General features: G+C 31.6%; 4 protein-coding genes across 7 annotated transcripts; all 4 read left to right on the forward strand.

Annotated features, from left to right (window-relative positions):
* Window positions 1-1,300: 1,300 nt before the first annotated feature.
* Window positions 1,301-2,480, forward strand: LOC108850850 (zinc finger protein ZAT5-like). Its single transcript, XM_057009880.1, has one exon. It carries the CDS (start codon window positions 1,506-1,508, stop codon window positions 2,364-2,366), a length of 861 nt encoding a protein of 286 aa, XP_056865860.1. The 5' UTR covers window positions 1,301-1,505; the 3' UTR covers window positions 2,367-2,480.
* Window positions 2,481-33,075: 30,595 nt separating this feature from the next.
* LOC108855271 (cytokinin riboside 5'-monophosphate phosphoribohydrolase LOG1) lies at window positions 33,076-36,886 on the forward strand. Of its 2 annotated transcripts, none has more exons than XM_018629042.2 (7): window positions 33,076-33,273; window positions 34,353-34,450; window positions 35,253-35,283; window positions 36,003-36,102; window positions 36,237-36,307; window positions 36,406-36,549; window positions 36,629-36,886. In XM_018629042.2, exons 1-7 carry the CDS (start codon window positions 33,169-33,171, stop codon window positions 36,719-36,721), a joined length of 642 nt encoding a protein of 213 aa, XP_018484544.1. In that variant the 5' UTR covers window positions 33,076-33,168; the 3' UTR covers window positions 36,722-36,886. The 2 variants fall into 2 exon arrangements, with proteins under 2 accessions (XP_018484544.1, XP_056865056.1); XM_057009076.1 differs by lacking the exon at window positions 33,076-33,273 and adding an exon at window positions 33,327-34,246.
* Window positions 36,887-39,778: 2,892 nt separating this feature from the next.
* Window positions 39,779-42,555, forward strand: LOC108855269 (uncharacterized). 2 transcript variants are annotated; one of them, XM_057009074.1, is made up of 12 exons: window positions 39,779-40,008; window positions 40,101-40,214; window positions 40,324-40,422; window positions 40,620-40,724; window positions 41,073-41,156; window positions 41,248-41,363; window positions 41,450-41,551; window positions 41,617-41,730; window positions 41,806-41,862; window positions 41,934-42,000; window positions 42,070-42,123; window positions 42,216-42,390. In XM_057009074.1, exons 1-12 carry the CDS (start codon window positions 39,991-39,993, stop codon window positions 42,240-42,242), a joined length of 957 nt encoding a protein of 318 aa, XP_056865054.1. In that variant the 5' UTR covers window positions 39,779-39,990; the 3' UTR covers window positions 42,243-42,390. The 2 variants fall into 2 exon arrangements, with proteins under 2 accessions (XP_056865054.1, XP_056865053.1); XM_057009073.1 differs by having other exon boundaries at window positions 39,782-40,008; window positions 42,188-42,555.
* Window positions 42,556-44,294: 1,739 nt separating this feature from the next.
* LOC108855270 (UDP-xylose transporter 1) lies at window positions 44,295-46,374 on the forward strand. Of its 2 annotated transcripts, none has more exons than XM_057009075.1 (7): window positions 44,295-44,632; window positions 44,775-44,959; window positions 45,053-45,120; window positions 45,216-45,348; window positions 45,427-45,588; window positions 45,733-46,002; window positions 46,098-46,374. In XM_057009075.1, the coding sequence occupies exons 1-7, from the start codon at window positions 44,512-44,514 to the stop codon at window positions 46,185-46,187; spliced, it is 1,029 nt and encodes a 342-aa protein (XP_056865055.1). In that variant the 5' UTR covers window positions 44,295-44,511; the 3' UTR covers window positions 46,188-46,374. The 2 variants fall into 2 exon arrangements, with proteins under 2 accessions (XP_056865055.1, XP_018484543.2); XM_018629041.2 differs by having other exon boundaries at window positions 44,298-44,632; window positions 46,101-46,374.
* The last annotated feature ends 10,350 nt before the right edge of the window (window positions 46,375-56,724 follow it).

The raw sequence follows: 56,724 nt of genomic DNA on the forward strand, positions 1-56,724 counted from the left end.
TAATCGAATTTTCTCCGAAACATCAAAAGTATTCGAGTTTCTTACTTTATTTTATTTTATTTCTAATATGTTCTAAGTTTTCATCTACACATATATATGCCTACTTTACGGGCAACTGTATGAAGTCATAAGGTACCGAGTTGATCACTAGCTTTCAACTATCTAATCAATATAGTAATAATTTAGTTATCATTAAAATAAGAAGAATAAAATAAAAGTGGTGGTTTTTGACTCTTCGCCACAACAAAGACTATGCTTACAATTTTTCTTAGCCTAACATGCCACCGATGAATGCACCTAATCCTATAAACACCGGCCACTGCATGTCCCCTCCTATAATTATGATCCGTCTTATTTCTACGAATCATTATTTTCATGATAGTCTTATATATAAAACAACTAATCAGAGGTTTTTATGTAGTCGTCACAACCATTAACAATACGTATATATATATATACTAATTATATGCTGTCGTGAACATTTTTGTGTGTAGTTCTATCCATTTTCAGTTTTCATTGAAAGCGTCGATTTGATGACCAGGATCTAAAGTGCGTGAAAGTAAAACTTTTTTTTTTTGAAAGTAAAACCTTTGTTTGTTGATAGAACTGAATGTTCACTAACATAAGAAAAAACGTGAATTGGTGGCCTAAGTACCACTCAACACTACTAATGAACCTTTGCCTAATTCAGTGCTTAACCCTTCACGGGTTTCACTTTCCTTTTTATTTTCTACTTTTTTTTTGCTTTGAATAAAATTTAAATAATATGTTTTTATTTGAACAAAATTAAGCATAATAATACATCTCTGTTAGTTATACAAATAAGAATGATTCAAGATCTAACAATTTGATTAATCGAAGCAATAATATAAATATGCTTGTTCTTTGAACATATGAATTAGAAGAAGCTGTCTAATACTAATAACAATAAACGTCATGAAGGGTTGACTTCTGGTACATAGACCTAGGTGAAGATAGCATTTAGAAGATATGGATTAAAAGTAGATACAACTTGTTACAGAAAAGTAGATACAACAAAACATAAACTAGAAAGAAGAAAAAGGGACATAAATTTAATTTATTTTGACATCATTAATACAAATTTAGTTGATTTCATTTCTGAAGGAATTTGGCAGAGAAAATGCAGAAGTGTCAGGTCATATGTACTGCAGAGTGAACCGTCAAAATGGTTGTTTTGGAAAAATTATAAATAATGTAAAGTGAATCGATATGTGCAAAAAATTTCGTGGAGTAAACCAAAAAGATTAACAACCACCAACCTTATAACCTCTCCCTTTGTATATAAAAATATAAGCAGCCCCACCATCGTCTCCCACACTGCCTCTCTTCTCTCTCTTGTTAGTTCACTCCACATAATAAACACCCAGAGAAAAACTAATTTCTTCTTATCGTAATTTCGAAATTTCTTGAAATTAGGTTTGTTTCTTGATTGAGTTCTTGAATCGGGCTGTCTTCTCTTGTTACTATATTCAGAGTTAATAATCATGATGAGTCAAGATCATGACGTTGGTAATGACCAGACGCAAATCATAAAGGGTAAGCGTACGAAGCGACAGAGATCAACTTCGTCGGCCTTTTTTGTGAAGGCGGCTACCACCATCACCTCCACAAGCTCATCGGCCGAGGATGGCAGCGGAGGAAGAACAGTTCCCGATGAATACAACTCGGCGGTTTCATCTCCAGTAACCACAACTGATTGTACCGAAGAAGAGGAAGACATGGCTGTTTGTCTCATCATGCTTGCGCGCGGAGCGGCTCTATCTCCGGATCTCAAGAATTCTAGAAAAACCGGCAAAGTTCTTTCTTCGGCAGAGAATTCGAGTTTCTATGTCTACGAGTGTAAAACGTGCAACCGGACGTTCTCGTCGTTCCAAGCTCTCGGTGGACACAGGGCGAGCCACAAGAAGCCTAGAGCGTCGATAGAGGAAAAGACCAAACTACCCCTGATGTTGACCAAGTCTAGTGGGTTAGTGGAAGGGCAAAAAGGTAATTTCAGAGTTTTTGGTTCAGCACTAGCTTCGCAGTCAAGTAACATCATCATCGCCAAGGCAAACAAAGTACATGAGTGTTCGATCTGCGGTTCTGAGTTCGCTTCGGGACAAGCCCTCGGCGGCCACATGAGGCGGCACAGGACAGCCACCACTGCGGTAATACCTGTCGCTACCATGGAAGTTAGCAGAAACAGTACAGAGGATGAGACTGAGAATTTGAGCTCTTCCATTGAACAGAGGAAATACTTACCATTGGATCTTAATCTACCTGCACCAGATGATGATCTAAGAGAGTCAAAGTTTCAAGGGATAGTGTTCTCAACTACACCAGCGTTAATAGATTGTCATTACTAGTTGTTTGAAGTTAAATGCATAGTTACATGATAACATATTTGTGAATTCTTCTTCTATTACTATATTGTTGATGAATTGGAGTTATTTTCAAAAAAATATTGAATCATAATATCAGTTGATTTTTTTAATAGGAGGAAAATGAAATGTACAAGTTATAATGGAAAAGAAGGAATAATAGTAGGAGTTAAGTAAAGGGTTGTGTGATAGTTAGATGATCTACTTGTTGAAGTAAGAATAGCTTGAGTAAGCAAGTGGTTTGTTTTCATGGTTGCCTTTCATTCACGAAAAGCAAGTGACTTCCAAGGCATCTTTTCTTTCCCTCTTTTTAAGGTATATTTTATTAATCTTTTAAACTAAAATACAAATTATGAGTTTTTTTTCTAACATGTGAACCAAGCATTGTATTGCTTGTAGACGCCTCTTTCCCCACGATTACGCAGCTAAACGCTATATTGTGTTCTGCTACTTCAAACAAAATGGCATAAATTTTTATAGAACATAAACAATATAGAGAAATAGAGGCAGTAAAACCTTATAACATGCATATAAGGCACTCTGGACGTTTTAGTTGAAAATAATATTTAATAAATCTTGATTTTTATTTGATATTAGAGTTATAATTTATAATAAAGCTACTTTAAAATATATCAACTATTTATTTATTTTATAAAAATTGATGTCCCTGTTATGACATTATGCATAAGAACCAATGCTATATTCTATCATTCCCATTTCATAATTTTATGGTATATATACTTTCATAAACTAAATGGCATTTGCAATCATATTCTTATGTTAGTCACCTAAAATTATTTGACAAAAGTACAAAATAAACCTCTTTTTAGAGATTCTAAAATTAGTTTAAGAATCATGTTATGATTAACTCAGTCACAATATATATTATTAAAAAGAAGTATCAGAATAAATTACCCCTTAGTTTTTCAACTTATTTACATTAGAATCCTACTGAAGTAAAAAAATTAACTACAACTAATTATAATTGTCTTTTCCAGTTCACTAATAAGTATTCCTTATTTTAATTTTTCCAATAAGCAAATTATTTTAATTTTACCAAAAATTAGGCAACAATGTATTACCTTGGTTTATTTTGTTATTTACAAGACATGTCACTCCTTAATTTTAATTGACCATTATTAGTTAAAATCTATAAGCCTGCAAAATATCAATTAAAGAATATTTTAAAATCTATTTTTTTTCTATATATGGTATACATAAGTCTAATTAAATAAATGGTGGATTTATTTATATAGTACCCAATATTGGTGATAAAATTTACGGTAAGACGAAATAAAAATTTACTTGATGTAATTTCAAAACTGTTATCTTTCATAATGTTATATTAAATCAAATACCTAACACGAATAAAATATTTAGTATAAACACAAATTAAATACTGAAAATAAATATCGGCGGATCAGAGTCTAATGTATTATTAAAATAGTCATTTAGTGATGAATAAAAATAATAATGACTCATTTTTGAATTTATGCTATGATGAACAATACTATTTTTCCAGCTTCCCCTTTTCATAACAAAACAATTTGTAATTAGGCAAACATACTAACATAGCGTTTGAATCCACATATATAAATTGTTTAAATAATCAGGAAAATGTTATATACACACAAAATGAATTTATGAAATAGAAAGGTAGTGTTTTTTTTCAAAAAAAAAAAAAATAGAAAGGTAGTGGACACGAGGTGGACGTGGTGACCGGCTTAGGGTTTGGCAGGAGAATGACCACCACAACTAATAGACGTGTATTAGGTTCCTCTTTGGTTTGGGGTTGTTTTTGTTGGTCATCACAAGTACCATTTATCATATACGAATTATTTGAATCAGTTATAAGTTTATAACGGATTAACAATTATTATAACCGAACAGAAAGTAGAAAAGAAAAGCAAAACTAATAATTAGAAAAAGGAAAAGATAAACAGTGACAGCAGAAACAGTCACAAGATTCACTCACCGCTTCACTCCTTGCTTCCAATGCTCCCCCTAATAATTCTTTTCTTACAATTGCATTTACGATTCAATGTTTATTGGTTGAAATAAAATGTATTAACATATTCTTGTTCTCTCACGATGTTATTTTGTCAATTAAGCTATATTTCTACGAATTTATTTTACAGATTAGTGAAAAGCTTGTAGAGCTCCAAGCCTACAATGTATAAAACTAATAATAATCTGAATGTCATTTCCTTCGCTTTCATTCTCCAAATCACCAAGGTACTAAGCAAAAAGAAACTACATGAGTTAGTTTACAGAAAAAAGAAAAACTACATGAGTACAGAGCAATAAGTTTTTTTTTTTGCGGGAGCGCTTTTTAAGATTCTTGATAGGAAGATCCTTAGAGCATCCGCATCGGAGGTTCATCAAATGGGATCGCGCGTTTTTCGAAAAAAAAATGTTAAAATAATCAAAAGCCAAGACCTCAGCTCGTCCTGCCCCTTCCGCGTGAACCGGTTCATCAACTGTTGTGCGATCCTATGACACGTGGTAGTCCGCGATTAATCCTCTTTTTTTTTTTTGAAAAAAAAGTAAACAGAAAAAGTTAAAAAAATTATAATAAAAAACTCCCTCCCATGATCTCGTGACCGTATCGCCGATGCGAATGCTCTTAGAGCATAAGTATTGGTGGGATTCGGAAAGTTCTTTAAGAAGAGAGGAGACCACGAAAAGTAGGGACCGAAGAGGAAAGAGAAGAGAAAATCTCTTAACTAAGAGACATTCTTTACCGTATCCCCACAAAAAAAAAACAAAGTTCTTTAACTTAGAGACTTCCCCGAGCAGCATTGATAAAGATGCCCTTAACGCCATCCATGGTAGACGACATAGAAGATGCTATCACCGCCTCATGGGTAGACGACATAGAAGATGCTATCACCGCCTCATGGCCGCTTGGATTAGATAATCCCCTCTGTTTTAACGTGTTGTAGACTTGTAGTTGCCCTATGCTGTAGTTGCTCTGTTTCCAAACAGTCATCCCCTGTTTTTTATATATTTTTGCCAAAGATTCCGTTGGCTTAGGTTTTTACTATTTTTTTTTTACCATCTAGAATATTATTAAAAGGAAATAATATTACAAGGTCCATAAATGGCCCAAACTAAAACCGAAAATCTACAAACCAACCAGCCCAAACAGAAATTCGAAGCCTAAAAACTCGCACCGCCAACCCACAGACCACGTATTGCAACCACAACAACGAGAAGACGCGTGTTAACGGAGGAGGCTTCGTCATCTCTACGAGCCGGAGGTCGCCACCGGAACAGAAACCCGAATCACGTCGGGATCGTGAATCACCACTTCCATCCCATGCAGAAGTCTACGCTGAATCGTCACAAAGAACCACCACCGGAACCACCGGGGGACTAAACCAGGACCACCGACAACAGTATCGGAGGTAAAGGAAGCGGAGTCTCCACAGAAAGGCCCAACCTTCAAGGAGCTTCCCTCGCCTTCGCCAAGAGCTCTCCCGAATTCGGCCACCAAACACCACAACGAAACCACCTTGTACACAGCCCAATCACTTCCACGGGAGTCATTTGCTGGCGACCACTACCACAGTGGAGACGGTACAGTCCCAGAAAACAGACGCCGGACCACCATCGGAGAAGATGATGCATGGCCGGGAGCAGAGAAGAAAAACGGATTGATATCTAATCAAACTGCACCTAAAGCTGAAAGAAAAAAACAAACAGGAAAAATGAAAGCTTTTTGCCGGACCGGCGGTGGCTAGGGAAGCCAAAACTGCCGGCCGAAGACACAAGTCGCGGAAGCTGTTCTCTAGAGAGAAGGGAGAGTGATTTCTAGAGAGAAGTCGTTTTGTCAAATTTAGTTTTCTTTCTTAGGTTTTTACTATTCATTCTCCTCTTTCATTTTCCAATGATATTAACATATTTTAGCAAAAAAATAAAAAATTCCTTTTGAGTACAGAACAACAAGTACTAAACTGATATATTTGTTTTACCGATCAACGAGTCCAATATATCAATAATTCTTAAAGTGCACGAGTTAAGAACTTTTGTTAACTATGTTTGGTAAAACATATACTAAACAAGGTTAATATTATTGAAACACTAGTGGTTTTCCGGCGCTACGCGTCGGGTGTGTATGTTTTATTCTTACATGAATTTATAATTTATTATATGATCTTAGTAAAGAAAATATGTTAAAAATATGAAAATGAAAATATGTTAAAAGAAACTGATATTTTTTCTAATATTTTTGATAGTGATTAACGAACGTAGTATATTAATTTGTTTGAAATTGTTTAGTTCAAAGAGAAATAACATAAGTGGCTGTTACTAATTGATTTAACAAAAATAGAATAAAAAGCTGATAGTCGTAACAAAGTTAATTTAGTTAGAAATAAAGCAAAGTTGACATTTTATTTAGAGAACATACTTATATTATTAATTATTAGAATACTTATGACCTATTAAACTTGTACTAATATATGTAGTTCAAAGAATAGAAAGATAGAATAAGTTTCATATTTTATAAATTTTATAAAAAAAATAAGGGTGAAGTATCAATTTTTGGTAAACTAATTGATGAGTATTAATATATACTTTTTAGATTACCAAGTTTATTTTTTAAATATGGAGATGCGAGTTGTATGTGTTAGTTTAGTTTGAAGGCCTCTAAAAATATGTATTTTAAAATAAGAAACATAAATTTATTTTTTATATTAATTTTGTTATAATATAAAACAAACTAGGTGGTTTACCCGCACATGCGGGCATAATTTTATTTCAAATATTTATTAATTTACAATTATAATAATAAATTATTATTTATGTTATCAAAAAATTAATTAAACATCATTTTTATGTATGATAAAAAATTCATAAAAATATATACTTTTATTATTGTGTTGGAATTTTAAAACACTCACATATTTGAAATATTTTAGAAAATAAACTTATACAAATGTTTTTGATTGAATAGTATCTAATTTTAAATAGCTTTATATGTTAATTTTAACTTTTATAATTTCAAAAATATTATTTTCAGATAACAACACAATATATATAAGAATTATCTTTTTGACAATATTAATTTATAATCTAATATAACATATAAATATAATATTATTAACTTCAAATTTTAAAATTAAAAAATATTATTATTAGATAACAACTTAATATATGTAAGAATTATTTTTTATTTTTGACAATATTAATTTATAATCTAATATAGCATACAAATCTATACTATTAACTTAAAATTCGTTTTTAACTTTAATTTTTTTTTAAAATATTACTTTCAGATAACAACAAAATATATATAAGAATTATATTTATAATTTTGACAGTATTAATTTATAATCTAATATAACATATAAATCTATACTATTAACTTAAAATTCGTTTTTAACTTTAATTTTTTTTTAAATATTACTTTCAGATAACAACACAATATATATAAGAATCATATTTATAATTTTGACAGTATTAATTTATAATCTAACATAACATATAAATATAATATTATTAACTTAAAATTCCTTTTTGATTTTTTTTTTAAATATTACTTTCAGATAACAACACAATATATATAAGAATTATCTTTATAACTTTGACAATATTAATTTATAATCTAATATAACATAACATATAAATATAATATTATTAACATATATTTCGTTTTTAATTTTATAATAAATTATATATAAAATCATTAAGGGTATTATCGTATTTAGCCAGTCTAACTTTTAACGTGAGAGCTCCGTTGCGAAAAATTACTTCGCAAATAATAGTATAGATTCTGTTTTAACCGGAGTGGAATATTTCACCAAATCTTCTTACCTTTCCATCAAGCAACAACATATCAACCCCAACAGCTTGCCTCTTTCTTAACATTCCAGGCTTGCCAAAATTGTTGTATCCTAGTCTTAACAACATCTCTATACCGGCTTGTCTTTAACTATGAACAATGAAACTGGGACTTCGACATGATCTGAAATGGAAAAAGTAAAGGGATTTCCACCCGAGCTCTCACACCGTCTATACATAGGCAATGAAGCTAAGGAAGCATGAATTAAATAAATATTCAATATGAGAGAGTGGGATGAGTGGGATTTCTGGATTCATGAACGGTTACGTCAATTGTGTTAAAGAAGAAGAATCGTAGAGGTCCTATTCTCCATCGTCAACATCAAATTCTAAGAAACTCTGTGAAGCAATGTTTTGAAATTTGATTCGGATACTAAACCAGACGATTTACCGGGTCGTTGAGTCAAATGATCAACCGCTGATTAATATGAATTAAATTTATTATATAATAATATATTAGCAATGAAAATAAATATATAAAAACTAAAGTTAATATTTTAAAATGTTTTTTAAACATCAAAATAATAGTTTTATAAAATACTACAATTCCATCAAATATTTTTTCTTTGGTTCTTAAATTTTGGATTTTTTACAAAACCTAAATCCGATTAATATGAATTAAATTTTGCTGACAAAAAAAAATCTGATTTACATTGGGTCACCAAATCTACCGGTTCAACCGCGGATCCGGATCGGATTCAAAATACTGTTATAAACTCGTGGACATTTATGAAATAAAGTTTAAAAATTCAATGCCTTTCACAATTAACACCAATTAAAACCCATTAAATATAAATTGAGAAAATGTTTTAATGGTTAAAGAAAATGCCACATGATATTTTTTTCTCCAATGAGATAAAAAAGCCTACTTTATATATAAAGATATATTAGATTAACATGTGAGATTAGAGATTAATTCGTAAGAGCTTAAAGTTTGACTTATATGTTTAAAAATGTTATTAAATAATTTATAAAAACGTCAAAACCAAACCCGCACGGACGTGGGGATCATGCTCTAGTTATGTGTTAAATTAGAAAAAAAATCTGTATTAAAAATAATTTAGTCGTTTTTATGATTGCCGTTTTTATGGATTATTCTATTAAACATGTAAATATATATTTAATATAAACCAGATTAAAAACATATTTTTATTTTTACAACAAAATTACCTAATGTGAAAACCATTGAAGAAGATTAAATAAACAAGTTAACTGAAATATATTTAAATATAAAGTATGTACAAAATTTTAAAATACATAAATTCTGCCCAAATCATAATTTTTTGTTAAATAATAGTAATTTTATAAAACAAACAAACAATCATGATAAAACTGTAGTACTTTGTATACTACGACAAATCTGTATTAGATATAAGTTAAAGCATAATTTAGTGTATGACTGTCACTAATTATTTCTGTCATTGTTGATTAATTTTGATATAGAAACTCATAGGAATTTATTATTATGCTGTTTACAGCATGTTTAGAAGTTATTTTGAGATGTATTTATGGTTTCTATAATTTATATAAAACTATTGTTTGGTCAGTTTTATACTTCTTAAGCACAACTTTCCTTAAAATTCAACTTTTTGAATACAACAGATTTGATAGAACTAACCATCCTCTTTTATAATAAACACAAACAATAACAAAAAAAGTTAAATCACATTAAATTTTCATAAAAAGATAACAGCAAACTCGAAACAATTTTGAATACATCAAAAAAAATCTTCATAACAAAGTCGGACAGCTGAAAGTTAGTTACATATAGTCATGACGTCTACATTCAGCCCTCACCTATAGAGAAAACCAAAGTAGTCTTGATTCCATTTTCTGTTTTTGTATATATTGCTATACAAAGTGAAAACCCGGTAAGTAAAATGAAACTATTAAAGAATCTGAGAAAACTTTTCTTCATAGAAATAATGTATGAAGGAAAAGAAACCATATCTAGTGAACCTGCTGGTAAATTCTTCATAAAATAAATATGGCATTATGAGCAAATTACATACGTCGTTGAATCCACCAAAAATCTTTAGAATACTAGCCAAACCTAACAATACCACAATGGATTGTTTCAAATCCTTGAAAATGGGATTGGTGGGCTAGCATTATTCGGACATGTCTAGTATTCATAAATCATAATGGGCTTAAACTCATTCACAATATAATCTCCAATTCAACCTAACAAGAATTGTTAGCTCAGTAAGAAAAGTGATGGATATGGGTTGGTTATCAACGGTGGAAAAAATGCCATCGGAAGCGTTTTGTCGGAAGGAACAACACAACCACTGAAGAGAATCAATGCAGAGAAAAGGTACATCATCATGAAAGGAGAAGATTCCTGACGGAATACAATGAAAGGTTTGTTGGACCCAAATTTTGACATAGGCTAAATGGCTATACTTAAAATAGGTCGTTAAAGGAAAAAATCCATAGCGACGTCAACGAAGTGGAAAAGGAGGTTGCCGAAGTCGAGAAGGTCGCCGAAGCAGTTACAAGAATAGCGGAGTCGAGCCTATAAAAAGGAGATGATATCAATGCTAAAGACACAGCAAAAACCCTAGAGAGAGAGAGCAAACCACACACTTTCATCTTTCTTACTTCGTTTTAGATCTTGTTCTTAATCGACCTCCTTGTTATAGTTGATCTCTTAGCTATTCTTTGTACTCGACCTCTTAATCAATAAAAGTCCATTTTTGTCTACCGAATTTCGATTACATCGTTGTGTTCTAAGGATATCGTTGCCTACATTTTTTGTCACTTCCCTAGTTTACTTACAAATACTACAAAATACTTGAGTGTAGATTTTAGGTTCTACAAGGTTCGTTGAGAAATACTGGTATGCAATGAAAGATTAACCAGATGGAGAGAGTCGCCGAAAGGTCTGGTTCTAGGGATCTATTCAAAGGTTTCTGTTATGAAGCCGACAATATCTTCTTCCTCCAAAAATAAAAAGAGATCAGACGGCAAAAAAGAAAAGAAAGAAGTGTGAAAAAACCATGTAGATGAAGAAGCGGAAGATAGCCAACGAGGAGGACAAGGAGTCGTGATAGTGGTGAGAAAACGCGTTATCGGCGTCGAAATGTGGAGCTAAAAGTTATCTCGATCTCACTGCTTGGGAACATTTAGAGCAAACTCCGTAATCATTTTAGTCAGTTTTATTCTTTACTTTTTATATTAACTATAAATTAAATTTATATAATTTGCAATAATATGCATCAGTTTATTTCGAAGAATTTAGGTTGTTGAGTTTTCAAAGAAGCGAAAAATTTCGGGGGTTTTTGAAAGTTCCTTATGAGCTTGCCAACAAACCATTTGATCAGGCCCTCGTATAAGTTGTCTTATCGCAATCGGTCTACTTCAAAAGTTTTTTGTTGATAAGCTTGACCAAACGAGCCGTTGGGCGTAGTTATTTCTAGTGATGGGGATTGTTACTTTTGTTCCATTTTAGTACTTGTAGATTTCATAAGTAATTATAACACATGTGGTTAGATAGGGCGTAACACCAAGTCAAGTAACCGAAGATTATACAAGAGTTAGATAGTATTTCCATTTAAACTATTAGTTAGCACAGTAAAATATTTTTCCTTAAAATACAAATTAGTTTATTCAATTTTTACTTGGTTTTAGATTACGATTGATGAAGTTTTTTCAGTCAAGTAAATTGAAATTCTCATAATTATTTTATACAAAAGATGTTTGAGTATGTTTATTGTTATTATTATCAATCACTAAAATAGTAAAAATTTATAAAAGTTAGAGAAATTTGGAAAAGCTTAGGAAATAGTTGTAACGCCCAATCGTTTATGATTACTGAGTCTTTTATACCATTCACTCAATTTGTAAGCTCCATTTCATAACACGACTAATACGTTAATTTTGTAGAGGTTCACTAGTCTTATTTATTATTGACCATGCAATTAACATATAATCCTTTTTAATTATTTTGGTTTCATTCACATGATATCACGAATCATCATTTATTGATTATTCACTTATTTGTTTATTATTCTAATTCAAGTATACTTAATTATAGAGTTTTTATGGATTTTAAAAGATAAACTCATTCTGGTGATATAAATAATCAAATTAATTCTTTAAATTTTTAGCATATACCATAAATCAAGATGTTATAATATTGTCCAATACAAAAGATAGGTCAGATCAGGTGTATCTATGGCAGAGGTGATGATCCATACTGTTTCACAACGACGAAGTTAAATTAAATTGTAGATAAGATGATTAATGTAAGTTAAATTAGATAGCAGTAGTGAGCTAGGTGAACATAAGAAGGTTTAAACAAAATTTCATTAAAGAAATGGGTAATCGAGAATAAGAAATTAATATAAGTAAATTAGATAGCAGTAGTGAGCTAGGTGAACATAAGAAAATTTAAACAAAATTGCATAAAACAAATAGGTAATTGGTAACTATTAACTAGCAAACAAATTAGACTACTTACATGGGAGTGTTGAATAAAAAATTCAACAGTTGAATCACTACAATAAGAGTGTTGAAAAATAAAAATTGATGATGTGGATTAAACTGTGTTGAAAAGATTCAACTAGTTGAATAAGAAGGAAATGTGGACCACTGACGACACATGTTACTTTTCTAAAAAACTTTGACATTTTTATATCTTCTTTGTTTTTTAAAACCAATTATTTTATTATAAATTAAATAATTCATTTTTATTTTATATGAAAATCTATCATTTTAAATTCTCTATCAATAGAGACTAAGTTTATTTAATTTGGATAGTTAAAAAAATAATCATTAATTTGTAAAATATGGTGTTAAATTTTATTAAACAAAACCATTGTAGTGGGTAAAAGTTAAATATGTGTTGAATGATGAGATGAAAGAAAGAGAAGATGATGTGGAATGTAAAAAAATGAAATAGAGGGTGTTAAATCTTGAAACCATTGTACATAGTCTTAGTGTGGAACATAGTAAATAACTCTTTTACCCAATTTATATGATATTCTGGCTAAAACACGAGTTTTAAAAATTAAAATTACTTTTAATTTTCATAAGAACTTTTATTTAAAATTTAATTAAATTTTTTTTTCATAAACACAAAACTTAATTGAAAAATATTTAAGGTACAGAATATTAAAGAAGTATTATAAAAAATCAAATAAAATGGAAAAAAAGAACTTCGAGACGAGTTAAAAATGAGATAGAAAGAAAAGGAAGCAAACTATTATTGTTATTTTTCATTTAACGTTTAGGAATAAGTGAAGATGATGGATGATGTTCCAAACGAGATGAGGGACAAGATGTGATTTGCATAGAGATGTAAAAAGATGTTTCATGTGGGAACGTGTCTTAGTTGAAATAACCTTAAAAAGAGACATCATCTTGAATTAAGGCCGATTTTTTTCCCCAATTTACCCTACCTGTTCCTAATAATAAATACCTCTGCTTTGGTGGCTCCATAGTGGGATTTTCATCAATTTCACAAATTTCTAATCAAAATAATACTTCTACCGTTTCATTTTACTTGTCGTTCTAGATTTTACCACATATATTAATAAAATATTTAAGTTTGTATATTTACTAGATAAAAATATCATTATCAATATTTCTAACAAGATTTCAACCAATAGAAAATTAACTTAGAATAAAAAGTTAATAAATTTTGCATTGAAATCATAAAACGATACTTATTTTGAAACAAAAATTTTACTCTAAAACGACATTTAATTCGAAACAGAATGAGTAAAATAAATTTAGGGGCTAGTGAGTACTTAACTATCATCATTATGTATAGCTTTTTTTGTTCTTGTTAAAAAAACTGCATTAGTATGTGTAAGTAAAACGATGTAATTGAGTGATTTGACTTCGGACAAAAGAACAAAGATAGAGATGTGTGACACGGGAACTCCACTTCTCATGTCTCTCTGGTCTCTTACACATGTTCCAGTTTATTCGAATCCCATCGTTGGTCACTTATTGTGTTATAAGAAAATTATAACATTCGCATAACCAGATACAATGCTTTTTGTTGTCATTAAGAACAAATAACTATTTATTTGGGTGTATAATCTATTGAAAAAACTAGCTATAAAGTCTCATCTAGCTCTAAAGATCTTTTGATGAATGTCCAGCAAATATATTGTTTCTATCTTAATCTTTCTACCCATGGTTAAGAACAAAACATATTTTTACTACATAGTTTAGATTTCTTTTTTTTATCTTAGCCTAACGTCATGTTTGTTGCTAACCGAAACATTTTATTTTCTACTGTATCTTATGTTTAATATGAAAAAATAATTGAATAATCTGCAAATCCGTAAACAAGCAATATGTCCAGAAAAAATATAGACATTTTTATAATATTTTAATAATTGTTTACTTATATCTATATGTGTCATACATATATATATATATATATATATATATATATTTTGAACTATAGCTTGTGAAAAAATTGTTTGTCTAAATAGTTGTGGTTAATGCTAGGTAATATTTGAGAATGTACTAAAACACTTTCAGAATTCAAGTTTCTTTACAAACTAAGAGCATGTCTAGTGGAGATTTTTCTCTCTTGAGTTTTAAAAACACATATATGTATATATATATATATAACTGCGGAATTCTAAAATTTTACTAGAAATCCAATCCAAAATATATGAAATTAGATATTTTGGGTTGAATATTCCGTAAAATTTAGAACTTCATAATTACATACCCATATATATATATATATATATATATATGAGTTTGGAAATCAAGTTTAAACTTCGGCCAGACAATTTACTATGTAATCTGGTAACATGTCATTTAGTTGTCCTCTAATACTAGTAGAAAATATTTTAAATTCTGATTACAAATGTAGTGCCTCTTTAAGAAAAAGTTCATATGATAACATTAAATGTATTCCTAACACACATGAGTCGAATCGCCTGATACCATTTCAGTCTAGTTGTCATTGTAGAGTAAATTTTTTGTTTCATTATAGATTTTCGATTACAAAACATATTAACATTTTTCTAATTTAATTTTTATTGGTTGAAATATGGTTAAATATACAGTATAGATAATAATAATTTTATTTCGAAAATATGTAAATCAAATATTTTCTTAATCTATATGTATAAATCTAAAACGATAACTAAAATAAAATCAATAGATTATTTAAATAGATAAAATATATTAAAATAGGTAAACTAATTTTATCTATCTATTTGTTCTTAAGTATAGATAAATGAATAAATGATATATATATATATATATATATATATAACGTAGAACAAAAATCTTGCATAGCCTAGTGGAAGTATTGTATCCTATTGGTTAAAGTTTAAAGGGTTTTACCTCTAAGTTTTGGATTTGAATCTCAAATTATGCAAATTCTAAGAATGCAAAATTTATCGGAGGTTTCAGAGTACTATAAGCAAAGCTGTTCATTGTGATCTGTCTACTACGGAGAAAGTATCTCCATCGTGGTTGATCCAAATATTTTTGGGAACTTCATCGTGGAATTATTATATGTGGAATTGTTCATAAAATCATATATATTTAAGGTAGTTGACCATTATATGTAATAAAAATTAGAAATTATAGTTTACAAAAAAAAAAATTAGAAATTATGTGATGATGTAATTAGTGACTTACCTAGTGTCAAAAAAAAAAAAACTTGCTTGGCCTATTTAAGGTTAAAAGAGAGATGATACCTTTTAAGAAAATACATAATGAATAAAAGAGATACAATGTTTCATGTAGGGATGGACGTTCGGTTAGGTTACCCATTCGGGTTTCGGTTCAGTCCATTCGGGTTTTGGATTTTCGGGATCAAAGATTTCAGCCCCATTCGGGTATTTATAAATGTCGGTTCGGGTTCGGTTCGGATCTTTGCGGGTTCGGTTCTGGTTCGGATAACCCATTCAAATTATTTTTAAAATTTTAAAATTCATTATATACTTTAAATTTTCAAAATCTATAAGAAAGATAATATATTACATATAAATTTTAATAATAAATATGTCAAAATACCTAAATTTAACATATATATTGGTTTTCTTTGAATATTTGGATAGAAAGTCAATATATATTTAACTATTTTTGGTGTTTTTAGTATACTTTAGCTATTTTAAACATTTACTTTTTACTATTTTCATATATTTTTGAGTATTTTAGAAAACTTAAAGATATCTTATATATTTTGAATGTTTTTAATATACATTATATCTAAAAATAATTTATATATTTAAGTATATAAATCTATTTCGGATATATTCGGGTACCCGAAATACTTCGGTTCAGATCGGGTTTGGTTTCGGTTTTTTAAATACCAAAATTTTGAACCCGTTCGGATATTTAATCAATTTTGATTCGGGTTCGGTGCTACTTTTGTGGATCGGATTCGGTTCGGTTTTTCGGGTTTGGATATTTTGCCCAGCCCTAGTTTCATGCTTTATTTTCCTATATCTTAATTCATCTACCAAAAACTAGTCAAAACTCCACTACCATTCTAAACATATTAAATCAGCTAAAGATATGTTTTCCATCCATAAAGTATATTTTTCTAACAAACAGGCACTAAGTAATAAACTGAGTTGTTTAGAAAGTTCAATTCAAAAGAGTTTTCATCTGGAAGTTTAATCAATCCAGTAAAAATTCACATAAAAGAGTTATCCAATTTCAAATCTTATTTTTATATCTTATTTGGTTTTCACACTGAATTCCAATCAAACTAAAATATAAAAAATAAACCAACTTATTTTGGAAACCTTATAAGAATTAAATCAATCTAACTAAGCCAAATAAAAAGGATATAAGCTGAATTCCATGTTTAAAAAAAGCTGAATTCCCTCATACTTTTTTTTAATTCCTTCGTACTTACATATGCATAACTTTAATTATGGATTAGATCAACAAGATAGCATTCATCAATCATGTTAAAACCTTGTTTTATTTCCGCAAACACTAGGTAGAAAGAAACAGACAAAGTCTTGACCAACAACTTTATTAGATACTTTAACAGTATCTAACTTGCTTTGAAAAGAAAAAAAACAGTATGTCACTTTTTTCTTTTGCTAACTAACAGTAACTTGAAAATGATTATTACTAAGAAAGCACCAGATTTACGACGGAAAACTGCAACAGCCATTTTAAGTAATTCCTTTATAAAAGGATGAAACAAATAAGCTAGAAAACAAAGAAAAGAAAAAAAGGAAAATTGTCCCTTTTAGAGCATTTCCAACAGCTCATTATCCACTCATTTTTTAAGACTTTTGCACTCCATCAGATTATCATCTCCTTAAAACACTATTTATTTTTTACTTTACTTCATGCAACTGTATATGTTTTACAATAGTATGAATAACTTTTTATATATCATATTTTAGTACTTATAATTATATTTTTAAATGTATTTCGATTAAAATTATTTTATTAACATTTTTGTACTATTTATAGGTATATTTGCCTATATAGTATTTTATTTTGTCAAAAATATATTATTTTGATATGTTTTAAGTAGTATGTTTTATTAGCTTTTGAAAGTTTTATGATAATAGATAAATATTATTAAAATTAAAGATTAGAATGTAAATTACTAATTTTTTATAAAATAAATTAAAAAATGATTGTTGAAAAACTATCTCTTCATCCCTAGGAAGCTCGTTGGAGATGCTCCTAAAGCTTCCGCATGCAAGATTTTTTATATCTCTTTTTTCTTTTCTTTAAGCACTATTCGCCAAATGAGGTGTCAAAGGTTGCACATAAATATGAAGCAACAATAGTCAAAGTTATAAACACTGAGAGCAATAATTCATATCTAAGAGCAGTTTCAAATTAAAAGACGTTATCTTTCGAATTTTGAAGTGTTTACTATTTAACAAATATTTAAACCTTTAAATTTTGAGATTATGAATAATGAAACCCTGTAACACTATATACTTTCAACTTATTTATATATGTATTAATATTAATTTTTCTCACTCTAATCCTTGTAATTATGTTTTTTTGTCATCAACTTAAAAACATACTCAAACTGATTTTGTAAATCAAACTGGGACATCTGCATACATGTGAATGGTGAAAGACAGTTGTTTTCTGACACTACGCACTAGACTGTCCATCTTAAAATTCTTCATCCGTGGTACATGAATGATCACTGAGCTTAAAAAGCTCTCTTTCAGGGTCTTGATATTTTCCAAATAACTTGTAAAAGATGGCAATTCTTCTGGCTCTTAAACAATCTTCACCAATTGAGAACAATTCGTTACAAACGTAGCTTTAAATTGACGTAAATTCCTCATACATTCTATTGTCCATACTAGTGCTTTCACCTCCGTGCGAAGAGGAAAAAGGCTAGCCGTAACATTTCTTGCCCCATTAGACCATCAAAATCTGCTAATGTACTATACCAATTTTGTCCCGAAAAAAAATCATTATCTTTCTAGAAACCATCTCTGAAACACCACCGTCCTGAAATTTGCAATAGGGTGGCATCCACATTATGTGGAACCGTCTTCGCTGGAATTGCAACATTTACCTCAGTCCAAAGTGTTGATTCTGTAACTGCCAATGTAAATGTGTCTTTGGGGTCAACATCCAGATTACTAAACACTTTATTATTCATGCTTTTCTAAATATACAATAATATCCATGCAAATTGATAATTGTCCATCCGCAGGAAAACTTTGCAGAAAAGATAATCCATGTTTGTAAAGAGTGAGCCAGTTGCAAAGATATCTGGATTTGATATAAATATTCACATGTATTTATATAAATTATTTTTATCGCTTAAAATAAAAAATAATAAAATTAAAATTAGAATTATTAATATAAAATTATATAATAAAATAAAATATTTATTTTACACAACAATGGTAACACATTGAGCAATAATAAATATATAATAAAAATTAAAGACTACAGTATAATAATAAATATATTACATGAAATAAAGATTACAAAATTACATAAATATATTTTTGAATGAATTACACAAAATATCACACAAATTTAAATTCATACAATGATATTAATAATCAGGTAGTATTGATCTACGTTGCATGGAATCGTTTGTCAAGCTCTGATTCCCGACTCGGAACTGGAAGCGGAAACGGAAGCGGCGGGAAGCGCTTGGAATCGCAACAGAAGCGCGATTCCCAGAAAATGATGATTGGAAACGTGGAGGAAACGTACGTTTCTGATTTGGAAGCGGCTACTTGTTCATCGGAAACGTGATCTGTATTTCAATCACTAATGGTTTACAAAACAAAGAAGACAAACTACGTGGACTTGTCCATGTATTTGTTATTTTAGTTTCATTTACGTAGACCTGGCCCAATTTCATTAAGTCTTGTAGGTTCAATCGTTTTTTTCAAAATTATTTAATAAAAACATTATATAAAATAATATTCAATGTGCTGTACAGTGTTATTTTATAAATAACTTTGATTCACTAATAATCTGTTTTTAATTGGGAAGATCTTATAATAATAAAGAATTATGCTTGCAAATATAGTTTTTTAGAAAGCTTGCAAATATAGTTTAAAGAACATATGAGGTTAAGTTTCAAAGAAAATACATAATAGGTGATACAGTTAATTTTATTAAAATAGATTAGGTATTGAAAACTTAGAATGTACTAAAAACACAGTTGGTAATAAATATCATTTATGGAGTTAGGTGAATATAAGTATGAAGATAAAATTTATATATTTGATTGTGAACATAATAAATTCAGCTTTTTATTAAGTTATTCAATATATAATTATATATATATATATATATTTACACGTTTCTAAAACGAATCCGCTTCCTAAATATTTTCAAAAGTTCGCTTCCACGTTTCCAAACGATTCCGCTTCCACGTTTCCGCTTCCGATTCCATGCAACGTAGGTATTGATTATCATGTCACAAGCACTAACTAAATAACTCATTCTAATTGTAGACAAATGATTCTGTCAAACACTAGGAAGGTAAAATAGGGATAGGGATCCCCTCTTCTTTTTCCTCCATGTGATATCCAGGGCCGGTTCAATATATTTTTCAGGCTTTGGATAAAAAAATTGGACACTTAAAACATAGATTTTATTAAATTTATTACTAAGTTTTTATTAAAATACATATAAAATAATTTAGGTACCTGCAATTTATTTTTCTAAAAAGTTATTTTATATAAAAATATGTATGTTTCCAACAAACTCGAGACCCCAAATTATTATAAGCATTTATTTTTCTAAAATAATTATATTATTTTATATAAAATATATATGTATACATTATACAATAAAATCGAGACTTTAAATTATTATAAGATTGAAGAACACGTTGGATCCAGGACGGTCGCACTCATTACAGGAGGGCCGGCCCTGGTGATATCTCACTTTATAACATTTTCATTTTTGTGGTCTTGCTTATTCTTTTTAATAATACGTTAATTTGTGGAATGTCAATTGTGGGATGTGAGACAATTAGGTCCAATTTTGGACGTTCTTCTCCTTTACCGCGCGTGGAAGTAGGACCCACAACCAAACGCAGAGTGACGCATACGTTATTAGTTGGTTAATTTTATACGGTCAAATCTCTATCCTAACCATATTGCATATGTCTATGTTATAAAAGTCTTAATAGTATAGAGTAGATGCCCCTGATGTGTAAGCCAAATTGCAGCCTTGTTGAAAACAATGTAGAAGATGTACACATTGTAAGGAGAAAAGCACCTCAATATATGAGGAGAACAAAGAAAAAGTGAGGAATGAGGACGAACATGAGAACAAATTAAATATGAAGCGGAGGAAAACAAAGGGAGAAAGAAGGCTAAGTGAAGGAGGCAGAGGAGTAGGATTATGAGGAAAAGTTTTTTCTGAACAACACGAGGAATAGTTTTATGACGTTTTCTCGGGTAGTATAGAATAATTTGATAGTGCTGTGTTACCATTTTTGTTATGATAACCCGGGTGGGCAGAAGGATAGTTAAAAGATGCACTAGCTGCGAGAGTTTATATTGTTGCCATAGAAACACATAATTTTAATATACATGCCAGTCAGATAGATAAATTTTTTTTTTTTGAAAACTAATAAATATTTATTTCTTTATAAAGTAAAACAAGTAAGGTCAAATAGAACTGATATAAGTCGCATACGGTTTGCAGTTTTTAAAATTATACTTTAAAATACTGTGGTTGTTGTAACGACATAGTGTAATGTTGGCATGTTGCATGTGAGTACATGAATGCAAAATAGAGTTAGATTGAAATACAAATTAAAATAGTAAATGACAAGTAAACTACAACACACTTCCATTCACCAGAGGCATTGACGCTTCAAGCACATATAATACAAGGACGAAGGCACTAGTTGTTCATGGTTGAAGCTGTAGAAGACATCAAATACATATCAACGATGTCGTCTGTTATGTGGGTGCAATGATGAAGTTGACGTGTTGCATGCATTTCAAGTATGAGTACGACATTAAGACATGTTAACGCTGAAAGAATAATCAAATGCAGTTAAATAATATTGACTATACTATACTGGGCACATTAATATATTCCACCATATGGTTAGAACATTTTTTTTGAACATATAGATTTTGATAGCATTAAGTCAATAGTATTACACATTTTTCTAGCTGAAATATCAAAGAAACATATGCCAGTATGTGAATAGTAAAAATTAGATAAATTATCACTGTCAATCTAGATTTGGTGTTTGGTCTAACTGGTTTACATGATGAGCCGTAACAGATGGTCGGTTCATTCCGGCATCAATCTGAAGGTATTTCAAGTTCGGGTCAGGCAGTGTGGTACGCTTTCGAGATATTCTACTTTGTACCACTAAGTACATTCTTGTCGACGCCGACCGGATCAGCAGATAGAATTTATAAAAAAAACTAGATAAGTTTATAATTTCTAACAAGAAAACAAATATAAATAGGGAAAATTACTTTGACTGTTGTTGAGCTGTTTTTGGATAGCCAACATATATATCCCACCATTTTTAGAACAAAACTTAGGTTCACCCCCTAAGGTGAATCTCTACATTCACCCACCAATAGGAATTAGTTAATTGAGATTTGATATCTCTTAAAAAAGGAAACCAAGTAATAATGATTTAATGAAATAAAATTATGTTTTTGAATAAATAAAAAATAGTAGTAATCATCAAAAAAATACATTCTTTTTAATATTGATAAATCCGTCAGAAAATACTAAACCCTAAACCCTAAATTATAAACCCTAATCCCTAAGTTCTAAATACTAAACCCTAAACCCTTAGGGAAAGCCTGAACCCTTGGGCAAATCCTATACCCTAAACCCTTAAATTTAAACAAAACCTTAAATCATAAACTAAATCTTAATCCCTAAACCCTAAATCATAACTTCTAATACTAAACCTTAAATCCTAAATTCCAAAATGGTTTATGGTTTAGGATTAAGAGTATATGATTTAATATTTGTCAAAGAGTTTAGGGTTTAGGGTTTAGGGTTTCGTGTTTAGAATTTAGGGTTTTATATTATGGTTTATGATTAAGAGTTTAGGGTTTAAGATTAACGATTTAGGGTATAGGATTTGCCCAAGGGTTCATGCTTTTCCTAAGGGTTTAGTATTTAGAATTTAGGGTTTAGTATCTAGAATTTAGAGTTTAGGGTTTAGTATTTTTGACGGATTTATCAATACTAAAAAAAAAATATTTTTATAATTGCTACTATTTTTTATTTATCTAAAAACATAATTTTATTTCATTAAATTCTTATTATTTGGTTTCCTTTTTTAAGAGATAGCAAATCTCAATTAACTAATTCCTATTGGTGGGTGAATGTAGAGATTCACCTTAGGGGGTGAAGGTAAGTTTTGTTCCCATTTTTATATGAAAGATAGCTAAATATTTTAAATATATATTAAAATTTATTATATTTTCTATTTATCTTTTAATTATTCAACGATGTAAAATGGATTTAATTTTAGAACATTTTTTACCCCTATTCTATTTTTCACCATAAAATAAAATTTATATTTTAGAATAAAAATGATCTAATAATACTTTATTTTTCACTTTATTATCAGCACCGGCTTAATACGAGAAGGGGTTCTTAGATAGAAAATTTTTAGGCCCTACAATAAGTTATTTTGTAATGTTGACAGGAAAACAAATATTTGTTCTTGAGCTTTTCTCTAAGCATCGAATAGACATGTTTCTTTGATAATTCAGCTAGAAAAATGTGTAATACTATTGACGTAATGCTATCAAAATCTACTGATTTTAGATCGGGCTCTAGGACGGTCACACTAACCACCGTACCTATTAAACTGATCATGTCTATAATAGAATAGAAAATAAGTTTGCTCTATAAATAGAGTAACAGTTTTTTGTTCATTACTCTATTTTCTGTGTGAATTTGAGTAAAATCCAATCCAATTATATTATAGAATTATTTTTATTTTTAAGAATAAAAATAGAATGAACTATTAGAGATACTTTTATTTGATTGATAAAAATAAATAAAATAATAACCTAAACAAATCTTATGAAGGCGGCAATTTAGATTTGCGCAGACAGAGTATATTCTCTTTCTTCTCCCTTTTTGTTTTGGAGAGCAATTTAAACCTACTTGTGATGATAAAAACAGACGTGATTTAGGTTTAAAAAAAAATCAGGAGACTTTAAGTACGATAGATAACAACCAATAATATATATTATTAAAAATTTAAAACTGAAATACAAATTAGGTTTGTTTGCAAACATAATAGCAGTTTAGAAAAAAAATTGTTTAGAAACATGAATAACAATTAAAAAAGATTTGTTTGGAAACTTAAATAAGTGTTTAAAAAAAGATTTGTTTGAAAACATAAATACCAGTATTAAAAAATATATAAAGTTGTTTGGAAACATCTATATCAGTATATCAAAAATTAAAAAAGTAATTGACTTATTTATTTGGGCTAGCTTTAAAATATAAGAAATGAACTAATCTAATTATCTAAAAACATATTTTGTATAAAATAATCATAATTTTTTTTAACTTTATATACAAATTTCAAAAAAAATAAAGTTGATTTATATCAAAAATTGATACAAAAATAAGCATATATTCAAAAATTTATTTTTACTAAAATATTTTCCAATAACCATTATTAAAAAATATGTTTTCAGTATATATCAGAAAAATACAATAAAAGTCCAATTTTATATACCAACCTAAATTCTAGTTTTTATATTTCACATTAAGTTTTTAAAATATAATATATGTGATTATTTATATGATGGTACATATAAAATATTATTAATTATATGATTACTTATATGATGGTACATAAAAATATGATTACTTATATGATAACACATATATGGTACATAATAGTGCCTAGGGGAAGGCGTTCGGGTACCCATTTGGGTTCCATTCGGGTCTGTTGGGTTTTGGTTTTCTGGTGTCAAATATTTCAGCCATATTCAGGTATTTCTAATTTTTGGTTCTAATGCGATTCAAATTTTTGCTGGTTCAGTTCGGGTTCGGATAATTCATTTAAATTATTTTTACAATTTTAAAATTCATTATATATACTTTAAATTTCTCAAAATCTATAAACAAAATAATATATTACATATAATTTTAAATAACATATGTAAGAATACCTAAACTTAAAATACTTAAACCAACTTAAAAGTACCATATATATTCTGGATTTTTATATACATTAAATCTAAATTTTGAATAACTAATATATAAGTATATAAATCTATTTCTGATACATTCAGGTATACGAAAAACTTTGAATCATATAGGATTCGGTTCTCTAAATACCAAAATTTTGAATAATTTGGATATTTAATCAATTTCAGACTATTTTTGGATCGGTATCGGTTCGGTTTTTGGATTCGGGTTTTTTTCCAGCCATAATACTGTTATGAAAATAAATAGTAATATATTTTTGAAAAATACATTTGTACAGACGTGCGGATCAAAATCTAGTAATGTGTTATTTTGTTAATTTTTCAATCAATTCTTGAAGCTAGTCATACATTACAAAAAGTCTTATCAATTTATTATTATTGAAATAAAACTACCATTACAGTGCCAACAGCAAGGAAATTTCATTAAAAACAAAATGATCTTTATGAAAACTTTGGACCTTTATTATACCTACCAAAAATGAATATGGTGGAAATTAATGGTAGACCATACTTTCCTGAAGTGGGGAGGCCAAAATGGTTAAGTGTATGCCCCAAATGGGTAGTGTATGAGATATGTGTCGTAATATCTTTGGTTCTTGGGCAATTAAGGAATGTCCATCTATATTGGAATTGTCTTGAAATAGAAAAGGCAAACCGTCATTTGTCCTTTCAATTATTTATTATAAGTGTCTGTAATTTGTATTTCTTTTTTGTTTTGTTTTTTGAAAAAGAGCATTGTAATTTGTATTTCTTATTACTTTATTCTCTTTCAGTTTCACTGTTAAGGGTTGGGCAAAAAACACAGGAGCGAATACATACTTATGCAAGTATGAAGACATTAGAGTCTTAAAATTTTATTTAAATTAATGAAACTTTAAATGTTGAGCTACATACACAAGATTTTTAGTTAAAGATATTAAACTATAACTTACAAAATCCAAACCTTGATACAAATTTTACATATATTAAGTTTAACAGAGAAATGAGCATTTCATTAATTAACAGATAGAGGTAAGGACTTATTAGTTTATCTGTTTTTGTATTGATTGCTTGTGGAATACTTGAAAACACTATCATTTTTAGTTTTTTCTTATCATTTCTAATTTTCAAATGTACCAATTAATTTAAAATAAAAGTTCTTACCTGAATATTCTCTAGAAATCCAAAAATCAAAATCAAAATGAGAGAAGACTGTTGTCGTTCTAAAAGCTCTCAGAACTGTAGATACATAATAAAATGGTCCAGATTTATAATAATGGTGGTGGGAAAAAAAAGAAGAACGTGATCAACTACTTATATTTTCTTTTTTTTTTTGCTAACTTGTAAGAGTTTTACATAGCAAAAGCTCTAAACATCTGAGCCATCTTGGCAAAAAAAAATGGAAAAACAAGATAGAACAACTGAAACACCTAGAAGAAAAACCCACCTTTTCTTAAGTCATCCATAAGGTCATAAGAGACCGGAACGATTTGTTGTGTCTTCTTGAAGAGATTATGTTCTTCACCTCCCTGAAAATTCCTTGAAACACAACTGAATGAAGCACCTGATTTTGATTATGCAGCAAGTTATTTCTCTGCTTCCAAATATGAAAAATAACCGCCTGCGCAGCCACCTTTCTCAATAGAGTAACCTTGGAAGAGTTTGACGCTCGTATCCATGAAAGTAATTCAGACCAGTCAGCGAACAGGACCAGTGGGGATCAGCATCTAGCGAAAACTTCACACCAAATAGCTGCAGCAAAGTCACAATACAGCATCAAATGGTCTCTCGTCTCAGTGTGTCTCGTGCATAGCCCACAGGTGGGGTTAATCGGTAAGCCCCAGCCCGCTAGTCTTGATCTCGTCGGGAGCCTATCGTAATTGGCAACCCACATGGTGAATGCGTGCTTCGGCAGTGCCCCCTTGAAACAAACAACATCGAACCAGCTCGTTGCGTCCTGTTTTGGGCGCATCACCTCCCACGTTGCAGATGAGCTGAAAACACTAAGAGGGGAATTACCAGCAACCCAAATATAATAATCATCAATGTCAGTATCAAGAGGCAAAGAGATAGTAGTGAGATGAGTATGAAGGTCCACTTCCTGCTGGGAACGGGGGTGGGGAAGAAACCAAGTAGCACCAACGACTGTGTCCGCGACAACTGCTTCCGCTTGAACTCTAAGTGCACGAGGACCGGCAGGTCCAACGTATTGGATGAACTGACCCAGCGGCGACCAAACATCAAACCAGAAGCTTGTGTTCCTGCCATTACCAATTACCGAGGAGCAGAACTGGATGGCTAGAGGGCGCAGCTTAAGCAGTCTCTTCCAGGCCCATGAATCTGCTTGCGCCGGAGATAATGACCAGAAGGAATGATCTGACAGGTGCACAGACCTGTGCCAATCGGCCCAAAGAGATGTAGTGGAAGTGAGGAGGATCCAAATGAACTTAAGGCAGAGGACTTGATTCCATACTGAAAGTCTACGGAGGCCTAGCCCTCCTTCATCTTTAGGAAGACAGACAGTAGCCCAATCCATCTTAGCTATGCCTCTTTTATCTATGTTTCCGGACCACAGAAACTTGGAGCACAGAGATTCAATAGCCTGGATGCACCCCTTAGGCAGCATGTAAGTAGAGAGCCAGAAGTTTATGGTACCAAATATGACAGTTCTCAGCAGTTGGAGACGGCCAGCGAAGGATATGAGCTTTGCGGACCAGGCTCTCATGCTAGCTGTTATCTTGTTTATCAATGGCGCGTACTCAGAGATTTTTAATTTACGAGCCACTAAAGGGAGACCGAGATATCTTATGGGGAGATTACCAGAAGTGAAACCATAGTTCTCAATGGCTTCGGTTTCACGTTGGTCAAGACCCGAAGTAAATAGCTCAATCTTAGTGACATTCATTTGAAGCCCGGACCAGGAGGCGAAGTCATCTAGACACTCTGTGATTCCGTGAAGACTATTACTGCTGCCATCAAAGAAGACCATGACGTCATCCGCAAACATGAGGTGACAAATCCTAAGCTGTTGAGTCCTTGGGTGGTAGGCAATGTCGCTTGAGTCGTAACGCGAGGTGAGAAGGCGCGATAAGCTTTCCATTGCCAGCACAAAGAGATAGGGCGAGAGCTGGTCACTTTGTCTGATACCTTTCGTACTCTTGAAGAAACCCCCTGTGGCACCGTTGACACACACCGAGAATGAAGCAGTCGTGATACACTCAGAGATAAGGTTGATGAAGGATTCTGGAATAGCAAGGGCGCGGAGAGAAGCTAAAATAAAATCCCAGCGCAGACAGTCGAACGCCTTCCTTAAGTCCACTTTCAACATATCCCTAGGAGAAGTAGATTGTGTGTTGTACCCGTTGATCAGATCCGTTGCGAGAAGAATATTCTCTGCAAGAAGTCTACCTGGAAGAAAAGCTGACTGCGACTTTGAGATCATGAGAGGAAGAATTTGCACAAGCCTAGAAGCTAGAAGCTTAGATATCACTTTGTAGACCGTGTTAAGGCACGATATAAGTCTGAAATCAGTAGTACTTGAGGCGTTTGGGATCTTAGGAATGAGTACTAACGTTGCAGAATTCCATTGCTTTAAGAGGCTTCCTGATTCAAAAAATTCCAGTATAGCTTCAGTGACTTCCGGGCCTATCACAGCCCACGACGTAATGAAGAATTCAGCAGAGTACCCGTCCGGACCACCTGTCTTATTGCGGGGTAAGGACAGAAAAGCAGCTCTGATGTCCTCCGGAGTGAACTTCTTCTCAAACCCTGCGACTTGCTCAGCATTGCACTTGAAATCAAATTGAAGATTCAAGTCACTCTGCTCAAACATAGTTTTCGCTCTACATTAGGCACATTTTATGTTTTGTTTTTCTTCTTTTTTTTGAACATTCGCCCATTTTTGTTACAATTAAATTTGCGAATTTTATGTTACAATTAGTTTTCTTGTCAGCAAGTTTGAAAGTAAACGATACGCATTTCAATATGGCTTATCAAGTAAAATATGTATTTCAGATTTTAATGTATTGCATATGAATTTTTAACGTGTCATCCATAAAATTATAAATAAGGGTTGGACGATCTAATTTCTACTGAATACAATACCCTGACTTAGACCATATATTTTCGGATGCTAGGATTAATTGGAACATCTTCCAGAACAAGTTATGCTCAATGCAATGGACTTGATTGGCAAGTGTTTTACAAAATTTTCATAGCTATACTTTTTTAAAATGTATTAAGTTAAATATGTTTTATACTGATTTTTAAAGCTAGACGTGTCTTCTTATTTTTTGATATAGAGAATAAAATATATAGAACCCTAATATCTTGGTTTTACAAGATTTAAAAAGTACATAAAAAAACAATTCTCAAACCTATAGACACAATCCTATAGCATAAAAAAATCTAAAACTACAGCCAAAAATCTATATTCTTAATTCTACACAAATAAATTTAAAACGAACTCCTAACTAAATTATATATTTGAGTTCGTGGTTACTCAAATAAGAAATAGTGAAAAATGGATACTAACCCAATTTGCCAGAACATATCGAATAGCGCTAAATGTAAGTCCGTGACAATTTTTGCTTGTAACTGTTCACTTCTATTAGTCCATTACAAGCGTATGTGATGATCTACGTTAGCCGGATGGTCGATCCCTATTTAAAGTTTTTCTTTCTCTAAAATTTCATATTTTAAAATTTGGAATGAGTTTTCTTGAGATCCTAAAAATCACCAAGAATAGTTTTCATCTTTTGTGTTAAAATTTGCAGTATCAAAACTCATTTTCAAATATACCTTTTTTTTTAAAACTCATTTTCAAATATATCATCAAGATATTTTGAATTTTATTGGGGTTAAAGCATTTAATTGTGGAACTAAAACGGAAAATATTCTGAAAATCAGTTTAGAACTAGGGTAGTACAAGGTACAAGCTAGGAATTGATAACTTTTTGTATAAACAATGAGCCCACATTTTGCTCATGAGATTTTCCGATGACATTTACTTAGTTTCTGAACTGTTATAAAATATTGAATTAAAACATTATTTTACCTATATTTAACTGAAATTTGGATTTTTTTTAACTTACACTTACGTTTTTAAGATTTTCCCCATATTGGGTAGATTATGAATGGATTATAATTTCTAAAGAAAAATTAGAATCATGTTCACAAAAAATAGAAACATTATAAATTTTAGCTTAAAACGCAAAACAAAAAAAGTTGGACTATTTATCATTTCATTTAATTAAGTTAAAAAAGAAAAGAAAAGATTCATATAAATAATAAATTTAAAATAGTCGGTATATATTGAGCGTGAGTAATATTAGCATTAAATTAGTCATCATGTGTTTCACATGTGAATACATCTTGTAGGTGGAACATAATATTTTGGCTTTTCTATCGTGCACAAATTTGAACCGTATATTGATCACCTTATCGACTCTCCTAGTATGAAGATAAGACATTATCATTATACTAGTTTAAGCATTGTACATACAAATTATTTTACGTGATGTCAAAAAAAAAATTATTTAACGTATTTTTTACATATTATAAAATAATAAAATAATAAATATATATTTAATAATTGAAAAACCATTAACTAGTACATATATAATTAAATTAACTGTAATAGATAAATCAAAACAATCTATCCTTTTTATTTACGATCATTTTATGTTAAGTAAATTTAAACTATTAATTTTATCTATTTTGGGGGTATATAATTAGATTTAAATGATATTAACATATAGTAAATTTTAATATGACTATCTATTAAATCAGACTTTTTAATCATATGGTCTTATGATCATATTTATTTTTTTATTAAAAATAAATAATTTATTTAAAATTTTCAATATGAGATTTTACAATAGTTTTAGATAATTGTTCTTAAAAATCACTACTAATTTTGAAATTAAAATATTAAATTATTATTTTTAATGTGAATTTTGAAATTAAAATATTTATGTATTTTTACATGGTATATAATTTAATATATATCTTATATTGGATATCATAAATGAGATTTTTTTTACTTTTATTATTTATGATCATTTTTATATAGTTTTTTTGTCATCAACTAAAAAAATTCATTCTGATTTTGCAAACTAAACGGGGAACTCCGTATCCGACGAAAGATGGTTTTTTTTAACATTACATGTTAGTTTATTCGCCTTTAAATTATACGTTCGTGGTATATGAATATTCTATGAGCCGAGAAAGCTTTCTTTTAAGGTCTTGATATCTTGCAAAACTTGTAAAAACTTGTCATTTCTCTGGTTCCAAAACAAACTTCACCAATAGAGAACAATCTGTTGCAAATATAATCTGAAACTGACGCAAGTTCTTCATAAACTCCATTGTCTAAAGTAGCGCTTCCACCTCCGCATGAAGAAGGGAGATACTAGCCCTAATATTCCTTGTCTCAATCAAACCATCAAAACCTTATAGGATACTATACCAATTTTGTCCTAACAAAATCTTGTTCTTTCCAAAAACTATTTGTGATACCTCATCGTCCTTAGAGCATCTTCAATGTAAAACTCCATTTTTTCCTCCATAATGGAGTAAAAGTGAATATGGAATAAAATTACTCCAACCCAACTCCATTTTTCACTCTATAATGGAGTCATGAACAAACAAAAAATAGATTACTCCATTTATGGAGTAAACTTCAAAATGGAGTGAGATATGAAGTTGGGTTGGAGCATTTGTTACTCCATATTCACTTTTACTCCATTTTGGAGTAAAAAATGGAGTTGGGTTGGAGATGCTCTTAAACTGACGGTAGGTTCGTAACCTCTACACTGTGTGCTGCCCTTTGTATGTGAGACTTTCAAATTTAAACAATTGATCATAATTTTTATCTTGTTATAATAAAAAAATCAAACCATTGACCATAATTATTTCAATGTGACACTTTAAAAACTTAAATAATTAATAGTCATTTGAAAAGAATTTAAAATATAATATGTACAAAAATATAAATTTTTATTATACGGTTAATGTGATTTTTAGTTTATTTTAACAATATAAAATTAAAAATGATGAAGGATACATAAGCTGTTAGTAAATCTTTATTATTCAAACAATTAATTGTCATATATATAGTCATATTTAAGTAATTTTGTAGTTTTTGTTTAAGGAAAAAATAAAAAATATTAATCTTTTATTATTAATTAATTTTATGATTAATTTAATAAAAGATATGATTCATAGTTAGATAGATCAACATGTTTCTCTAGGAATTTGAAAAAAAATCTTCTAATAATGACACATGTCATAAGTCCACCTATAAAATTTTATCTTATTGTGATATAGGATGCTAATGTTATTTGTGAATTCCGTATGAGATAAACATACGAAATTTGAGGCAATTAATAACTTCAAACATAATTTTCCTACGAGTTGTGACTAAACAAGGTTTGGATCAGACCTTAAACCAACAAATATTTAAGCTATGAATAGAGATATGCAGTTGTCACACATGAGACCACAAAGATGCAATTATACAACAGCCATATTTTGTCATTTTTGTTGTTAGGGGCTCAAATACCTTTATTTTTCTTATATATGAATGTATACATATTCTGAAAGGGTGACACACAATAGTCTTTTTAAGATGTATTTATTGTTAAAAGAAAAAAATAATTGTTGGTTAGTTTAATTTTAAACAATTATATCCGCAAACTTTGTTCAGTTTTCCAGAAAGTGAAACAAAATTAGACTAGAAAACTTTGTTAGTTATTATACGGTTTTATAATCGACATTGAAACTTTCTTTCGTTAGTTCCATACTTGTTTTGCTAGTTTAACCTTCTGTTCAAATTTAAAATTTTAATAATCAGCAGATACCAGTCGTCAATTTGGAAACATATCTCATCCACACCTCGTCCACATAAGCACTTTGTGGAAATATTAAATAGCATGTGATGTAATCAATGTGAACCTTTAATCAAAACAAGTCGGTGCATAGTAACATAATGAATAAGACAAGATCTATTCCATCGTCTCTCAACCATTTTTAATCTACAGTATTTAGGTATTTATTATGGAAGAATGTCTTTTTTTTTTAATACCGTTATGGAAGAATGTCAAAATCGTGTTTTAGAAAGAAAAAAAAATGTCAAAGTCATAGACAATATTTATTCGTTAATTCATTTTTAGTTATTACTATTATTACTCCACTGTCTAATATATTCTATATATATGTACAACGAACATTCACACCAACACACAACGAGAAAGAGATTCTTCTTTCATTTTCTTAAAAATAAAACTCTGTGTTAGGAAATAAGAGGAGAGAGAGGGATGGAGATTGAACCGAAGTTCAAGAGAATATGTGTGTTTTGTGGAAGTAGTGCTGGTAATAAGACCAGTTACAGAGATGCTGCTATCGAACTCGGAGCCGAACTGGTAAAGTTTTTTTTTTGTAACTTAGAACTGGTAAAAGTTCTATTTCTTTTTATTTTTTTTTTGAACTTGTATTTCTTTTTATTTTTCTTCTTCTCTTTCTTTTTTTGTTATATTTAGAAACTTGTTCTTGATTATTATTTTCTTAGAACATCGTTTTGTATGGACTTTGAATATGTAGATTGGACACTGCTTATGTTTTTTGTCACACAGTTTGTGAGCAACCCAAAAGACGTCTCTGGTTTTCCTCTTCCCGTTTGGAAACAGTTGAAAATTACAGTAAAACATTGAGTTCCAAGTTCTGGGAAGACTCTTGTCTAAATAAATCAAAATCACACAGTTCTGTTTTGTTTTGGAAATATTTTGATTATTTTCAAATTATTTGAAGTATTTCAGTTTTTCTTTATCATGTATCTATCCTTTTAGTTACCTCTTTACTGATGAATTAGCATTGATCAAAAGAAACTAAAAACAAAAATTTACAGAACATATACAGTTTTTCAATCTCCATTCACTCAAAACATCTTATAAACGGAACAGAGAAAGTATATATTAGCAATAGCAGAGAGCAGAAATGTTATATTCTTTTAATCTTTTTCCGTTGACCAAACAGAAGTTGGGTTTACAACTTGCTTGGGAATGGATTTACTCAACTGACTTGTCGTTACTAAAGCAGTTTAGCCATTTAGACTTAGTGGAGTCAACTATTCATGTCTATAATTGTCCATTATCTTCCTTAGATAATATTGTGTTTTGAAAAATTATTATCTTCAATTTGTACTTACTTTGGTCACTGTAGAAAAATAGTTGCAAAAGCTTAAAAAGATGAAAAATCAAAAGTATTTTAGTTGAATCATGATGGGTAAGCTCATACCTCTTTCTGTTTTTACAATCTTTATTCATGTACTTCCGTAAGTACTTTTACCAGAAAATGTGATTATGGAGTTTCAACCCTTCTATCTTTATCCACTTACTTGTATGGTTTTCTCTCTCTTTCGTCGACAATTGTATTTACTAATTAACTATGACAACGACTACTAAGTAACAACTTACAATGTTTCTTGTCGAAATGTTTTTCCTAGGTATCAAGAAATATCGATCTTGTCTATGGCGGAGGGAGCATAGGTTTAATGGGTTTGATTTCTCAAGCTGTTTACAATGGAGGTCGCCATGTCATCGGGTTAGGCTTTTTACATTTCAATGTTAATTTTATTCTACGATGTAATAGAAAATTGCTAGATTCAGAACAAATATGAGTCTCTAAAAATATTAAAATTTTATTTACTTAATTATTTAAAAACTTTTAAATGCTAGATCCATGTTTGAAAGACAACTGTAGAGTGTGTCTCTAAAATGAGAGCATTTCATGCTCTCTTTTAGTTTTTATTTATTTTTATTTACTTTATACATGAGTACATATGTGATAATTTAATTGTTGTGGATGTTCTAAGTTATATCTACTATTTGGTGTACCCATTATAGCTGGGTTATGCCCCGTAAATATATTAAACATAAAATAAAATTATTTAAAATAAGAAAATTCAAAAAAAATTAAAATACTTAACTCTTGCAGGTAAGTGGCACTAGTTCTTGTTGTAAGATTCCATGCAATTTTTTCAAAAAAAAAAGATTCCATGCAATTCATAAATATATGAAAAATACAAAAATAAACCAAAATTTGCTTATGATTATAAAACATAATATTGTTAGCAGGAAATTTCGAGCTTTCTTCTTTACAAAATATATAAAAGTAAAAATTTAGTAAACTAAAGAAAATAATTCAAAACCTAAAAGAAATTTTTGTCAAAAAAAAAAACCCTAAAAGAATTAAACTAAAGAAAAAAACGAATATGAAGTCACTCTTACGTGACTCAAGCACCATTAAATTTTAAAAGAAACAATTAACAAAATTGAAGCATACGTGGAGAATTCTTGACGTTTACTTTTTGTTAACTAACTTTTTGTCTTGTTACTGTCTTCAGGGTTATCCCCAAGACACTTATGCCAAAGGAGGTATGTCCGAATGTAACTCCAGAATAATAATAATAATAATATAATGTTTTTTTACCACTTCCATAAAACAAATAAATATTGGTGGTAGATAATTTAATAAGCACATCAACCTCAAAAATGTTATCTTTAAATCGTATCACAGATTTGTCTTATATTAGAGAGGGTTTCAATTCTGACAAAAGAGCCCCAGTTTATTGGACGACGATATTTATTGGTTTCCTTTATCTTATATTTTTTTTTGGTAGGCTAAGTTTTTAAAAGGAAACTAAAGTGTTGCCTCCATGTTTTGAAATGACTAATTTAGTTAGTTAAAACAATTCAAATAGTCTACAATCATGTTGCCTGTAAATATGATTAGAAAAGAGGTTAAAAGTGACAAATTTAAGAGAAACACCGAGAGACTGAACACCATCATTATATATATACTTTGTCATCACAACATAATGGGCTAAAATATGATTGCATATCGATAAAATTGTATTTATTAATTACAATGTCGAATCATTTATTAGATTCACAAGTTATATTATACTCCACATTTGTGTTCAAAAAAAATATTATACTCCACATTTTTGTTGGAGAAGGAATACCATGAAACAAGTGGTGCGAGTGTGTAAGACTTTTGTCATTTTGTTTTGGAACATATACAAAAGACACACACAAGTGGTGAGTGAGTGGTAATAATAATAATAATTTGTAAATTGTACATGTAAATAAAGATAACAGGAGAGACAGTGGGAGAAGTGAAGGCAGTAGCAGACATGCACCAAAGGAAAGCTGAGATGGCTAAGCACTCTGATGCTTTTATTGCTTTACCTGGTTGGTTCCTTTATTCTTCTTATCCACATTTTTAATTATTTATCGTCACTTTGATTAGCAATATATAGTATGGCATGATTTATATTAATTGTGATTAGTAAACGAAAACTAATGCTGGATATTGTCATACGCAGGTGGATATGGGACACTTGAAGAGCTTCTTGAAGTAATCACTTGGGCACAGCTTGGAATCCATGATAAACCAGTAATCAATTTGCATCCATTTCAATTTACATTATATATAAATAATTAAAAATAACTATTTTGAATGTATTATTGTTTAATTTATATATGAATGTGAAGGTGGGATTACTGAATGTGGAAGGATACTACGATTCTTTGTTATCATTCATAGACAAAGCAGTGGAAGAAGGTTTCATTGCACCAACTGCTCGTCATATCATTGTCTCTGCTTCTTCTGCTAAAGACCTTGTCAAGAAACTCGAGGTTATATATATTTTTTTAGTTAACTATATTTTTTTAATTAGAAATTGTTTTTAAATTCCCTTTTGGTTTTAAAATTTAGGAATATGTACCAAGGCATGAGAAGGTAGCCTCAGAGAAAAGCTGGGAGATGGAGCAAATAGGGCTGAGTCCCACTTGTGAAATCTCAAGATGAAAAGGATAAAGCCCAACTGAATTTTTTTCTAAATTGGGTTCCTTGTTGCTTGTAAAACACAAATTGACTTTATTTGTGTAGTTTATTCTGTTGTTTAATGTACTTTTAGCATTTTATTTCGGAAAAGAAAAAACAAAAAGAAAATCTATGTTTTGGTTTGAAATTTCTGATATTCTCCTACGAACAACTCAACCTTAGAGGTTTATTTTTGTTGTTGATGCTTAAACCGAATTTTTCTCTTTGGAGTTCTTTTATACAGTTATATAGTCAATTAAAATTTAATAGATATAAACTTTTGCTCTGAAGAAATCATTTGATAGATATCTGACAATTTGGATGGAAAATTTCATAGTCACGAATCCTCAATTTGAACCGTCAGAAACTATATCCCTTTACACAACCAAGTCGAAAAATAAATAGAAAACTAGTCTGTAGAACTTTGTTTCGGATCATAGTAAAATAATGTAAAATAATAAAATATTAATAATAAAAATATTGCTAGCTCAATTAAAAACATCAAAATATATCAGAAAGTCATAAAATCAAGTAATTCTTGAAACTTATTTATATATCATGCTCTCGTTTTATTACATGGTTATTTTTTGTCAACTATTATATGATAAATAGATTTGAGAAATGCACGGATTTAGTTTTAGAATTTTTAATCATGACAAAACAAAATAAAACAAAATAAAAATAGTATTTTTTTGTTTTTTCAACACACAATCCTCTGGTCCTCTAAAAAGTTTGGTATTTTTGTTTTTTACATTTTAGTAATCGTGAAAAGAAAGAAACAAAAAACTTAGGAGGTGTTATTGAATAGGGTAATTTAATAGAATTGAGTGTAGTTAAAATACAAATCTAAATTCAGTGTTATTGGATTGATTATTTGTTAGATAGAATTTAAATCCATTGAAAACCCCTGTTATTCAATATTTTTTAGATGTCTATAAAATTCAGTTATATTCATTGTATCTTTTTAACTAAAACAAATCCTACCCTTTTAGTCAATATTCTTAAGGAAACAAGACTGGATATATTTTCCATCAAAGTACTTGCATAATTAAATTCCAATACTTTATCTCAATTCCATTATTCAATAACATCCCCTTAGCCTTCGATTGGTAACATTAACTGAAAAATAATAATTAAACTGTAGAAATTTTTGAGATCTGCTAAATAAAAATTACGGAATGATTTCTAAACAATTGGATAAACTTTACGGAATGGCTGAATATAAATTCTTTAAACAATTGTTTTTAAATTTAATATATTATTTAACCTACAGAAACTTAATAACTATAACTGAATATTATTATAGTAAAAATACCAATTAAATTTAATCAAAACATTTATTTTATCTTAATTATATATCTCATTCTAAATACTTAACATATACATTAAAAATGAATTTATAGATTAATACTATTTATTCCATAATTATTTATAATTAACTAATATTTAGGTAATATTTCAAAATATTATTTTCATATAATTAAACCATATGAAAAGGTTGATTCCACAAATAATCTCTTAAAACCTCGTTTTTCACCTAATGAAAATTCTTTTGTATTTTCTCAACGAAAACGTAAAATCTGCATTTTATATTTTATTCCGCAAATTTTCTTGATTAGTAAAATTCTTGTGTGTTTTGTGTGTTTTAGACCCATTCCGCCATTCCTCATTTTATCAGCAAAGCCTTAGTATCATTATACAATAAAGAACTAAACTCAATATTAAATTGTATTGATTTTCTACTGATTTATGTTTGCAGTTTCAAAGTTGACCATTGGAGATTTGTTACAATTGTTTTTGACCCATAGCAATTCAATAAAAACTTATACTACTCAATCTTCTTAAGATATTTTCTAAATCAAAACAACCCAGTCCTCAATTAGGTGAACTGCGTCTTCTGAGAAATATATGACATTGAATCATTGATTATGTTTGACTAACCTTCTCTAATAGAGTCGTCTAAAGTACCCGATATTAATTTAATTTGACTTAAGTAATTAAGACGTCTAGAATAACACCTGACATTAACTAAGTTTGACTAAGTAATTAAGTATTCACTAACAATGAAACAATTGTACACACTAAGAGCATCCTTAATGGGATAAGTAGAGAGATATAGCTTAGGTGTTAAAACTTAATAAAATAATGTAAGAAGTAAAGTTAAGTAATAATTAGTAGTAGGATAAGTGGGAGAACCTAACCAAAATGCTTTTTGTGTAGAACTCAAAATATACATCTCTCATCACTTATTTAATTTTTTCCTTTTATTATAATGCTCTAAGATGCATTGAAATATACTGATAAAGATGCTCTAATGCGTGCACTAATATAATACTCCTATTAGAGGTTACTTTTAAATTCCATCTGTTCCATAAAGAATGTCATTTTGATATTTTTATACAAATTAAAAAAATGATTGAAATGTATTTAAGTTTTCATTAATTACATATATTCAACTAATAGTATTTGAAATAAATAAATACTCATCTATTTCATATTAAATATCATTCTAACTTTTTTTCTTGTTACACAAAAATATCACTTTATATTTTTAAATCAAAATTATATTTAATTTCAACTGAAAATTAATTGCAAATTGTATTGATTTTATAAATAATTTTATTTATCTTAAATACTATCGGTCAGAAATGCGCGATTAATATTCTCTCTATTTCTGAATAAGTGTCACTTTGATATTTGTCATACCGATTAAGAAAGTGACCGAAATATATGTAAGTTGTTATTAATTATACCTCTTTGACCAATAGCATTTAAGATAAATAAAATTATTTATAAAATTAATACAGTTTGCAATTAATTTTAAGTTGAAAGCAAGTATAATTTACATTGAAATTGTAAAAAGACACTTTTTGTGTAACAAAAAAAACTAAAATGATACTTATTATGAAACAGAGAAAGTAACGACATTAATATATTTCCGTCATTTTCTTGATCTTTTGCGAAAAAATTCAGACTAACACTTAATCTTTGCGAACAAATCAAAGTGACAAAGAAACAAAGGGAGTACTAATGATTAAACATAGAGTTTGGGCCTTTGAGAATAGGCCTCTCCCATCTCTCTCTCTCACACACTCTGTCACACTCTTTTGCTCTTCGCAGATCACTCCTAGATCTAAAACCTCATAAGTAAACTCCGTTTCTTGATTTTACAGGTTTCTTTCTCGAGAAAGAATGGTTATAAACCACTAACACTATTCGTTTCTTTGATTTTTGAATTTAACTGCAAACCCAAAATGGGAACAATGCACAGAAGTTATGTTTCTTCGGTAAACACACACAAAGGAGCTTCCTTTTTTTCATCTGTTTGAATGATTTAACTCAAAGTGGTTGAGCTCGCTTTGCCAGTGGTTTAGCTCCTCGAAGAACAAATGAAAACGCAAAAGCTGTCATCACAACAATTCTAGGAATCGTGTTTGGCACTTTTATCGGCATTACATTACCCTCACTTTTTTCAAAGGTTACTTTGCGCTTCATATATATATATATATATATATATATATATATATATATATACTATTATTCTTTTTCATGTTTTGATTTTTTTCATTTCGTATATATTCTTGCAGATTAACTTTCCCTCAGCACTTATATCATCTCTTGATGGGCACTTATATTTGTCTAGTCACAAATCCCCTGAAGAGTTCGGCTCAAGAAAGTTTCCTGAGGTATTAAGGCCATTTCAACATGGAATTGTACCAGTTTTGTTTGCTCTATGAATATGATTTGGATGTATATTCATTTATAGAATTGTTCCTATGTTTGAGAGATGTGCAATGTTGTCTTCTTTTATGTAACGCTGGGGATATCTATGAATATTCTAACGGCCCTATATGCTCAGATTAATTAGTACCTCATTTTGCAGATATATGTTCCTACGAATCCGCGTGGTGCAGAACTACTACCTCCAGGGATTGTTGTGGCAAAAACTGATCTTTACTTGCGCAGATTACGGGGAGAACCTAATGAAGTATGTTTTCCTCTTTCTACATTTATTTTCTAAACCTTATATACAACATGATAATGGTTGGATTTCTTTTAAAAAATGGGAGAATTCTAATTTTACTACAACATTTCATAAATATGTTAAATTTATGATGGAAAAAAAACTAAAACTAACCATTTTAAATCACTTATAAATGTTTATAAACCCAATCACACACCTTAAATACTAAATTCTAAACAATAGTCACTAAACCGTAAACTCAAATGTTATAGTATTTTTGATTGAATGTATTTTTTTTTTTTTAAATAGTAGCTAGTTATAGTGTTTCAAGAAATTTATCTTGGAAAATAATGAAGAAACAACTTTTGGCAGGATTTGAAGAAGAAGCCAAAGTATCTTGTGACATTTACAGTTGGGTTTGAGCAGAGGAACCATATTAATACAGTTGTTAAGAAGGTTCTGCAGCAATCTCATCATGTTTTTCAGTTAGTATGATGTTCTCTTTGGTAGATACATTGAAAAAAAAAAACTGAAGATTTCTTGTCAGTTTTCTGAAGATTTTCAGATTTTGCTTTTCCATTATGATGGCCGGACAACTGAGTGGGATCAGTTTGAGTGGTCGAAGACCGCTATTCATATCAGTACAAGAAAGCAAACAAAATGGTGAGAGTCATCTTGTAGTAGTTTAAAGATGAGTGTTTCATCAAATATTATGGAGAATCTGATAGAGTGTGTGTGTTTTTATTCAGGTGGTACGCGAAGAGGTTTTTGCATCCTGATGTTGTTTCTGCTTACGAGTACATATTTATATGGGATGAAGATCTTGGTGTGGAGCACTTCAATGCTGATAAGTAAGCTTGCCTGGAAGAGCATCTTCATTACGTTTCTGTAATTGAACTTTTATTGAAACTTTCAGGTACATTGAGTTAGTTAAGAAGCATGGTTTAGAGATTTCTCAACCAGGTCTAGAGCCCAACAATGGACTTACATGGGAAATGACAAAGAGGAGAGGTGACCGGGAGGTCCACAAGTAAAGATCCTAAACAATCATCTTTTGGCCTTTTTTTTTTCTTTTGGTTCAAGAATGTGTTTGTTTTATTAACAGAGATACTAAAGAAAAAGCAGGATGGTGTAGCGACCCACATTTACCTCCCTGTGCTGCGTAAATCTCTTTCTCTTACCATCTTTGTGCTTAGTTGTTGTCAGTACTCAGCTTTGTTTCTCCTCCCACAGGTTTGTAGAAATAATGGCGCCTGTCTTTTCCAGAGAAGCATGGCGATGTGTGTGGCATATGATTCAGGTTTGTGTTTAGCTCAGAGTATTATTGCTTGGGGATTTGAGTAAAGTTGTGGATTTGTTTCTGTTGCAGAATGATCTGGTTCATGGATGGGGTCTGGACTTTGCTCTGAGAAGATGCGTTGAGGTGAGTAGTTTGTGTCCCTCTAGATAAGGTTATTGGTATTGATGATGAAAATCTCTTGCTGTAGCCTGCTCATGAGAAGATTGGAGTTGTAGATTCGCAATGGATCATTCATAAAGTGATACCTTCGCTTGGGAGTCAAGGTAAGTCAGAGAATGGGAAAGCCCCATGGCAAGGAGTGAGAGAGAGATGCAAAAAGGAATGGGTAATGTTTCAGAACCGATTAGCAGAAGCTGATAAGGAGTATCTTGGGAGGATGGTGGTGAAAGAATAAAGTACATTTGTTTTCTTTTTATAGTTAATTCTAAAAACATTTTTTTGTATATCAAACATTTCACCTTATATAGGTTTATGATAATATGGCGTGTGAAACCCTTTTTATTTGTACTGTATGAGAGTTATAGTTTTGATATTATGTTCTATTTGATTTCTTGATTTTTGCATGTCTGACGGTTATGAAGTATGAGGTGTTTGTGGGATATAAAAACCACACCTAATAATTTTGTATAGGCAAAATTAGTCTAATAGTTCTGAAGTTACGTGTTTTAGTAACAATGATCTCTTGAGAACAAGACAATGGTATGAACCAGAGGCTGAAGAGCAAACACCGTAGTTAGTCAGAATCTGCCTAAATCCTAAGCATACATCTCCTTTTATAATAACCTCATCCAAGCGCAACCACCATTATGTCCTAAGAGTAGAAAATTAGTAAAACTGTAACCAAGGAATTGGATTTTATTGATAATCAAAGTGCTGATCTCTTGAAAAAGTAAGAAAGTCTTTGAGATGTTCAGGTAGCTGTCTTGACGCTTTGACTGCCAATATGGCACTGAAGAGAAAGATGTTGATGGTACGTACGTTGGTACTAGTCTTGGACAAATTATTTGATACCCAAAAACCAAGCAGGAACTGAATCCATAAAAAAATTCAAAACCGGATCAAAATTTACAAAAACTCGTACAGTTCATGTTTCTCTAAACTCACAAAACCGAAATCGAATTCGAACTAAATCAAAAATCAAATGGACACTAAAATATCAAAGTATTATAAAATAATAATTTTTAATTATATATAAAATATAATTTATAAATTAAAATATCTAAGAACCCCAAATTACTCAGATTTTTTCGGCTTTTCTAAGTTTAACTCGGGATTTAGGAATTGTTTTTTTTTTGTTTTAAAACCCAAATCAAATTCGAACTACTTCTAAACAGTTCCACTTCATGTTTTATTAAAAAAAATAGAAATCCTACCCGAATCTAAACGAGTCCTAAATATACCAATTTGAATAACCGATCCGACCCAAATTGAAAACTCTAATGCCCAACACTAGTTGGGAGGTTTCAGACTCATACCCGCTTTGTGGATCATAGTTGTTGGGTTTTAAGGCCCGTGTTTTATATTTGAAATGTGAAATCTAATTCATACACTGATCCATTCATTAACCTATAAAATCTAAATCGAAATTAACATTTTTATTGGGTTTAAAGTAATTTGTCTGTTTAACCAAAAGCAGAATTTAAACCTAAACGCAAAAATTGAATCAAAATTATAAGTTTCTTCATTTATAAGAAGATTTGGAAAATCTCCAAACTAAAATTTAAACCAAAGTAAATTCCTGGTTAACATCTCAATTATATTTGATTTAACAGTACTTTTGTTTCGCATTGCGTCACAATTTATTTTGTTTTCTTTTCTTTTGAAAGGTTAATAGCAGTCTTATTACCAGTCTTACGATCAATTTTATATATTTCTCTAAATAGATAACGTAACTGGTAGGGAAATTAAGGGGAGGAGAATGGTATATATCATTGGTTTGGAGTGAGTGTGAAGCTTCACACCAAATCCAATTTATTTATATTTTCTAATGTGCTATAATGTTCTCTCCAGAAGAAAAGTGTGAACATTTCAGTTTCACCTTCCTTTTTGCTTTTGATTCAAGTCAATTATTTGTCCATAGAATACCATAATGTCTCCCTGTACTTCATTATTTTCTCTGTGATGGCTCTTTAGTTTTCATTGCTTTTTTATGGTTAAAAGTTTGCTTTCATATCATTATTAGTAGCCTCGTATGAGGAAACGCATAAATTAAGCAACATCATACTAGTTTGTTCTCATGTATCTGGTGTTTATATATATAAATAATGATAGAATTAGGAAAATATGGAATTAGGAAGAACAGAACAGAAGACACTGACCAACTAGAAGTTTGGTGTTAGGCACCAACCAATTTTAAGACTAACAAAGAATAAAAACCTCATATCTCTCTTTTACATATCCATTCCTCATCACATTCACAAAGCTTCTCTTTCTCTCATCAGCATATAAGTTTCTCTTCCTCTCTTCTCGTCTGATAGATTTGAAGGGTTGCAAGGAGAAAGAGAGAGGAAAATGGGAGCCATGAAGAGTATGCAAATGGGTGTGATTGGAGCTTTGTTTCTGTCAGTTGCATCTTCTGTCTCCATTGTCATTTGCAACAAAGCTTTGATGACCAATCTTGGCTTCCCTTTTGGTATTTTACCTTTTATAAATATGGACTAATTGAATCACTCAATCAACGTGACAACATATGTTGTAAATATTATATTTATCAAAACCGATTATTCGTATCATGAAATGATCTGTTTTTTTTTTTGTTATATGGTTTGTTTCAGCAACGACACTAACAAGTTGGCATTTGATGGTAACATATTGTACACTTCATGTGGCATATAAACTAAATTTCTTTGAGAATAAACCAATAGACACGAAGACTGTTGTTCTCTTTGGCCTCCTCAATGGCATCTCCATTGGTCTTCTCAATCTTAGCCTCGGCTTCAATTCAATCGGCTTCTATCAAGTATATTTTATGTCCAATAAACTTTATAACCCTCATCATGTGACAATGTGTATGATTGACCAGTTTTTATGTTTTTTCCATCAATTATGGCAGATGACCAAACTTGCTATCATACCATTCACTGTATTACTAGAAACTCTCTTCCTCAACAAGAAGTTCAGGTGAACCCTTTGCTTATTTATTTTTAGCTATCATGCTTATTAATTATTAAGACATATATAACATCCCTCACATGTTGGCATATTTGATTTTGCAGTCGGAAGATAAAGTTCTCATTATTTTTGCTGTTGGTTGGGGTTGGAATAGCATCGATCACAGATCTTCAGCTCAATTTTGTTGGTTCTGTTCTCTCTCTTCTTGCCATCGCCACAACTTGCGTCGGCCAAATAGTATGATTTTCATACTGTCACTATATAATTATTTAATACAATAATAATATTAATGAATAATTAAATCTTGTGGTGAAGCTAACCAACACGATCCAGAAGAGACTGAACGTTACATCAACACAACTCCTTTACCAATCGGCCCCGTTTCAAGCCGCTATACTATTTGTCTCGGGTCCCTTTGTAGACAAATACCTCACTCGCCTTAACGTCTTCTCTTTCCATTACTCTCCTATCGTTGTGGTAATCTTACATCAGTATATTCATTTCGTTCACTGTCAGTTGGTATTATAAAATAAGATATGGTTGTTGTGGTGGATTGGTTCACCCTACATAGAATCAGTTTGAGAAACTTGGCAGTGGTGAATCTTGTTTGTATCCATGCAGGGGTTCATAACGCTATCGTGTTTAATAGCGGTTTCCGTTAACTTCAGCACGTTTTTAGTGATCGGAAAGACATCTCCGGTGACGTACCAAGTCTTGGGGCATCTCAAAACGTGTTTGGTGCTCGCTTTTGGTTACACTCTCCTCCACGACCCTTTCACTCCTCGTAACATCGCAGGAATCCTAATTGCGGTCCTTGGCATGCTTCTCTACTCCTACTTCTGCTCGGTTGCTTCTAAATCAAAACAAAGCTCCTCCGAGTCCGCTTTTATTGTACGTCATCACACCATCGAAGTAAAAAGATAAAAACGAAGAGTGTTGAAAGTTTATCCATGTTAATTAATTTTTTTGGTTATGTTTTCTTCTAGCAGGGGAAAGACAGGGATACAACGCCGCTTTTGAGCCAAGAAAAAGAGAACCATGAAGCCAAGAAATTAGACAAGCATTCTCCAGTATAATTGATTACAAGAGAACATAAAATAAAAAGTACAAGTTCTCTTTCTTTATGGTCTCCTTCTATAATTCTGCTTTTTCTATTCATTGATAAAGGTTTTGTAATTGAGAAAAAAACTGAAACAACCAATGGGCCTTTCCCAGCTACTCTCTCTCTCTAATATAATACAAGGATATATACATTTATGGTTATTTTCCACCTGAGTCATCTCCAACCCTACTCAATTTCTACTCCAGATATCATGTTGGAGTAATATCAACACTATTTTGACGGTAATAGTTTTGAAAACGCGCTTGTCTTAGCTTAAAGAAAAAAGCTTAGAGAGAGAAAACTCCGGTGAGGTCTTTACTTCCGACCGACGGTGTGGGCTTCCACAGCCACCGTCGGTCCAGCCCTTGTCTTAGCCCTCTCTTCAGTCATCGTATGTGTTTTTCCGTTTGCTTCCAGCGTCGCACCATCTTCGTGGTGAGCGTTCGGCTTGTGTTACCGGCGTCGCATCCCTTTCGCGGTGGACGTTCGGCTCTAGTTTCCGGAGTGGCTCCTTCCGTTAAAGGGGAACGGCCGGTTCTACCTTCTACGCCGTCTTGTCTTGCTGTTGGCGGCGGCGGCTCTATTAGGGTTTGCTTTTTTATTTTTCCGTTTTGATGGCTCTCTGTGTGGTTGGGGTGTTCGCTTCTTCTCAGGATGAGTCTCGGGTTACGAGTGAATCTCTCTGAGGAAGGAAGGTTCTGTGGTTGAAGATGGTGATTTCGATGGCTTCGGAGCGGATGAGATCTCGAAGGACCCTCGGTGAAGCTCTCCGTGAAAAATTTAGGCGAAGCAAAGATGTTTGTAGCTACAGCCTCCGGTGTCTTCCGGAATGAAATCAGACGTACGCCGGCGAAATAGAGTTTCCGGCGTGTATATCGGCGGTGAGGCGTAACGGTGTTGGTTGGGATGGTGAGGGCGTGACGCGTGTCTTTGCGATGCAGAGGATTGAAACACGTGGCAGACTTTTCTCGATTGTGTCGGTGGTGGTCTTGGGCCTGGAGCGTGTGGACTAGTGTCGATAATGAATGTAAGGTCTTTGTGGTTGTAGTTTGTTTTTAGCCCCTTCTGTTTTAATGAGCTTGCAGATTAGAGTTGTAATGGGTTTATCCCTTGTTCCTGGCCTATGGACCTTTTAATATAACTTTGACGAAAAAAAAATCATGTTGGAGTAATATATATTCCAATTCCACTCTATTTTCAACTCTAAAATAGAATAATATTATGTATTCCAACCCCACTATATTTTCAACCCTACTTCATTTTCAGTTCAACTGAATTGAACTTTTTTATAGCATAGCCTTTTATTTTAAAATATTTTTATTTCATAATTTCCTCATTTATATTTAATACTTAAATATTCAAAAATTATACAACAACATAAAAATATGATTTCCATAAGAGATTATTTAATGATTTTAAATAAATATGCATAAACTAATAAAATACCAGAACTAAACATAAAAATATAATATAAAATAAATAAAGTAAGTGATTTAATAATCCAGTAAATCATATCTGGAACTGCCAAGATCAGTGAAGTATTGTCCAAACGATAAAAATAACCTATTTAAAAATGTTCTTGTTCGATTTAGAAAAGTCAAAAATAAAGAAACTCATTATTCATTATAAAATGCATTAACTGACCATTTCGGTAAAAAATATTCTTATGTTCATTATTGAACCAAAATATGCTATCTTATATATATATAGGTTTACTTTTAATAATAAATATTTAATTTAAATAAATTATATTTTATAAGTTTTGTCAACATAAATAGTCGGGGTTAGAAGGTATTACTAACAATTGTTAATTAAGTAAAATTTGAATTATTTTGGAATATTCATTTTTGCAGTAAAAAAATAGAGCAATACATTCGAGTAAAACCTAACTTTATCTTTGTGTTATACCATTTTAGAGTAAAAAATTGAGTAATATGTTGGAGATGATCTTAATCCTCAATTTTCATGTTCAAATTTATTAAGTTTTAGGGTACTGAATATTATTATGAAAATGTATAAAAATAATATATCAACCTTTTATTCCCATGAATTGCAAAATTAATTTGATTTAATTTACACTTTTTATTTGTTTGATATGAAAAGATATTCTATATTTGAAGTCATCAATATGAAAAAATACTCTTTATTTGAAGTGAAGGATATGTAACATCACAAAAGTTGGAATTAATGAAATATTCAAAATAAAAGAGATAAATTAATTTCTACTATTTTGATTTTAAACTGAAACAAAATACATGTGTATTTTTATGACAAACAATATATACTTCCTCTTGTTTTTGAAAGAGTGTCATTTTAACTTTTTTTTATTGTTATACCAAAAATATCACTTTATAATTCCAATGCAACTTTAAGCTTAATATAAATTTAAAATGCATTAATTTATAAATAATATTATTTATCTCAAATATTACTGGTTGAATATGTATAATTAATAAGAACAAATATTATTCTCAAATAAATAATATATAAATGCACTTCAATTATTTTCTTAATCTGTGTGAAGAGGAAACTTAATTGGTATTCATGAATATTCAAAAAGAGAATATTAAGTTGAGAAGAAAATTGAATCTAGATCAAAAGAAGAAGAGCAAATTTGTTAATTAATTACATGGAAGGTTGAGTAGTTTAAAATTGTGCCATGGTTTGGGAATTATAGACATGATTTATTGAATCATAATATTCACTCAGAAATAACGTTATAGTCAGTTGATTATATGACATTGAAGCCTTTACTAGGTTCTTCGACCTTTATTCCGCATTGATTACTCCATGTCTTTGTAGTGAGGAGTCTATTAAACTGTACTAGGCTACAGTGATTCCACTAATCATCTTCATTTATTTTCTCTCTTTTCATTTTTTTTCTAGAGAAATCTTAGATAGTATTCATTTTTCATAACTTCCTATATTCCTAAATGTAGGATATTTTAAAGAATTTTGATGTTCCAAAATATAAAATGTTTTCATTTTTCTTGGTAATTTTTATTTTATTAAAAATTGTGTGACCAGTCATATTTAACAATCTATGTTATAATTGGTTGAATACCATTAATTTATAGTTTTAGCTCTATTTTAAATGATTTTGTCTTAATTATGTTGTTACCTAAACATCTTATATTTAAGAACGGAAGAATATATGATTTTTAGCTGAATACAAAGTCATTTATGTTAAATGTAATAAACAATTCTATTAATGATCAATCAAATTCACTGACCAAAGCTTTAGACTGGGATTAGTCAAAATTTTGACTTGATTTTATGAGTTTCATGTGATATGATTTTTTGTTTTTAATCAATTTCTAAGAGACGCTAAATTTTGGATAGTTAGTTTAGACTGGAGATAAAACCAAACTCCAATATGATTCATCTTTAAAGGTCGTGGTAGCGATTTGAGAGAATATAGAGATTTAAAAATATTTACAATTTGAGAGAAAAAACGATCCTGTAAACCGTTAACAGAAGAGCATATGGAAAGGGGGCTTTTTGCAAAAGTGATTCAAAACTTGAAGTCAAACAGAAAACTAACCTTTTCTTTTGACTTATTTTTTTTGAGTTTTTAAACCCACACCTCCATTTAATCTACGAAAATGCCATTAACTTTTTATTTTTTTTGTTTTTCGAAAATGGCTTCTTTACTGTCTCAACCTCATATTCTTTAAGTATTTACAATATTGCCACTGCCATGAATAGTGGGAACAACCTTGTACGAACTGTTTGGAGCTTTTAATGCCCTTTAATGCACGTAAATCTCTTTACACTCTCTCTGTTTCAATTGTTATGAACTAAAAACAACATTTCTTTCACTTTCTCTCCATATTCATCCAAAAAACTCAAGCTTTTGATTCAAAATATGGGCGATGGTTGACAGAGCAATATTCACAATATTCTTCAAGTATTTACAATATTGCCACTGCCATGAATAGTGGGAACAACCTTGTACGAACTGTTTGGAGCTTTTAATGCCCTTTAATGCACGTAAATCTCTTACACTCTCTCTGTTTCAATTGTTATGAACTAAAAACAACATTTCTTTCACTTTCTCTCCATATTCATCCAAAAAACTCAAGCTTTTGATTCAAAATATGGGCGATGGTTGACAGAGCCATATTTCTTTCGTTTTGACTTACGGTTGCTTTCGTTTGAGGTTCTTGGTGGTTGGAGAAGACCCTGTGTGCAAACGAAGTCATCTCACCTAGTTTAAGGTACGAATTTGATTTTTTTTCAAAAATCTGTTCGCGTAGAAGACTTACAAGTAAGTCATCTGTATGTAGAAGACTTACTGATGAGTCTTCTGGTCAAACGGACGACTTAAACTAAGTCGTCCAGCTTTGTTTGTTGAAAAAAAACACTCCAGACGACTTATATATAGTCGTCTACGAGAAACAGGCTAGTTTTGCATTTGGCCGAATCGTGTCAGATCTTTGACTATTTCTGGACGACTTATAATTCAGTCGTCTCTGGGAAAGTTTAAATTTCAATATTTTATTAAACTAGACGACTTACGTGTAAGTCGTCTTAGGTTAGTTTTGTAATTGAAAAATAAAACTTCATAATTTAACTTTTACCAGACGACATAATATAAGTCGTCCCGTCAGAAGACTAAATTTAAAGTCATCCGGGGAAAGCAAAGTCGTCCAGAATTTTTCCCAATTTTCTGGTCAAACCTTGCTTATCCCGGACGACCTTAAATTAAGTCGTCTAGCTGGACGACTTTTAGTTAAGTCGTCTGGAGAAAGTTAAATTTCAAGTTTTATTTTTCAATTACAAAACTAACCGAGGACGACTTACATGTAAGTCGTCTAGTTTGAATAAAATATTGAAATTTTTACTTTCCAGAGACGACTGAATTATAAGTCGTCCAGAAATAGTCAAAGATCTGACACGATTCGGTCAAATGCAAAACTAGCCCGTTTCTCGTAGACGACTTATATATAAGTCGTCTGAATTTTTTTTTTTAACAAACAAAGCCGGACGACTTAGAATTAAGTCGTCCCTTTTAATTTTCAATTGCAAAAGTGACTTCTTTAGACGACTTACCTTTAAGTCTTCTGGACGACTTAATTCTAAGTCGTCTGCGATAATGTTTATTGAAATTCTTCATTTTCTCTATGTTTACTAATGTGTTTTATTTTGAATATTTGCAGATGATTTTTAAGTTACATGCAGTGTATGGAGAATGGTTGCTGAGAGATTTCCATTGGGATTTTGTGGTTGATGATCTCAAAGGAGCAAGATTGTTTTTATTGAATGAAGATTCAACACATGCTGAACTTGTTGCAATGGGTCAAGAAGATTATAACCTGGACATGAGATCAGCGACTGTGGAGATTTGCTACTCATTACCAGCAGAAATGATGATGACTCCAGACAGTCCTCCCATTCATGTTACAAGTGATAGACAAGTTCGAAACTTGCTCGAGATACTCAAAACGCATAGAGTATGTCTTTGTGTATCAAGCCGCAGCAAGGTGGAAACGGTTTCAGAGAAAAGAGAAGAAGCTGGTGAATGGGAAGAAGATGTTGGTGATAATGATGAAGCTGATGAATGTTTTGAAGATGTTGGTGATAATGAGTCTGTTGAAGATGAAAATCAAGATGGGAGGAGGAAAATGGGGAGGAGGAAAATGGGGAGGAGGATGCTTGTAACACTATTGTTGGTGAAACGGATCAGAATGGTGGGGATTATAGTCTTTATGGAAAGGTTCAAGATGAGGACGAGGAAGATGATGATAATATTTGTTTTGAAGAAATTGAAAAGACATATGCTAAGACAAATGCTATTGAAGGAGGAAAATCGGATTGTACCAGCATCTATATCAACCAGAGTTTTGTTAGCAAGGATGCACTGCTTTCAGAGCTGCGGTTGACAGCGGTGAGGGGTAGGTTTTCTTTCAGAATATACAAATTATCAAAAACTCTCCTTGTGGCAACATGTCGGGTTAGCGGTTGTGGATGGAAGATCAGAGCGAGTGTGAAACATGGGCCAAACACGTTCTGGGTAACAAAGTATGTGGAAAAACATTTATGCTCAATTGGAGACCGAATCGCTCAGCGGAGACACTGTACTCCAAAGTATGTTGGTAGTCTTTTCATTGATCGTGTTGGAATCATTGATGGGATAACTCCACAGCATATCACTGATGCAATGAGGAACATGTTTGGCATGAAGCTTGATTACACCACTTCATACAGAGCACTGTTATATGCACAAAAATTGGTGAGAGGATCAGCAGAAGAAGGGTATTCGCGTCTGCCTTCATATCTCGAGCAAATCTCCATTGCAAATCATGATTCTATCACGGCTATAGAATTTGATTCTATGAAAAGATTTAAGTATCTATTTCTCTCTTTTGGAGCTTCTATCAAAGGTTTTAAGTATCAGAGAAGGGTCATTGTGGTGGATGGAACTCACCTAAGTGGAAAGTATGGAGGTGTTATGTTAGTTGCAGCCGCACAAGATGGCAATTTTCAGATATTTCCATTGGCTTTTGGGATCGTGGATGCTGAAGATGAACCTTCTTGGGAATGGTTTTTCACAAAATTGGCTAGTTGTATATCTCATGACAAGCCTCTGGTGATAGTCTCCGACCGGCACGCGACCATTAAAAGTGCGTGTGAGAAGGTGTTTCCTTGGGCAACCCGAGGAATATGTTATTATCACCTTCAAGATAACATTGTCAAAAAGTTTAAAGGGAAACATCTCATGTACTTGGTGAAAGGGGCTGCTTATGCGCACACGGTTTACGATTTTGACCGATACATGGCTGAGATACGGAGTGCAAACCCGGAACTTGCAACATATTTGGAGAAGGCCGACGCCAGGCTATGGTCAAGAGTTTATTGTAAGGGGAACAGGTTCAACATAAAAACAAGCAACATCGCTGAATCTATTAATTCCGCACTGAAGCGAGCAAGAGGATTTCCGATTCCGTTCCTGCTGGAGTTCATAAGGCAGAAGTTAGGAAAATAGTATTGGAAAAGGAGACAAGATGCTTTGAGTCTCCCAACTGAACATAGCCGGGGTGTTGAATACTTGCTTGCTGTTCGATCAGAGATAGCAGATACGATGACGGTCGAACCAATTGATGGATGGCGTTTCTTTGTCAAAGGTGGCAAAATGGATTGTGTGGTTGATTTGGAACATGTAAAGTGTGATTGTGGTGTCTATGGAGTGGAGAAAATACCTTGCTCTCATGCTATAGCTGCTGGAACACATGCTGGTTTGCATATCTCCACACTTGTATGTCCACTTTACTCAAAGAATCATCTGTATGCAGGATACTCAGAGAATATATATCCTATCGTGTCACAACATATTGAGGAATGAGAATGCTTTCCTCCAAACGTAAAGCGTGGTCCGGGGAGACAGAAGAAATCAAGATGGCAATCTTGGTTGGAGCTATCTAGGATGAGAGGACATAAACCCAGGAAGAAACACATGGAACGGAGATGCTCAAACTGCAAGGAAACTGGCCATACGAAACCACAATGTACACAACCAGTTGACTAGTTGTCCAGACGACCTAAATTTAAGTCGTCCAGTCTTGATTACCCGTCCAGACGACTAATTCTTAAGTCGTCCAGTGTTTCATCTACCAGATAACCTTCAAGACGACTAAATCTTAAGTCGTCCAGAAGACCTTCTACTATCCCTTCAAGTGTATTTTTTTAGACGACCTTTTACTAAGTCGTCCAGTGTATTTTATTTTTAGACTACCTTCTACTATCCCTTCAAGTGTATTTTTTTTAGACGACCTTTTACTAAGTCGTCTAGTGTATTTTATTTTTAGACTACCTTTTACTATTTTTAGACTACCTTATTTGTAAGTCGTCCAAACCTACCAGACGACTTATTTGTAAGTCGTCAAGCTGGAAAACCTTCCAGACGACTTATTTGTAAGTCGTCCAGCTGGATCCAGACGACTTATTTGTAAGTCGTCCAACTGGAAAACCTTCCAGACGACTTATTTGTAAGTCGTCCAGCTGGATCCAGACGACTTATATATTTACACAAGTTAGAAAATCTATACAACGACAAGTTCAAATACAAATACACAAATCATACACAAGTTAGAAAATCATACACAAGTTAGAAAATCATACACAAGTTAGAAAATCTATACAAAGACAAGTTCAAATACACAAATCATACACAAGTTCAAATACAAATACACAAATCTATACAAAGACAAGTTCAAAGCCATACACAAATCTAATCATACATGCCCACGAACTTATCACCATCCTCATTCTCTTTCAAATGCTGATCAACAAGCTCCGTCTATATAACCACCGCCATATTATCCCTCATACTCTTCACATTGGACCTAGCAAAGTCTTTAGGGCTAAAGGGGACCCCAAGAGCATGACATTCAATGTACTTTAGAGCGTACAGGCCACAATCACCATTGTTGGCCGTGGGTACATCTTTCAGCCGTCTCTCATATGTGTATCGCTCCAACCCGTATTTGGCCCTTCCTTTCGTCGGTGTTTGCGTTGACAACAAGCAGATAAGGGACCATCTCGAGAAAAGGCTCCATTATCTCATCTCATGCTTCTGGTATGGTACATGAAGGTATGCTGTCCCAGACGACTATGTGCCTGTTAGGGATCAATATCCAAATAGCAACCCAATGTTTGTTGTTCAAGTTCACTGGCGCATAGATATCATCAATGTCCTCCCCCCACTTCTTGTTTGATTAGCAAAATGAAGACATTGATCCGTCATAAAAACTCGACGCCCCACCAGGTAGCATTCTTCCTAAACCTTTGTGATCAGGTTGCGATGCTTTGAAGAACAGATACTGGTCTCTCCAAAACTGGTCAAAGTTGTGATCCAGGAAGCACATTCGCTCGCTCCGGAAAGCTTGTGGGTTCTCCTGATACCTCTGCCTCAGCACATTAATCCAAGCATCCATATGCTGCATATAAAATAATACAAGTTAGAACCTTCCAGACGACTTTTATTTAAGTCGTCCAAACCTACCAGACGACTTATTTGTAAGTCGTCCAGCTGGAAAACCTTCCAGACGACTTATTTGTAAGTCGTCCAGCTGGAAAACCTTCCAGACGACTTATTTGTAAGTCGTCCAGCTGGAAAACCTTCCAGACGACTTATTGGTAAGTCGTCCAGCTGGAAAACCTTCCAGACGACTTATATATTTACAAATCTATACAAAGACAAGTTACCAGACGACTTAAAGATAAGCAGAAGACTTACTACGTCTTCCAGCCATCCTTTGGGTATCCGGAGGATGTGATACCACCAAGTTGGTGCTGTACGTGGTTTGTCCTCATGCTTAGTGAAATAATAACTGCAAATAAAAAAGCAATCAGTTTTGGTAGACTAAATCAAGCTATTATGGGTAAAGCAATCACTTACGGATCAGTTTTCAACCAATCAGCGAGCTCCTTTATCTTAGGTTTGTTTAGTGTGGGAAATGGATTATACTTTGCCACTCTAAGGAGTTTCTTTCTCTCAGCCGTATAAGGAGATATCTGCGTGGGAGCAGGTTTCTTCGTTCGTTCACTCCTTGCACGCACAGAAGCAGTGGGAGCTGTTTTGTCCAATACAACCAGGCTCGGTTCTGAAACTGGAACGCTTGGATCGGTGGAAGCGAAGCTCGGTTGTTGATCGTTGGAAGCGAAGCTCGGTTGGTCAGTGGAAGTGAGAGGAACAATCTCTTTGGAGGTGACACCATCTGCTTTATCCTCCGACAAGATCTTATATACCGAGATCGCCTCATCTGCTGTATCCTCCGTCAACAATCTCTGCAATAAAAGTTGCACACAAGTTAACCCTGGACGACTTAAATAAAAGTTGTCTGGACGACTAGTTGATACTAACCTCTTTGGACAGAGGAGAAGGCTGTTTCTTTTGAGGAGAAGGTTGTTTCGTTTGAGGAGAAGGCTGTTTCTTTTGAGGAGTAGGCTTTACCTTTTGAGGAGTAGGCTTTGCCTTTTGAGGAGTACGCTGTCTGGTTTGAGGAGTAGGATGATTGGTTTGAAGTGTAGGCTGATCCTTTTGAGGAGTAGGCTGGGTTTGAGGAGTAGGCTTTGTCTTTTGAGGTGTAGGTGTAGGCTGTTTGTTACTAACCCCGGTTTCTTTGGCTTGAGGGGTAGGCTGTTTGTTACTAACCCCGGTTTCTTTGGCTAGAGGGGTAGGCTGTTTGTTACTAACCCCGGTTTCTTTGGCTTGAGAGGTAGGGGTAGCCTGATTGGTGACACCAACCTTCTTCTCCACAGCTTCCAATCTATCGGACATCTTCCTAATCTCCCTGATGCACTTCTTAAACCCATCTTTCATCATGTCAACTACGTTAGAGGTGTAGGAGTTGAACATATTTTCCAACTCCTCTCTGGTCACCCAACTAGCCTCTTCTCTAGCCTCTTCTCTAGCCTCTTCTCTAGCCTCTTTAGGAGCCTCTTTAGGAGCCTCTTTACGAGCTTTCTTCCGAGGTCTCTGATTGTCTTCCTCCTCCTCCTCCACCTCC

Source organism: Raphanus sativus, chromosome 4, assembly GCF_000801105.2.
Source record: "Raphanus sativus cultivar WK10039 chromosome 4, ASM80110v3, whole genome shotgun sequence".
Lineage (NCBI taxonomy): Eukaryota > Viridiplantae > Streptophyta > Magnoliopsida > Brassicales > Brassicaceae > Raphanus > Raphanus sativus.

Coding starts and splice junctions, on each gene's coding strand:
- LOC108850850 (XM_057009880.1), top strand. CDS start 1,506: ATGATGAGTCAAGATCATGACGTTGGTAATGACCAGACGCAAATCATA.
- LOC108855271 (XM_018629042.2), top strand. CDS start 33,169: ATGGAGATTGAACCGAAGTTCAAGAGAATATGTGTGTTTTGTGGAAGT. Junction 34,451..35,252: donor GGAGGTCGCCATGTCATCGG/GTTAGGCTTTTT, acceptor TACTGTCTTCAG/GGTTATCCCCAAGACACTTA. Junction 36,103..36,236: donor TGCTTTTATTGCTTTACCTG/GTTGGTTCCTTT, acceptor TGTCATACGCAG/GTGGATATGGGACACTTGAA.
- LOC108855269 (XM_057009073.1), top strand. Junction 41,863..41,933: donor CATTTACCTCCCTGTGCTGC/GTAAATCTCTTT, acceptor CTCCTCCCACAG/GTTTGTAGAAATAATGGCGC. Junction 42,124..42,187: donor CTCTGAGAAGATGCGTTGAG/GTGAGTAGTTTG, acceptor CTCTTGCTGTAG/CCTGCTCATGAGAAGATTGG.
- LOC108855270 (XM_057009075.1), top strand. CDS start 44,512: ATGGGAGCCATGAAGAGTATGCAAATGGGTGTGATTGGAGCTTTGTTT. Junction 44,633..44,774: donor CAATCTTGGCTTCCCTTTTG/GTATTTTACCTT, acceptor GGTTTGTTTCAG/CAACGACACTAACAAGTTGG. Junction 45,121..45,215: donor TTCCTCAACAAGAAGTTCAG/GTGAACCCTTTG, acceptor TTGATTTTGCAG/TCGGAAGATAAAGTTCTCAT.